This window comes from Cyclopterus lumpus, chromosome 6 (genome assembly GCF_009769545.1).
Source record: "Cyclopterus lumpus isolate fCycLum1 chromosome 6, fCycLum1.pri, whole genome shotgun sequence".
Taxonomy (NCBI): Eukaryota; Metazoa; Chordata; class Actinopteri; order Perciformes; family Cyclopteridae; genus Cyclopterus; species Cyclopterus lumpus.
The window spans coordinates 5245056-5314670 of NC_046971.1; the positions used below are offsets into that span (position 1 = coordinate 5245056).

General features: G+C 42.6%; 7 protein-coding genes and 1 non-coding gene across 23 annotated transcripts in view; 2 read left to right on the forward strand and 6 right to left on the reverse strand.

Moving 5' to 3' along the window:
* The window catches only part of LOC117731805 (unconventional myosin-IXAa-like), a 112290-nt gene extending 105279 nt beyond the window's left edge, over positions 1-7011 (reverse strand). For 7 of the 11 annotated variants that reach the window (XM_034534245.1, XM_034534244.1, XM_034534240.1 and 4 more), the window contains exon 1: positions 6364-7010. The gene's annotated coding sequence lies outside the window, so the exon portion shown is untranslated. Of the gene's footprint in view, positions 1-6363 lie in introns of all 11 variants that reach the window. The other 4 variants (XM_034534242.1, XM_034534246.1, XM_034534249.1 and 1 more) reach the window with 4 other exon arrangements.
* psma4 (proteasome 20S subunit alpha 4) lies at positions 6197-17179 on the forward strand. Of its 2 annotated transcripts, none has more exons than XM_034534349.1 (9): positions 6197-6398; positions 13612-13642; positions 14379-14421; positions 14590-14752; positions 14864-14941; positions 15036-15124; positions 15630-15760; positions 16350-16473; positions 16931-17101. In XM_034534349.1, exons 2-9 carry the CDS (start codon positions 13640-13642, stop codon positions 17083-17085), a joined length of 786 nt encoding a protein of 261 aa, XP_034390240.1. In that variant the 5' UTR covers positions 6197-6398; positions 13612-13639; the 3' UTR covers positions 17086-17101. The 2 variants fall into 2 exon arrangements, with proteins under 2 accessions (XP_034390240.1, XP_034390239.1); XM_034534348.1 differs by lacking the exon at positions 6197-6398 and adding an exon at positions 13266-13334 and having other exon boundaries at positions 16931-17179.
* Positions 17180-20667: 3488 nt separating this feature from the next.
* oaz2a (ornithine decarboxylase antizyme 2a) lies at positions 20668-28408 on the reverse strand. Its single transcript, XM_034534357.1, is given in 6 exon segments — positions 20668-21006; positions 21653-21738; positions 22266-22438; positions 23597-23677; positions 23679-23745; positions 28165-28408. Coding segments are annotated over 6 exon segments (648 nt in total). The 5' UTR covers positions 28275-28408; the 3' UTR covers positions 20668-20875.
* A 12671-nt stretch (positions 28409-41079) lies between these two features.
* Positions 41080-45026, reverse strand: ppib (peptidylprolyl isomerase B (cyclophilin B)). Its single transcript, XM_034534683.1, has 5 exons — positions 44733-45026; positions 43589-43702; positions 43336-43429; positions 42257-42441; positions 41080-41470 (listed from the first exon to the last, which is right to left on the reverse strand). The coding sequence occupies exons 1-5, from the start codon at positions 44865-44867 to the stop codon at positions 41348-41350; spliced, it is 651 nt and encodes a 216-aa protein (XP_034390574.1). The 5' UTR covers positions 44868-45026; the 3' UTR covers positions 41080-41347.
* Positions 45027-46099: 1073 nt separating this feature from the next.
* Positions 46100-46171, forward strand: trnac-gca. The gene has a single exon. It is a non-coding gene; the product is annotated as a tRNA-Cys (tRNA).
* A 1389-nt stretch (positions 46172-47560) lies between these two features.
* adpgk (ADP-dependent glucokinase) lies at positions 47561-53347 on the reverse strand. 5 transcript variants are annotated; one of them, XM_034534678.1, is made up of 8 exons: positions 53152-53347; positions 52329-52584; positions 51115-51340; positions 50959-51021; positions 50617-50737; positions 50296-50492; positions 49723-49821; positions 47561-49595 (listed from the first exon to the last, which is right to left on the reverse strand). In XM_034534678.1, the coding sequence occupies exons 2-8, from the start codon at positions 52544-52546 to the stop codon at positions 49032-49034; spliced, it is 1488 nt and encodes a 495-aa protein (XP_034390569.1). In that variant the 5' UTR covers positions 52547-52584; positions 53152-53347; the 3' UTR covers positions 47561-49031. The 5 variants fall into 5 exon arrangements, with proteins under 5 accessions (XP_034390569.1, XP_034390572.1, XP_034390571.1 ...); XM_034534681.1 differs by having other exon boundaries at positions 47561-49592; positions 53152-53345; XM_034534680.1 differs by having other exon boundaries at positions 52329-52603; positions 53152-53323.
* Positions 53348-54061: 714 nt separating this feature from the next.
* snx22 (sorting nexin 22) lies at positions 54062-60468 on the reverse strand. Its single transcript, XM_034535822.1, has 7 exons — positions 59975-60468; positions 58203-58286; positions 57278-57382; positions 56582-56670; positions 55248-55280; positions 54788-54855; positions 54062-54699 (listed from the first exon to the last, which is right to left on the reverse strand). Exons 1-7 carry the CDS (start codon positions 60059-60061, stop codon positions 54581-54583), a joined length of 585 nt encoding a protein of 194 aa, XP_034391713.1. The 5' UTR covers positions 60062-60468; the 3' UTR covers positions 54062-54580.
* A 2553-nt stretch (positions 60469-63021) lies between these two features.
* LOC117731962 (WD repeat-containing protein 78-like) overlaps positions 63022-69615 on the reverse strand; it is a 7641-nt gene continuing 1047 nt past the window's right edge. The window contains exons 4-18 of the mRNA XM_034534543.1: positions 69438-69532; positions 69001-69157; positions 68694-68833; positions 68342-68500; positions 68006-68191; positions 67693-67838; positions 67208-67294; positions 66771-66922; positions 66507-66667; positions 66088-66188; positions 65763-65861; positions 65086-65312; positions 64487-64643; positions 63985-64031; positions 63022-63217 (exon numbers count right to left, since the gene is read on the reverse strand). Of these exons, the coding sequence (XP_034390434.1) occupies positions 63022-63217; positions 63985-64031; positions 64487-64643; positions 65086-65312; positions 65763-65861; positions 66088-66188; positions 66507-66667; positions 66771-66922; positions 67208-67294; positions 67693-67838; positions 68006-68191; positions 68342-68500; positions 68694-68833; positions 69001-69157; positions 69438-69532 (2110 nt within the window). The remainder of the gene's footprint in view (positions 63218-63984; positions 64032-64486; positions 64644-65085; positions 65313-65762; positions 65862-66087; positions 66189-66506; positions 66668-66770; positions 66923-67207; positions 67295-67692; positions 67839-68005; positions 68192-68341; positions 68501-68693; positions 68834-69000; positions 69158-69437; positions 69533-69615) is intronic.

Sequence of the window (69615 nt, forward strand, 5' to 3'; positions counted from 1 at the left end):
GTGAAATTTAGACCGCGACTGCGTTCGAGTCATCCGCAGAGCAACCACCTGGTCTATGAAACGTCAAAGGGTGTAAAGTGCGTCTATTAAAGCCCGAGGTGACGTCTTTTTCAGATCCGAAAAAAAAAGTCATTCAGTTTAATATCAAATAGAAATGTAGCAGCGGGCAAAAGCAGCCGATCCTCGCGGCTGGGAAGCTGGAACTGGATGTTTTTTTTGCTCTCAAAATCGTGAAATACCCGATGAAAGAATATGTCAACAAGACCTCTCAAAGCACTTCGAAGGGCTCTGACGTTTTTTTGACGCTCGATGAGACACATTGCAATCAGAACTCGAGGTAAGTGTCGAGGTTTGCTGAAATTAATATTAACAAAAAAGGTAGAAAAAGCACTAGAATTGAGAGATCAGCCTTCACTTGGTGCCTCATCAAACCGAGTGCCACATCCAAGTCTCTCTCTCTCTCTCTCTCTCGCTCTAGTGTATTCAAATTCCTGCCAGCGCTCCACATGCAGGCCGTCCACTTGGCTTTTTAAGACTCGCAGCCAAGCCCACGGTGACGGAAACCAGACGCCGCGCAGACGGCACAAAATATGAGACAAGCGCTTATTAAAAAAAGTCAAACATGCTTCTAGGGTTGGAAAAGCGACACGAGCGCCGGACAACGCCGCCTCCCGAGTCACGAAATATTTAGGACCTCGAGTCGCATACACAGAGGGAGATGTGACGTTGTCGGCTGCCTCCCGACCCCAAAATGACACGGTGCTAATTGCAGAGGGGCAAGAGGTTTTTTCTTTTCTTTTTTCCTGTCCTTTTTTTCCACAGGCAGAAAAATAGAAACTCTGGCTGGCTTCATGGGGGAAAGTGGCTTGCTGAGCTAGATCTGTCAATCTGGGCTGCGGCTCCATCAATCTGCTGGCAACACAATGCAGCATCAGCAGCAACACGCACCACTACAAGTGGACGCTCAAGGCACAAGCAAGCTTTTCGGGCTCGCCCCCACAACCGGCTGGGAGTATGAATCGGAAATAAATAGCAATTATTTTGAATTTTTTCCAGTACGCTTTGTGCGTCCCATCGTCCGAGCCTCCGAGTTTCTTCGGATTCCTCAAAACTGACATTAAGCTGCTCGACTCGAAGAAAGAAGAAGAAAAAAAACACCTTCCCGAGATGGTAAAACAAAAATAATTAATAATATTTTATTGATTGCGGCAGGAAAAAAAATCCCCTTTTCTTGCCTTTCGCCCTCAGAGTGCAGGGTAAGCTGTCACACAGTGACCTCGAGGCTTTTAGGGCGATTCAGGGAACTGATCAAAGACACTTGAGCTTAATGCTCGGGGTCGTGTGGATCATGTGGACGGGAATCTCTGAGCACCGAACCACCCAGAAGCAGACGAGAAGAGGGAGATGAAAAAGAAAGACTTGAAGGGGAAGTTACGGTTTCATGTAGCTCGGGTCTTAATCCTCCACAGGGACTCCAGAAAAAACAAACTACTGAAAGAGACAACCATCATAGCAAAATGTTCACTTGTTTCTTCTCAAAACATGAATAGTTATGTAAATAACGCCGCCTGAAGAAGAAAATACCGATACAGTTAATTTGCATATAGTGTAAAACCAAAATGACCGACATCTTATCCACCTATTATCTATGTAATCTATTAAAACTGTATTGGGTGGTTTTGACAGGATCCCAATACTCTGGGGTTTCAAAGCATTATTCAAAAGCACCAATTTAAAACCGAAATATTTTTTTTGTGGGTTGCCATTTTGAAGCCTCGAGTTCGGCTTTTTGGCCGTCGCCATCTTGGCTTTTTGCAACCAGGAGCGACACGAGAGGGGGCGGAGCTAAGACGCTGGACAAGACATTTAAAAGCCACCAAAAGAGTTACAATTAACCTCCGTGAACTTAACACATGGTGTTAAAGGGCTAAAGTCGGATGACGAAAACACAGACAACTCCCTGACTGGACAATGCTGTGGTTGCGACCTGTCAATCACAAGGTCGCACCCCACTTTAAAGACCCGTAGGTTGCCGCCTGTAGCGGATGAGAGGCCACTTCAACATTTCCAAAGAAAAGAAATCTCTTGCACAATTCTTGCTAGCGTGTCAACGGTTAAGCTACCCGGTGCAGGTCGCCTCCCCCATTATATACCTAAGCTAGTAGAGAGATCTACAGATCTATATCCTGCAGAGAGTTGTTGGCTCTCTTAATGCACACACTCCTTCTCCTAATCATCGCTGTAAAACTCTCTCCTCTTGTCTCTCCATCTGTGGTCAGCCAACCAGAGCAGAGCAGAGCGTGGCGATGCTGCCGGACCCCAGGAAATGCCAGGCGGGGCGGGGGTGGTGGGGGGGGGGGGGATCAGCGCCCTCGCCAGCTGCCGCCTGTTGCACTAAAAAACACAATTTCAGACTTGCTCCCTTCCGACTCTCCACGTCACAACAACTTCGGCGGACACAAACACCGAAAAGGCGTTCGCACGATGAGAAAATGTCTTTGTGCCGCGTCGACGCCTAAAAGCGGCGACAGCCATAGAACGAGGTTAAATGAATAATACAAAGAGATGCGAGGAGCGATAATGGATGCGAGAAATTCGCAGAGGGCTTTTGAACAGCCGGAGGAATAACAAACAGCAGTGCCCCGCTAGGAATCGAGCCATGTTGGAATCAAAAGGACTTCTGCTATCATGCTAACAATCTGCGCCAGTGACACTTATTATACCGCGGAAACTCCTTTGAAGGAGACGGCGGAAGAAGAAAAAAAAAGTGAAAGTGATCCTAATGTTGTTGGACAGCCGCACAAGAGAGGTAGGGTTTCTAGCCGGCTTGTCTTTTTATTTGAGCGTTACTCTCTAAAGAATACGTGAAACCTAACAAGGAGAACGTGTTTGTGAATTAACCCCGTCTGTTGGATGAAGGCTTAAGAAGAAATGAATGAAGAAATAAAAAAAAGAGGAGAGAACGTGGCTGTGGGAGGTCGTTCGATTCCGACCGTGGTCAACGTGATGAGACTTCACTTTGAAGCTCTAGCGACATGACTTTGCAGTCTTCCTGTCACACGAGTGTCACAGAGGGGTCACAGAGGTCACAGAGGTCACAGCGGGGCCGGCCGCGGCCAGCAGAAGCGTGTCCAGCGGCGACGGGTTCCACTGAACGATCCAACTGGTTTGAGAAGTATGCAGGAATACTTTTCAGATGCTAAAATTACAGAGGGTTTTTTTTCTTTCTTTTTCTTCTTCTTACGCAGCTGCGTGCATGTGCATGGGGGATGTTTATGCTAGGAGCAAAAAAGGATAGTTAAGAGTGGAAAGAAATGTGACCAGATGTGGCCTAAGTACATGAGCAGCATCCAAGAAACGTCAAGAAGTGTCTGATGTTATTTTTTGCATTTTTGGGGGAATGTTGTTTGTTTTTTTCGTTATTCAGAAGAGTGAACTTATTAAATTATGATAACATGAAATAAGGATGGCATTAGCAAACGCTCAACTTACAACCCATGACAAACATGCAGTGGAAGATGCATACAAAGAACATGTAAGACACGTCGACTACTCAATTGTCCAGAATGCATTGCAGCCTCACGATTGTTTTTGTTTTAATGTGGGCTGTGGGACTTCTTCCTTCTCACTCTACAATCACACACACACACACACACACACACAAACTACACATCAAACATGCAGCGCAATGCAACCGGATCTCTGCTCAGGTTCTCTGGGAAGTGTTGAAAAGCATTCTGGGAAATCAGAATGCAGTGCCAAGTGGACGAATGAGGAAAACTGGTACACCTGGAGAGTAAATGATAACACTCATTTACTCTCCGGTCACTTTGTGCACACGACCGTGTACAAGGTGACAAAAAGGCTTTCCTTTAAATGGATAAAGAATAAAAACCGTCTCACTGCAGCTCCAACGAAAGGTTTGAAGGAGTCGATTCACGTTAAAAAAAAACATCACTTGGATGCTCTCAAACAATAATGCCAACGCCAGTGATGACAATGGAAACCCGACTACTTCCATGTAGTATCTTCTCAAGTCCTCTCGCCTGTGACAGGACAAAAGGCAGATACTATTTAAGATGCCCAACACACACACACACACACACACACACACACACACCTCTGTGGAAGGCTCTATGAATACACCTGGTTACAGATGCATATAGCCACGCTGACATGGTATGCGAGGCATTGACCTCATCCCGGTATTGTCTTACACGGAGCCTTGAGCGCTGTTGCGGCAGCAGGTTTCGAGCGCGATCGGATCGAGCAAGGACGCCGGGATCCAGTGGCAACAGCAGCGGAGACATTTTTCTCAAACCCCTAAAGAAAATGCCAACTCTAGAAGTATATATCGGTCCTCAAACAGCTCCAGAAAGAGGCTTTCATTCTTATATGAATTATTAAAATGGAGTGACATGTCAATTCATAACACCTCTGGTCCCTTTTGTGCGATTGCTGTTGTTCTGGACCGGCTAGGATCCCGCGGGTGCTCTTCTTCTTCTTCCGCCGTGACGTCTTCATCCAGCACCCGTTAAAAAAAAAATTAAAGCATTTTTTTTTAGAGGTTTTTAGAGTTTTAGAGCAGCTGCAAATTTTTTTTCAGCTGCTCGGCCCGGGCAGCTGGAGCTGTCAGAGCGATGTTTTCAGGTCCTGCTCTCGAGAGCTTTGCCAATTACATAACAACCCGGATGAAATGTTAATGTCAGCAAAGTTGACGTTGCATTAAGGGAATTCCCCCTCAGACTGCACATCATCTACAGGAAGGTCAGGACCCCGTTCTCTCTCTTTTTCTGGGGGGGCTTTTTTGGACAGAGACCTCGGGGTGGGGGTGGGGTGGGGGGGGGGGGGGTCACTGCTGATCCAGGGTCTGTTTTAACACGTCAACTTTGCGGAGTCTCTCGACTCTGAATTAGGTAAATCCATATAATCCATTTTACGATATCAAAACACTTAATTACGTGAAGCAATTTGGGAACGCAGTGGTTTCCTGCTTTAAAGCTGAGGTGTAAAGGCTTCGTGTGTTCAGACACTTAAATTAGCCACCTCTTCATCCAAGAGCTGCAACAACTATCGTCACTGTGGGTTCATCGGTTGATTACCTTCTAGAATAATACATTCATCGGTTGGTTTTAATAGGAATGCCAACGTTGACATCTTCAAATTGCCTTTTATTTTTTTTCCTTGTACGACCAACAGTCCAAAAACACATTCAGTTTAATATCATATATGACGAAGAAAACCAGCAAATATTCTCACTGGAGGAGCTGAAACCAGTTCGATGTCTGTCACTTGAGGTCGGGGGCGAATTTTCTGTCCATCGATCGACGAATCGAACACTCGACTAATCAATTCATCTCTAACCTTGACTATGTAAAGTTGGACAGGACGTGTGAGACCACAACAACAACAACAACAACAACAACGACAACATAACTCTCCATCTAGCAACACAGGGTTGTAGTACAAGTGTACAGCAGATATTAAATAAATAAATAAATAAATATATATATATATATATATATATATATATATATATATATATATATATATATATATATATATATATATATAGAGAGAGAGAGAGAGAGAAAGCCTCAGACAGGAAGTAGCGGTGTAAACGGCAGTAAACGCCTCACATGACGAAGAATGCCACAACCGTCACAGCTCTCAACACCGCGTAATAATGTGACACACACGCACACACACACGCACACGCACACACACACACACAAAGCTTTGCAGCCTTTTTCTCCCCCCCTCCCTCTAAACCTTCCTCTGCGACAGCACGACCGGAGCATCTCCGGATGAATCGAGCCCTGAACGGTGTCATCGTCCATTCGTGCCAGTGCGTCACAGTCCGTGGTGTGTGCCGCACGCGCAGTGTCACACGTGCACGCGGGCGCAAGACAAAAAAAAAAAAAAAAAACTGCAGCCCAGATGTGGCGTCCAAGGGGGGGGGGGGGGGGGGGGGGGGGGAGGGTGTCACATATGTAACGGCACAGTTTAACGCATTGTGTGAGAAAAGTGTGACATTTCACCGAGGATGGCGCCCCGGGTGCGTGCACGCGGGCTGCTGCTGGAGGGTATCTGGACCACGTTCACAAGCACGCACGCTACGTGGACCGATGGCACATTGTAATGGAGGGGGGGGGAGGGGGGGGGGGGAGGGGGGGGTTAGATTGACGGACAGCGAGCGGAGGGTTTGACATTCCGCCCCACGAGCTCCGCTGGTTCCGTTTGACTGACAGCGACACGCAAACACCGCGAGGACTTGAAAGGGAGGAAGAGGAGGAGAAGAAGAAGAAGAAGAAGAAGGAGAAGAAGAAGAAGAAAAAGGAGAAGAAGAAGAAGGGGGCTCACCTCCTCCTCGCGCGGTGCCGTCAGTCCTCTGCTCCGTGAGTCTCCGCCGCTACCGAACCCCTCTTTTTCTGACGAGGAAGAGCCGCGAGCCGCGCGCGCGCCTCCGGTCCGAAAAAGCGGATTCTCTTCTCTTTTTTTTTTACCGCAGGGAAAAACGCCGCCGTGCGTAACAGTCCGCACCACGAGCCTCCAGACCTGCTGTGGATATGAGCCAGTTGTTTCTTCTCCTTCGCGTATCTGTGTGTGTGTGCGTGTGTGTGTGTATGTATGTGTGTGTGTGTGTGTGTGTGTGTGTGTGTGCGCGTGTGTGTGGGTCGTACTCCTGAGAGCTTCTGTTTTGGGTGCTCCCGTCACGTCGTCCTCCTCTCTCTCTCTCTTTTTCCCTCTCTCCTTTTTTTCTCTCTTCTCTTCCACAATCGCCTGCCTGTCGTACCGCGCGCGTGCACTCGCACTGCGCGTCCACGTCAGGGCCGTAGGGGTGGGAGCTATATCACAGTTTGTTTGTGGGCGGGTGGGATTTTGTCGAGGACCCTCCTCTGTGAGAAATAACAGTAATTGTTTTCAAGGGAATTGACAATTAAATTAATTAAATTAAATGTTTTATTGTCTTCTTCTTCTTCTTTTCGTCTTCTTCTTCTTCTTTCATTTAGGTTCAAACAGAGAGATCATGTAGGATTTGAGTCACTCAGCACATGACTGACATGACATGTGGGGTGTGGCTAAGACTGAGGACACCCCCCCCCCCTCCCCAACGCGCGCACACACACACACACACACACACACACACACACCAGACTGTAAAATCCCTCTTAATGTTCCTTTTATTTGAAATGACTCACTGTTTTCTATACCAGTGGAAACATCTCAGAAATGTGCCATTCTGCTCCGCGTTCCCTCTAGAATTGATTACATAAATAGAAATACTACACGCACGATTACTACTTGTTTTTAGGAGGAAATGAACAGTAATCCAATCAGAAAAATTGGGGCTTAAAAGGTTTTTTTTTTAAAACATAAACATGTTTCCTATTAATCTATTTATTTATTCATATTTTCTACAGTATACTACTCTCTCTGGGAACAAATGCAATATTTCAGTTATCTGATTTTCTCTGAGCCGGATATTTGGAAAACGCCTCGGCGGTGACGACGCGAGTCCTTCATCAGCCTAAACATGCATGTCTTTGTCTTTCGTCTGCTATTCGGTGCGCAATTCATAGCGTCTGCACTATAAATTAAAAGATGTGTGTTTTTGTTTACATGTGACTGGGAGACGTTCTATGGGAGGAGTAACATGTGCATGTAAAAACTAGACTGTGAATGCTTTAATGCTAATAAAAAAAGGCTCTGCTACCAAGAGACGTAGCTCTGTGCAAACGTAATCTTAATCTTACATTTTAATCCCGAAGATGTTGTTTTAACCACACAAAAAAAGCAGCGTGGCTCTAATGGACATTACATTTTTTTGTATTCATGCTCCCCAGAGGATGAGGCCTTTTTTTCCTTTTTGTGATCCCCTGACTTTTTCTTTTTAGCGTCCCTCGTGAAGTTCAAATTTTTTGATGATTTTTGCGGCAGTATTCATGGTCAAAGTTCCTTTAGTTGTCCATTTAAAATAGCTTCACGACTGCTTCGTGGATTGGCACACAGCATTGGTTCAGACGTTCACGGTTCCCGCACGATGGATATTAATGACCTATATTTAAATGTTTTGTCTCCGCGACTATTGGATGGATTTCCACGGCAGTCGGTGCACACATTCCAACTCCCACTCATGATGAATTGTAATATTTGTGAGTAGTCCCTTTAACACTATCAGGTTAAAAAACATCCAACCGGTGCGATACTGGAGAAGGGAGTGCTCGAGGCCGTTGTCGACGCAATAAAGTGAATGAGTAACCGGTTCTTTCCTCCTTGTCGCACTGGATCTGTCAGTTGAAAGGTCAGTGTGGTTTCATTTTTGTTATCGCCGTGGGGAGGGTCTCCTTTGGAGATGCGTTGAAGTAACACACGGAGCGTGTTTGGTGAATCTAATCAGAGGAGATTTAGCAGCAGGTCTTCGGATGAACCGCCACGTGGGGATACAGACAATACCTCCGCCGGCCGGGGATTGACACTCTTTACCCTCAAGTGTGTGCGAGGGGAGTGACGCACACTCCCGGTGGCGGGTTTTTACAGCCCGATGACACATTTTGAGGCCCTTTTCGGGGGCCCTCGGCGTGCACGTTCAGGCCGGCGTGAAAAAATTGCCAGATTTGTGTGTAAATTAAGTCTCATGTTGATTAATTAAAGATACTGCGGAAACAAAGCAAAAGTTTGACTTTTGGGAAATATGCTTGTTTGCTTTCTAGTTGGAAAAGAAGATTCAGTAAATACGAGCCTTGCTTCAATTCAAGGGTTACACAATCTGCCTCCCAGTCCCTCTAAACTAAAGCTAATACTAATATATATATATATATATATATATATATATATATATATATATAAACTATTACAATATATCTCATTAAACGTGTAAAAAACACAATGTGTCACTTTCAACATGTTTCCAGTGATCATGCTAAGCTAAGCTAAGCTAACCTGCTGCTGGCATGAAGGTGGAATCGTTTCATCTATTAAAAAACAAAAAAAACATTACTTTTGTTATTTTAAAAACCTTTATAATCTACACGTCGAGCGATTTCAAATAAGATTCCTTCTCGGGCCGGCAACACAAATGAATAAAAAGATTCAGTATTTGGCATTTAAACATTTAATTAATTTGGACAATAACTCTGCTTGCAGGGGATTGACACTCTTTATTTAACAATGAGTAATCATTTCCAAGGAATAACAATGTAAGCCGGCACTAATTATAGTGGAAATAGAGACATATTTGAGTCAGAGTTTAGTCGAGCGTGTAGGCGGCTATTCAAAAATGTAATTCTGCGGACAATATAACCGATTAGCTAACTTAATAACATCCAAATAATACAAATCTTTTAGTGACCTTTCTTTTGGTGTTGACCCCACAGCTGCTGTCACGCTGCTTTTGTCCCCAATGAAAAACGACATAAACAACAATATTATTATCATCGGAAAAATTCCCAGATTCTTACGCCGCACCTGAGATGACGCACGGTTGTTGTGACACCTGTCTCGGTTCACACGATTACACCATTTCCAAAATTCGCAATCAGTTTTGTTTTGCGTCGCGGTTTTCCCAAATACGCCCCCTCGTGATGAGACATTGTGACGCATTGAAAGACAAAGAATAACCACACAAAAAAACAGATCCTCCGGACACATTAATGTGGGGAAATAAAACGCACGTAGAGGACGGATGATTTCTCAGATTCAACCCCACCGAGTGGAAGACCGTACGACCTGCTGATAGACGGAAGAGAATCTTTGGTGCCTCAAATAAAAGAAAAATGAATAAAATACAAATAGAAGAAGCTGGTGAATTATAGAATTTTTTTTTTTTTAAAAAGAGTGAAATCAATTAAGATTGAATTGGTTTTATCAACAATGATCTGTTACAATAATAACAGTTTTAAGGAGAAACATTTAGAGCTGCGTATAGCTTTTGACAATAATGTAACAACTCCTACATTTACGTTATATTTTTTTAGTCGACTGACAGCTTCTTACTACATTTTGTCTCTAAAAGGTTATCGATAACTTCGGGCGACGAATGCAATGCGGCGATGAACGACATTATCAGCGACACCTGCGTTTGAACATTTTAAATGGTCTGCAATGTAAAAGAAAGGAATTAAAGCACATCTTTTTCAGGGGGGGGGGGGGGTTCAAGTTTTATTCCCGTGAAACGTTCCAGTGTTTGACAGTATGACTGAGTGTACGTGTGTACACCCCACCCCCCCGGCCTCCTGTATTTCACCTGGCTGCGGAGCACCTTTTGCCACCACCACGAGGGTGGCCAATAAGAATCCCACTTGAAGCTGGCCTCCAAACCCCCTGGCAGATAAATGGTGATTAATAGTGATACCGAAAGAACGAGAGACGGGATAGTTCATCACTCGGCCTCGTGTGTCAAAACAATGTGAGAGATTAAGTCACTGAAATGTGGAAATCACAGTCTGTGGTGAGAACAATGTGGGAGCTGCGTCGGGGGGGGGGGGCCTTTAAAAGATAAATATGGGGGGGAAAGAAAGGAGTTATAAACACTGCATCTTCAGGCGGATCCAGGAGGACCAGTGAGCCAGCTCGCTCCACAGCGAGGCCGACAGAACAAATCGAAGAAACCCCCAAAAAACTCCTCCTCCTCCTCCTCCTCCTCATCACTGAGTAAACAGAGCGGCGTTACGGGGCTGTTTGTTGAGGCGCTGCAGCTGCAAACCTCCACTTCACTGCGCCTGATCCTCGGAAGAGAAAACCATGTGAGGAGGGGATTATTTTTTGGCGGCAACACTCGGATGTATAACTGAGGGGGAAAGGGCTCCAACGAGAAACAATGGTTCTGTAAGACGTATCCGTCATTGGCTGATTCTTATCAAATATAAAGTATTTAATGGAAAAGTATGGACTGTCGATCTATTTTGTATTTGCACTGGATGCCTCACATGACCTTGGAGGTGGAGTTTACCATGTGTCGGGAAATGAAAGAGGTTAAAATGTCTATTTTGAGGAAATGAGTATTCAGAATGGAGGAAAAAAAAGGTTTATGACTGTTTATGTGTCACTTGTTAGAGTCATGATGCCTGTGGAAGGAAAATTAGCTGAATAAGCTGCCATGAATAGAAACTAATTGAAAAGGGACCACACGTGCACACACACACCACCACCTGACCAGAGAGGTCAGAGGTCAAGGGTCGGCTACAGCGCCGCACGCCTACAGACGAACTCCTGATTCCGCGGCTTTGAGGGCTTTTAAACTGAAGATGAGTCTTCACTGGTCACTTTTATAAAGTAATTTCCAGAAAGAGCGCATTAAATCCTGGTCGGTTTACTTTGAAAGGAGACGGGACCCTAATGTCTTTACCACACATTCAAGCCGAGGGGGACCTCTAGTGGTGAGATTATGAATTACACAAATACGCAGCCCGCTCTCCCACTCAACCAAAGGGACTCAGTTCTTTCTTTACCTAAATATATAACAGTAGAAATAAATCACTGGTTCCAAGTTCTTTTTTAATTCAATTGAAATGAAGTTAAAAATGTTTTACCAGCTTTGGCCTTTATATTTACGTTACATCTCACCTGGATCACAGAATCTCCGGCCTTTTCACTAACATAGAGTTTTGTTTTGTTTTGTTTTTCATATATACAGCGAGGTGGCATTGCATGAAAGGCACGAACAAAATTAAACCTAATTTATGATTGTTGTTATTTTTGTGAGGTTAATTAAAGGGAGTTTGTGATAGGCCTCACATGTGTAATTAATGCCATTTGATGTTCCTATAAGACAGACTTGAGAAATTGTGAACCTGTCTTAAAACAATACTCACGTGTCCATTTGAACATTAAACTCGCTATAACCAGTCCTCCTTTCAGTTCCTAACACATTTCCAATGAATGTGTCCTTTTCTTTGGTAATCATTTAAATTTGAATTCATTTTAACATATGAACATTATAGATAGATGCAAAAAAAAAACGAATTCACAGACAATAATGAAAACAATACACTTACCCAGATTCAGATTGGGTGTTTTTATAAGTACAACTTCCTTTTTTTTGTTTTGTTGAGCCACGAAGAGGAAGTGAACGGGAAGTAGCATGAAGAGGGAATTACTACTATAAGTACTCAAAAGACTGAAACGTTGTCTAATTCAGACTGTTATTATTCACCATATAAATTCAAGTAATCATTGTAATGATTTTTTGTAGAAAGTGAGGACTGTAGATTTCGTCCCCAGTCATATACATTGACCATTACAAAGGAACCTGACCAGTGTGAACAGGAGGAATGACAAGAGCAAGCAAAAAGCTGTTTTAATATGCATATGGATATTAATTGTGTAAAGACAGACTAGTTTGCTGGGATTCCTAAAAAAAAGTGTTGGATTTGAACTTCCATCTGAGAGGCCACAGAAAAGGAGAAATCTTATTTTTTTTTGCTATTTTGTAATATGAAAACTGAAGGAAGTCATCAAAATGAGAACTTACATTTATTGGAACCACAATGACTTGAGTTATGACTTATGCTGACATCCCATTTAGTTTAGCAAGAATGTATTGACTTAAATATGAAAATAGTAAACGTCCAAAAAATAACTATTCTACTATACATCATTTGTAGTAAAAAAAAATAAATAAGTGGGAGTTTGTATAATAAAAATATAGAATGACATATTTCACAAACAACATAAAATCTCGCCAGTATTTTTGTTGTAAAATCAAAATAGTAAAAGAGATAAGTACATGACTGAAAGAAAGAGTGAAATGAAAACATTAGTGAGATTAATGTTCGGATTTTAAAATGTATTTCTAAACCTTACTGGGGATACAGAATGTATAAGGTTTTCATTTAAAACGTGCAAATACTTCATGATTGACAGGGAACATAAAGGTTTGAGTTATTTTTTTTAACAGGATAATTCATCGCTACATATTTTCATTGTATGCTGTCGGCATTGCTTGTTGGCGAATGAGAACATTTGGATGGAGAGAAGTCACAAAATGATAGAAAAACTTTGAAACATAGCACCTCTATTTTCCTCCACTGTTAATAGACACCAAATAATAATAATAATAATAATTAAAATTAAAATAACATTGTTTTTAACACATATTTTAAACTGTAAAGGCATGTGTTGCCTGGAAAGTAATTTAAAATTGTGCCACAACTATTTATTTTTCTCTATGTACATATAAATAAACGTGTGTCTCACCTCCTGCAGTTGGCCCCCTGGCAAGTTATTCAATAAATAAATAAATAAATAAATAAATGTGGCGCGCCCATATGACGTCGACACAACGTCTTCCGGTGATGTCATCAAAACGCGCCCCACAGAAAGCTCTTTAAGCGGTAAGCGGTTATATTTTTATTTTTTATTTTTTAACAAATTGAATATCGTAACACCGCCTGAAATTACACCGACGTCTTCCATCGCGGTCGGTGTGAAAAACATTTCATCGAAAGCCTCGCGCGCATTAACCGGAAGTCGAACGTTAGAGACGTTTTGGTCTCCTTTTCACTTTCGCAACCAGATGACCAAGCAAAAAAAAAAATATGAATCTGTAAACATGCCGTAAGCTAGCTGGTTAACAGGCTTCAGTAACGTTGCCTTTTTGTTTGTCCACAGTGGAAGAGGTCAACAGGAATCTGCAAACATGGTGAGTTCACGGTAGTTCTGTGTGATGTTTGTGTGTTAGCGAGGAGCAGCTTAGCTTCCTTCTCTAGCTAGTGGCAGGAGTCCTTATGATGATGATGAGGAGTTGTTGATGCTGTTAACAGAAGATGTGTCGGCTCCTCGAATGACCTTTACGTACAGAAGGAAACAAACAAACAAAATAAAGTGCCAGTAAGGATTTAGGCCACCATGAGCCCCCCATGAGCCCCCCAGAACAACAACAACAACAACAATACACCTTGTCACAAATTCTCTGAATCTGAATTGTTTCGTTGAAACAAAGCAAATCAACTGATGGTGGTATGTTTTGGGATGGAGGTCACAGAGTTGCCCGATGTCCATTCTGATTCTTCCCGCTACTGAAAGACATTCAAGGCTTCTGTTATTTATTATTATTATTATTATTATTATTATTATAGCTCCAAGAGAAAGAACAAAAAACCATCTCCAGATGCATAAAGAAAGACATTCAACGCTTCTGTTTCCAAGGAGCCGCAGATTTAGTGATATTCTGCCCCACTTGCATAATCTATAGCAACAAAAAACATCTCCAGATGCATAAAGAGTCACCGTGAGCGAACCCAACAGAATTGTCCGCATGTAAGATTTAGAAGAGAACGTTTTGCTATTCATTCCAACCAAATAATCTTAACGACTTGTATGTGGAAAGTAAACTTAAAGAGTTCCAAATGGCATTCATGCGTTTTTCCTCTTTTCAGTCCCGTCGATACGATTCAAGAACCACCATCTTCTCACCGGAGGGTAAGAACTCCTCGACCACACACACACACACACACACACACACACACACACACACACACACACACACACACACACACACATACGAGAGAATGGAAAGCGCCTCGTTTTTTTTATTTTGACTTGGCGCCTCTCAGTGCTCTCCGCTCTTGCGTCCTCGTCCGTCCGCAGGGCGCCTGTATCAGGTCGAGTACGCCATGGAAGCCATCGGCCACGCCGGCAGCTGCCTGGGCATCCTGGCCAGTGACGGCGTGCTGCTGGCCGCCGAGCGGAGGAACATTCACAAGCTGCTGGACGAGGTGTTTTTCTCTGAGAAAATCTACAAGCTGAACGAGTGAGTTTACGTCACGCTTTCGGTCCTCCCGTGTTGTTTTTAAAATAGTATAATAATAGTAATAAAATCAATGTCTTTGCAATGCTCCTACGTCTTCCCGTGTCCTTGCAGAGACATGGCGTGCAGTGTGGCGGGTATCACGTCAGACGCCAACGTACTGACCAATGAGCTGAGGCTCATCGCACAGAGGTGAGCTCCCGGCCCTCTTTTAAGTTCCGCCGCTTCTCGTGGCCCCGAAAATAATAAATGCGGATGTCGATGACGTGGCGTTTTGCCGTCGCAGGTACCTGCTGCAGTACCAGGAGCCGATCCCGTGCGAGCAGCTGGTCACGGCGCTGTGCGACATCAAACAGGCCTACACGCAGTTTGGAGGTACGAGAAGAAGAAGAAAAAAAACACCGCCGCACTAAGTTGTGTCTCATCGCAGGAGACGGGTGTTTTCTTTATCAATTCTATACCTTTTTTATTTTTATTTTTTTCAGTTTGAATATTTGGCCGTAGAAGTGATGACAGTAAAATGTACTTTGTCCAGATTGTTAGAATAAGAGCCAGGTTGAGAAAAGCATCTTCCACTTTTTGAATGCTTAGCCGCCGCCTTTTCCCCAAAGTGTTGAATAGTTGTTACTATGTCTAGTTATTGTGATTTAGATTATTTGAGGAAATGTTTCTCTTCCTATTTTACTCTTTGCATCCAAACGACTATTCAAACTCAAGGGATTCTACAACTAGAAATAACTGAAATGTAAACTGGTCCTCTGACTTATTTTGTTATGAAAGTATTGTTGTTAAAATACAAAGTTGGGAAACTAATGAACATCACGTCTCAAAAGATTTTTTTTTTTAAAGTGTGTGTGTGTGTGTGTGTGTGTGTTCACAGGAAAGCGTCCCTTCGGAGTCTCGCTGCTCTACATGGGCTGGGACAAGCACTACGGCTTCCAGCTCTACCAGAGTGACCCCAGTGGAAACTACGGCGGCTGGAAGGCCACGTGCATCGGAAACAACAGTGCTGTAAGTGACCAAGACTCACTTGAAGTAGAGTGTAGTCGTAAGGGGAAAAAATGTGTGTGTGTGTGTGTGTGTGTGGAATCTGAACATTTGTGTTTAAATGCCATGTAGGATGTGTACAGACGGAAACCGAGGGAATATATATAACTGTCATTCCACCCAGTGACACTGGAGGGCGCTGTTGCGTCAACAATAAACACGCTATTAGGGCTAATTGTGCAATTCATGATAGCTTTGCTGATCTCAGCGGCTTTTCACAGGGCGCCCCACAAAGCATTGTGGGTAACGTTGCCGCCTCGGAGCAGAACACTTCTGTCCAAAGGCGCCTTTTTTCGGTACCCTGAGTGCACGCCTGTTTAGTTTGTTCGTCGGTTTCTTAAACCGAGGAGCAAATGGTGGAAAGACAAAAGAGGGAGAAGGAAATATTCCCCCCCAACGGCGAGTGAGTTTTTGAGAGAGAGATATTAAATGCTATCTTCACAACTGAAAACAGACGACGACAACAATGTGCAGCATAAACGACGAGTACGGTGTGTTTTTTTGTTAAGACTGATTTTATTTATTTTTGACCCCCCCCCCCCCCCCCCCACAGGCGGCCGTCTCCATGCTGAAGCAGGACTTCAAGGAGGGGGAGATGAAACTTTCCACCGCCCTGGCTCTCGCCGTGAAAGTCCTCAATAAAACCATGGACGTCAGCAAGCTGTCTGCAGAGAAAGGTGAAGATCTGAGTCGTTGGAAAGATGTACAAATAACATGGATGTGTTCAGGGGAAATATGTCCTTTTTCAAGAGGGATGCACAAACAGTTTATAACAATCAACATTCATATGTTTACACTTTGATTGTGATGTTTAAGAAGCGCCTCATAGATATTTTACAGACTCAGGTGGACAGAAACACTTCTCAGAGGGACCTTTGTCTCTTTCTGCCCTTTGGCTGTGCACAAAACACGACTTTATTATCAAACCCTTCATACAAAACATCCATTTTGTGAAGAAGAGCTTCTAAGAAGCTAAAAGCACGAATAGAGAGTAATCCTCTCCGCCACCGGGCTGTAAGGAATAAAGCTTTGCCGTGTGACTGTTCTCCTTGTTCCCGGAAACCAGAATGATGTGTGTGTGTGTGTGTGTGTGTGTGTGTACATACCAACACATCGCGTCGTTTGTTGTTTCAGTGGAGATCGCCACTCTGACACGCGAGAACGGCAAAACCTGCATCAAAGTGCTGAAGCAGAAGGAAGTCGAGGAGCTGATCAAGAAGCACGAAGCCGAGGAGGCCAAAGCCGAGAAGGAGAAGAAGGAGAAGGACCAGAAGGAGAAGGACAAGTAGTCGCGCTGCCACCCCCCCCCCCCCCCCCCTCCCCCCCTCCCCCCTTGTTTGCATTTGTGTTGTTTCTTAAAATAAATCCAGATGATGAATTATGGATTTTTTTGTTTTTTTTCTTATTTAATTACTATCGGTTTCAAATTAACTCAAAATGGTATAGTAAAGGTTCTAGGTCATTAAAAAGTCATATTTTATGAAGAAAAAAAAATACAAAATAAAGTTAGTAAAAAAGTTACAGTACTTCAAAATAAGTCGGGAAACGTCAGCGTAGTATATCGAAAGAAAAAAAGCCATGTTGGGAAAAAAAAATATTTAAAAGTCTTATATTTCAGTCAAAAACAAGTATCACCTTTTTTCAATCACGCAGTGATGTCACTGAACTGGACGATAACGTTGGTTTTAAAACATCAACTACTTAGTTTCTGTTTCCATCAGTGTGAACAAACTCCTGAATACATGCAGATCCATAATAAAAACCCTGAGGAAGGCTATAAATATAATACATAAATACATTTATACAGCGGATGGCGCGTTTCAACCCGCGAGACGCCGATTGTAATATCCTAACGTATGTTCTATCATTTAGTTCACAGCTTTAAAAAAAATTCCTCATGAGACGTTGTGGATCTCTACAGGATTAGAGCTAAATGTTTGAGGACAGGTGAGGTCTTCATGTGTTCTGGGTGAATTGTGTAATGCATACTTTAAAAAAAATTTTTTTAATCCGTTGTGAAATGCAGGCCGCGATTACGCAACGATAAATGTGTTCTTCTTTGTTTAAGGTTTTTCCAGTGAAGACGGGGAAGTTTCTTTTAACTTTTAATCGTCTCTTTTTTTTTCTTCTTTTTTCTGGGTTTGGCCGAGTGGTTTAATAAGAGAGACTTTGGTTTTAATGTCGGTGCACGTTTTGAAGAGCAGCCTTACGCAAAATACATTTTTCTTCATCATTCTTCGCTCAACGACCAATATTTATTATTTAGAATAATTCTTTTGATAATTTAGTTCAAAAGAAACTGAAATACGATGTCTTGCAAAAGTTCTCACCCGCTTGGTGTTTTTTTTCTCCTATTTTGTTGCATTAAAACTGGATTTTATGTAATGTATCTACACAAAATAGTGGTGTGTGTGCATATTATTTTTATTTTTTTATTTCTGTGTCATTCCAAAGATTTGACACCGCTATGTTATTTTATGGTCTTGTGGAAAAGAAACTAACTTTAATATCAACAGTTTAATCTTGGTAGGGAGCTTTTTTTTTTTCCGTCTCTTAAAATCTCCAAATAAATGGCCAATTTGTAGGAATTCACATGCAATCAGCCAACTGAGTCTTTGTTCATAATCCATATTTACAAAATCAATCAAAATGGAACTATTTCCTAATCGGACAACACATCACACAGTTTCATCTTTTAGCTTTACATACCATTCAGCCCCTCCCCCTTAGTTAGGAAGGCCCTAAACAACCTCTGGTGCTGCCAATGACCTTGAGACGTCACACAAATTCACCTGTGTGACCTCTAAGTGTCCCATGATCCAAATGAGCGCCATCAGATCCGTTGTTAGAAAAATGAAAAGGACACGTGGGCCACAACAAGCCTGCAAGGAGAGGACCGATACGCACGGCCCAACACGAGGAGGACGTTAGTCGCCCTCGGGGTCATTGTCCTTGTTGATTGTTAACCGGCAGGTTTCCGAGGCTCTTCAGAGCGGATTAGATGGTTTTAACTCTGCTGGAAACTGAGACGCAAGGACGTACGAGGGTGCTTTCTGAGAAGCGCCCGTGTGCTGATCGGCCTCCATTTGAGGGCGGTGGATGTGAAAGTCATGGTGAGATTAAGGCCAGCGGGGGACTATCTGCCTCTCAGGGATTAGTGACACAGCTTGAATGGTTCAATGCACCGGTGTGACGGTGAGAGAAGGCCCCAAACAGCCGGGCGTCACCAGGTCTCATTTGTGGACTGACAACCACGAGTGACACGAGAGGTTGGAGTTGAGTTCAATGTTACAATTTAACTTTCATGAAGGGAAAACACACTGTGAACGGGTTAAAAGCTGGAAGACGGAAACACGGGCGAAACCCAAAAAGTGTTTTATTTCAAACACATTTTGTTTTTGTTTTTTTTATGATGTAACAATGAAAGGATTTGCAAATGTTATATTTCGACACACATTCTGTTCCACAAATTTCTATTTGGGCCACAAAAAAAAAACCAGAAACGGTGAACGTGAACACAGATTTGGACGTTCTCCTTCAGGCAGCGACAACAAAGGTTTGAAGAAGCAGGTTGCTGCTGCATTAGAGACACCGATATAGAACAGCCGAGTTCATCCTGAAAATAGATCTCTAGATCAAACCGACTGGGGGGGGGGGGGGGGGATTAGCACCTGAGTCAGCAGGATCAGAGCTTCCCACAACTACTGTTCCATGAAAACAACAACAACAACAACCACTGCCGCTGCTCTACTTCAATGTGTTCTGATCTCACATCAGTCCTAATGTGTCTTGTCTTCTTGTTTCAGGAGGCAAAAACAGAAAGAAAAAGAACCAGCCGTTAGAGATAACACGTTTTATTGCCCCACCCTTCTCTCCGAGACAAAAGAGAGAGAGAAAAAAAGTAGTATACATCGTCATTGAATGGTTGCTATAACTACGTCACCGACAACAAAATAAAATCTCTAAACTATCACAGTAAACATTTGAGAAATATACATAGATAAAAATATACCTCTGAGAATTTGTTTTTTATATATATTGACATTTCCAAACAGCTCATAGTCCAGAGGGCTCAATCAGTAGCAATGAAGACTTGCACGATCTGAACACATGCAGAAGGACCCCCCCGACCCCCCCAACCCAACATGGGACAGAGTGCAACGTTCCTCTGAGGAGAGCACGGCCGGCGCGGGTAATGTTGGTTATAATATTGCTTTACAGAGGCTAGATGAATTCTTTTTTTTTTTTAAAAAGCATGACTTCAAAACCCGACTGCATGTTAGACTGAATGGATTCTTTGGCGTTTTTTTTTTGTTTACTAAAATAAACCTGCACTGGATTCCTTTAAAAAAAAAAATGAAATCATAAATGTAAATCACCTGAAGCTCCACCTCCCCTCACATGGTCTGAATCTGCATGTGATTACATTTATGTGAAAAATAGACATATTCCTCAATATAAGACTCAAGAGTAAAAAAAAATAATAACCTCTGGTTACCTCTGCGAGCCGACAGCTCAACATTCAGGCCGCGTTTTTGCCTCGACAGACTAAACGGGATATTTACAGTGTTTTGGGCAGATGAGAGCTAAAAATGATAATAAAAAATCAGCTGGAATGATGCCTCAGGAACAAGTGAAAAGCAACGCTTTACGTGTGATTTAATGTTAAATATGACAGAGCGGGCACCCGTCACATCAAAACACCATTTTATTGAAGCCCAAATCCCAAGATGCATCGTGATGGCTTAGTTCAAGCTACGCCACTCCCCGTTTATCCAATCTGCAGAGACTGCATCCTCGGGAGGGGGGGGGGGGGGGGGAGAACGTGTGTGAGTGTGTGTGAGAGTGTGTGTGTGTGTGTGTGTGGGGGGGGGGGGGGGAGAGAGAGAATCCCATCAGTCTTAAATCACAAGTCTATAAAAAAGAAAGAAAAAAAGCCGACACCTCCCAGTCGATGACGAAGAGTTCTTTAAAGCGTTCAGAGCGAGAGCCGAGGAGGCTTCCATTGCTGGGGGGGAGAAAACAGTCAGAAGGCGTGTTTCCATGGGGTGGGGGCGGTGGGGGGGGAGGAGGTGTTAGTCACTCCTCGTCTGAGCTGCTGTTGTCCAGAGAATAAACCATGAAGGCCAGATCGGGCCGGGCCGGTACCATGGGGTGGCCCGGCTTCACCATCTCAAGGCCCATGTAGTGGAACGTCTTGATGATGGACACTGGAGGAGGGGGGGGGGGGGGGGGGAGACAGAAAGATATGAGAGGCTCAACTAGAGGCACCTTAACACTGATGTTAATTCATTTGGGAATTTGCACTAAAAAAAAAGGACTAACATGTCCTGCATTAGTCTTTGCCTTGTTAGCCTAGCTTAGCATAAAGAGTGGAAGCAGCTAGCCTGGCTTTCTCCAAAGCACCTCTGAAGCTCATTTATTAAAAACACACATCTATTTGTTCCATCTTGTTTGGTTGTGACGATAATGGTTGTGATGTACGTGTATGTGTGTGTGTGTGTGTGTATATCTTTGTTCCGTTTCATGCATTTTATTATAATTCATGTTCAAGTCGGTCTGTGATGCAAACCACGTTGCCCTTTGGAGACAATTAAGTTACAGTTGGAGTTGAATCTGATGCTTTGTTGGTTGTTTTCGGGGGCGATTAACTTGACGAACGAGCAGCCGGGAGCTCCGAGGTGCACGAGGCATCTCGCCGTCACAGTAAAGACGGAACCGGCTGTACCGAAAAACCTGTGCCGACCTGCGGATGCCCCATAACTGGTTCATCCGGTCATCATCATTGACGGGCATACCCAGTTTTAAAAAGGTATTTCTAAAGCATCATAAACAAACAAATAAAAGAGCTCTTACATCGATCCTCTCTGTTTTTATGGAACCACAGGAACACAAAGTTAACTTTGATCTTCTCTTCCGCAAACCCCAGCAGAGCAGTTAGCCTGAGGATGGACAGGGGGGGAGAGAGAGCGAGGGAGAGAGACAGTGGGTGAGATAAGGGAGTGGCCACGATGCACACAAGAGCCTCGACTTTACATAACGATGCAGCTGCTCAGCCGACTGGCAGCAGGCAAGGTTACTCTGCTCTGGCATCGATTACGGCCGAACACGAGGCCAGGCAATTAAAAACAGAAACTCATTCGCATGTTTTTTTATTTGAGAGACGCACACACACACACAGATAAAAACAGCCTCTTGTGTATAATTTAGACCCACGTGGTGTGCAGACTTCCACTAACTTGACCCGTTGGACTTGACAGTGTTATTTCTATTTAAAGAACACATTTATCTTGCACTCAATTATATAATTGTGTCCCATTAAGAAATAACATTCCATTAAAAGACACATTTAAAACCTAAAAACGGTCCCCTTGAGAGACTTTATTGTAAATAAAATGTCATTTTTACATTATTTTATAACCTTTCGTGTCAGGAAGTCTAAATTTCGGGGGTCTGAACACGTTCCTACCCTTCTTTGCTCCCCTCCGCCAGCGGCCCGGCGGGGATCTCCAGGAAGAGGCTGTCTCCCGACAGGGCCGTGTCCCAGAAGGCCGAGCGGCGCTCATTCAGCTGGTAGCTGAAGCGAAGAAAAGAGGGGTTCCCACTCGCCGGAGAGGCCTGTGTCACCGTTAACTTATCATCCTGAAGGGAAAGAAACACGTGGTTCATCAATTCAATGCCATCTTTCCTCATTAATTCAGAAAAAACAATAAGAATTATGTATGAAGACAGCATTCCGCTTCTGAAACAGAACCATCAAAGAGGAAGTGGTCACGGCGTCTTGCGTCGTGTCTGCCGTCACCGACATGCGGTGAAACCACTTCCGTCTTCAACCAATTCCCGGAGCTGCTCGTTGCTCTGCACACTTTTTGGTCAGACTTTGCGATGATGTTGCCGTGACGATGTGCACGATATACAAGTAGATAGTTAGCGTTTTTGACAATTAGATTCGCTAATATATTGCAAATATTTGGAGCCGACGTCTTCGTCGTGAACTCTTGAGCGTGTGTAAATACTGGAGGAGACCCGTCAGTCAACTCACACCAAGTTGCATAAGTACACAAGAGTACATGAACGTGAGAGTCTGTGACCATATTTGATAAAAGCAGTAAAGTCTGAATGTTTTTTTTTGTTGCTCGCCGAGGACGGATGAGGATGTCAGCATGACAGTTGTGAAGGATCCGTCTGATCCTAAATCTCTAATCCCCCAGGGACAGTCTGACTGACACACACACACACACACACACACACACACACACACACACACACACACACACACACACACACACACACACACACACACACACACACACACACACACACACACACACACACACACACACACACACACACACACACACACACACACACACACACACACACACACACACACACACACACACACACACACACACACACACTAGAGGTTTACGCCGTACATTCCTCTAATGTTTTACTTTGGGATGTAAAACTAGAGCCCACAAATGATCAAATTCATGCATTAAACCCACTGCATGTGCATATGATGAGCAGGAGATTTTTTTAAAAGCTTAAATAAATTTTAAAAAATGGAGGATACAACTGATTAGCAAGTTGTTGAGTCAGAGTGGTGCCTGAGGGAAGGAGCACTTAACGTCATTATTTCTGTAAGTGCTTACAGCAACAACTAAAAAAAATAAATATCTGGGACGATGATATCATATCTCTTTAAAGAATGAGTTCAGCAGTTATTGTGACAATTATGCAGTTTGGGTTCCAGCTGCTGTCGTGTTTATGGGCGTCGGCGTCGAGCACCGTCACCTTGTGTAGTAGCACGCCGAGAGAGTGATCCCTGACCGTCCCTCGCCCACTCGGGATCTTCAGTTGTGGGTGAGGGGCATCAGGAACACCACAGAGGCCCTGGGGACTGAGGGATGGAGCTGGGCAGCCGGGATCCCGATAACCAGGAACTGAGAAAAAAAATAGGAGGAAGACGAATCGGGTTAGAATTGCAGCTCCTCTCCTGGACGTGGAACTGATGACTAAAAACCTGCTGGCAACCTCTCCGCTTGTCGTGTCACTCACACACCCCCTGATTTTAAAACGTTAAAGTCTCGGTTATTATTGGCGAGCGACGGAACTGTGGGGGAAAAAAAGAGCCAACTGGAGAATATTAACTCTATGTTTTGTACGTGCATCAATTATAACAACTGGGGAGAATCTGCAATTCTGCAAAAATCAATATTCCCAAAATAAATTGTAATGCACTGAACCATTTTTTTTGTTGTAAAGCCTGTCCATTTCTTCAGCACGTCGTACACTCCCTAAATTGTTCTGACGTGTGCCCTCAGGATGCCAGGAAGGAGTCTTGGCTTGTAGGATTTGTCCTTCCAAGAAAAAGAAAAAAAAAGTCTTGACTTTTAGTAGCCTATTAAACATGACACTCAGTCGTCATGTTTGTCGGGACTCGTCGGAGATATATATATGTCTCCAATCCTGTGACCCCAAATTAATAACAAGATTAGAGTCATAATGCATAAACAAAGGACAAAGCCGGCAAACAAGTTTCAGTCCAGCGAGGTTGATTGTTTTTAAGACGAGCCCAAGACAGGCCGAATTAAAGCCGGGTGATTTATCACCGCGTCGGGGGCGGGGTTGTGCGTGCGGTGGATGGCATGCGTCGTAAACAAGCGCATGATCTGTAAACACCTCTTCAAATAGCATAGAGAGGCTTTTGGGGGGGGGGAAGAGACACACATCTCTGGTCGTTTTGAGTTACAAGTCTCGCATCTCAAAAACCAGACGTGAGGGGAACTCTCATTTCGGCCATTCTTGGCCTCTTTATGACGAGAAAAGAGAGATTTTGTTACAATCCATCTGCATCAGATAGACAGACTATTGATGTGATGGAGTCACTCCACAGTCAAACAGCAGATGCGTGCATCTCGGTTTTTTTTTCACGAGAAAGGGAGGAACCGTGCAGCCAGTTTTCCCTGCAGACCAGACAGGTAACCCGAACAACCTGCTCTGCACAGCACGAGGAGAGAGAGAGAGAGAGAGAGAGAGAGAGAGAGAGAGACAGAGACAGAGACAGAGAGATGGCAAACAAAGCTTGTTATGTTATCCTTTTGCAGCAGAAACTGCACAAACACTCCCCCCCCCCCCCAAGTCTCATCACTTCTTATCCATGCAGAGAAAACATATGCAATATGACACTTTGATATTATAAATGCATGAACTTCTAAGCAGGTTTTGCAGCAGTGGCCCCAGCAAGTAACTTAAAAGTCTCCTCTTAATACAGCGTAGACGGCCGCGGGTTTCTCCTCATTTATTTACAATAAGTGAGGAAGGCGACAGGTAGGACGCAGAGGGAGGAAGAGATTAGCGCGTCTCTTTTTCCATCCGCCCATCCAGGCAGAAGAGCCTGTCCTTGATGGGAATGCCAGCTTGTTTTGAAAGCCAACACTTTCGTCTTCTGACATTTCAGCCCCCCCCCCTCCCCTCCCCTTCACCCCTCCTGCCAGCCCTAAATGAAGCGACTCCAGTTGCAGAGCTGCACCGCCCTAAACCTCCCTAATAGGTCACGAGGTCGCCCTGTAAAACTGAATTTAGGTTGGGTTTTTTTTTTTTTTTCCCGAAGACGGTCTGGGCCGAGCACGCTCACAGGCCTGGGCTGCATTAATATGCTTTGTGAGGATTTAATCATCTGTGTGCTACGGTGAGACTCAAAGCTTGAGGGGATGAACGGCCCGAGTTGGCAGACGGCTAAAGGCAGAATTTAACCGAAAGCCAAGAAACACACAATTCAATCAAAACAGGAAGTGCCCTGGCAGGTTCTCCAAGAAGACTAAAACACACCAAACAATCTTCACTAGAAGAATGACCAGCTTAGTTATGGAAAAAGGACTATTCAACCCTCATTTTGCAGCATAAACAAACTTGTTAGCCCACAAAATAAAAAGGGTTTAGGTCGGAGACATAAACGGGAGGTTTATGTCCTCCGACCCCGGAGCGGCGTTAAAGATGTCGAGGCGGAGACAGGAAAGGCCCTCGCGCCTCGAGTAATGACGGATGTATCCCCCGGCCAAACAACGTCGCACTGACCCCCCCCCCCCTGGACACAAAACTGTCAGAATACTTTATTATTAACAAACAATGAGAGAAATCCACCAAACAGGTCGCAGTACTCTGGTGCACATGATCACATGATTCCCCGGCTCGTCGCCCGATGCCTGCGGCTGCAAAGAGGGCGTTCTGCGGTGGCATGTTTGCATTGGGTGGTGCACTGAATTAAATGTCTGGCATTCTTATATTTCTCACGGGTGAAACCGGGAGCTGAACAACAACAACAACAACAACAACAACAACACCTGGAGAGGAACAGAAAACCACAGAGTTGTTTTTCCATTGTCTGAGTTCATTGCAGAATAAGCAAAAGAACAAACAGTACCTTCACACAGAGAAATAAATCAAAATAACAACGCTGACAGACACTTTCCCTTCACAATTGTCCCACTTTGTCAATTTATGACTATGTAATAAATTGATTAGAGCTGAAACCATCAGTAAATCAGTCAAATTATTGTTTCAAGTCAACCAAAGTCTCCCCGAGTTCACGCTGAACCCCCCCCCCCCAAATAATAATTTGCAATCATTCATTGTTTTTAGCTCCAATTGTTTTTTTTAATGTTGGCAGGACAAAACAAGTTGGGCTTTTGGGAAACTGCACTTTTTACTATCTGACATTTCATGCACCAAACAAATGAAGATAAACTATGCGAGGTAAATAAATAAAAACGTGGAGAGCCTCCTCGAGTTCAAGTGCACATTTAAAGCCCGTCTGAGAGTCATTACTCATCTGCACCGAGTTCTCAACACGTCACAATAAAGGTTGACGTCCCAGAACAAACTGGTTGGCACAGTTCATGTTTTCGTTTAGTTACGGAAAAGTCAACAAGCGCTCCGAACCGCTGACAAGATAAAGTCTGCCAGTCCATTAAAAAGGAGCACTTAGTCATCTAACACACTCCCCATAGGTCAGGTTAGATAATCCAGCTGTTTCTGACTGAATGCACCCCCCCCACACACACACACACACGCCCCTCTCACACTCACACACTCTTGATAAGTGAACCAGTAGAGGGGAGGGAGGTTATGCAACCGGGCTGATGTAGGCCAGTTGATGCCTTCAGCTGACATGGCGATAACAGTCTGAGAGCTAATATAGTCGCTGCTCTGGCTCACAGCATCAATGGACCGCGTCAGATGATAAAAAAAAAAACCCCACAGAGGACAAAAACAAGGCCTCTGCCGAGTCCCTATAGGACCTTTATGACGACGCAGCAACCGGAACATCCAGTCCACAACGAGACAGGACAAGGTCACTCCGCTACAGGATGCACAATGTACAAAACAACATTTAAAAAAAAGGTTCTAAATCATTTCAGCTCTACTTATAAAAGTGTATTTTCTCCAAATAAAATCTCTTTAGTGTTGAAACTATTAGTTGATGCATCATTAGTTATTTATCATTTGCCAGTTACTGGAATGGAAGCATCTGCAACCGTCTCCGTTTAGCATATTTGTAAATGGCTTTAATCTGCATTTTTACAGATAAAACGATGAATCACATCATTCTTCTACAGCGATCAAAAGATTGACCAATAGTGGGAAATTAAGTATTGGTCGCAACCCTATATGAACAAATAAGAAAACAGGTTCCCCGGAAGAAATAATGATACTTAAAAAGTTTCATACTTGGGATTTGAATAGGGATTTAAAAATATTTTTAAAAACGTGTGTGTTGTGTAGTTTGGAGACCATAGACCCAAATCCACCTCCTAAATGAGTAATAATGTACTTGACTTTAATGGCACGTCTTGTTTACAGTGCCCCTGTATGCACATCGTGCTTAACGTTAAATACTAATTAAAGATACTTGTACTCTACATGTTATGCTACTTATTACATGTTATGCTACTTATTATGTATACAAAATACAGGTCAACTAATAGTTGTAAATTAGTATACTGGTATACAAGTCAAGCCACCCAGCAGTAAAATGACAAATGTCAATAATAGTATATTATTCAGAAATGTGCCATTCTGCATAATGAGTACTTTAAAAAAAAAAAAACTTTTAAGAAGACTCTGCTGATAATACTTATTTAAATAAGAGTATTTTGTAGACCTTTATTACAGTAAAATGAACACTTCCTCCTCCACTGCTTCTCCGTCAGTGTTTTTCCTGCCGTCTTTGACAGTAAACCTAAAAATGAAAGCGGAACTATGTTCAACAACCTCCCCAGCTGCACTAATTAGAACAACTGACACCGACACACGCGTCTGTTGTCGCGTCTCTCTCCAGAAGAACATCAGCAGCGTCCTACCTTTCCTCGGTGTTCAGCATGATAGCTTCGAGGAAGCACGGGTCTTTGGCTCCTTTTTGACAACTAAAACAATTGCTGTTCGATAAAAACTCGACAGACAAGTTCACCATCCGTAAATTAAAGAGGAAAAAAAAAACCTCGTTGCGGGTTTATATATAAAAAATATGTTTTTTAAAGTATCTGGCTGTGTTTTGTTTTATTTTTTGCGCTGCAGAGGCGAGTCTCAGACACTCCTCTGCGGTCCGCAGCAGCCGGAAGAGAGCTTTTATAGCTCTCGCAGCAAAGCATCATGGGTAATCCGGATCCGTTTTTTTTTTTTTTACGAGCCTCCAGGAGAATGGTAAACAAGCTGGCGTCACGAGGTTAAAACCGTAAACCTAAAACACGTAATAAAAAAAAATATTCACGTGTGTGATGATTATTTTTCGCGTTAGGTGTAGTGTGACTTTATCACACGTAATGGTAGTTTTAATTGCATTACTGTAGTATTATACAGTATATATATATATATATATATATATATATATATATATATATATATATATATATATATATATATTATAAGTGTTGTAGCCTAGTTAAGTTTAAAATACTTACTTTTTTTAAGTTTAAGTTAAGTTTGAGATTTTTTGCTTCTTTGTACTTCTGGTGTAAGTGAAGATTTCTGCTTTCACTCCCCATCAAAACTGGGATTGATTTTTGTATACAAAGCTCTCATTGACCTTGCACCTCAATATATATAAAAAAAACATGCACTTGTTGTATCATCATATGTTATTTCTATGTAAAGCACATTGTGTTTTATTTGATTATGTACGATTATGTACAACCAAGTTGTCTTGACTTTAATATGTACAGACGTGTTGTCTTGAATGCAAAGATTCTTTAATATTAGTGTGGAAATATTTAGGATGCAGTGATATATCCTTGACTAATGGATGATAATAGAGTATTTATATCATTTTCTTTGCCATGTTTGAACAGTTATTGCCTCTAAATCTGAGCTCTGCAGGATTACCTTAGTTGTGTCCAGTCTGAGGTGTTCTGCATACAAACATGTCTTTTGTAAGCATTTCATTGATTTGCCATGCACCCTGCAGTGTAATACAAGTACAGCCGGGCCATTCTCCGAACACATGTCACATGTAGCACACTGTAGCCTGGCCTTCAGTCCCTAAAATAAAGAATATTTCATCTTACTTTTGAGTCTTTTAGCAAGCAAATCCCTCCTTCTCTCTTATTTCAATTATATTCTCTCAGCAAATCCATTACTGCTCAATGCCTCATTGGATAATGTCTTAAAATGTTAATTGTATTCTTTAGGTAAGAATTGTGCTATAAATGTAATGAAACATCTCAAATAGAGGCCTATGGGAAACAGATACACGTTTTTAAGCTCTCAGTAGCTAATTTCATGTGGTTATAGGTTATCAAACTCTCAAGCAATGTAACTGTTGTTGGTGTTTTTGTATTGTGATGACTTAACATGTCTTGTGAAAATTGGGAGAAAAAGTGGAGGCCGAATTAGACCGAGGAAGAGAAACTAGCGTTGCACCATAAATACGGATATAATATGAAAGTATTGTTGAGTCAACAGATTGTCCCCTATTTCCTTTTATGTGCGGGGTAAAAAAAAAGAAGAAAATATGTGTAATCACGGTCTCAGCAGATTTAAGGGTCTGGATTTTTGAATCCGCGCATTTTGGGGCCCTGCACAACGATTGACCTCCGAACCCATCTGAAGAAAAAAAACCTGCGTAGGCAACAACGTGAACTAAGGAGAGGGATAAGACAAGCTTAAGTTGCTTCCTTGAGGAGACGACAGTGTCCCTTTTCTTCCCCTACAACTGTCTGTCTGCCCTTCGCGGTGGTTATCTTCTCTCTCAGCTTGAGTCTGGACCCAGTTATGTAAGGAGGAACGGAAAAGAACCCCTGTGCCAAACAGATTAGCAGATTAGTAACAAGATAGCAGCCGAGCTACTCGATCCTGGCACATCACAGCACTGATGTTGGAGGTCCATCTTGCCCGGGGTAAGCAGGGGACTCTGAGGGGGGGGGGGGGTCACTGCCACCTGCCAGCCACCATGGAAACAGCACCCTAATCATGATGTAACAGTGACTGTAAATGACAGCAGTAGGACCCATTCTAGGCTAGTCTAGGGCAAATCGACATCGAGGTTTGAAAGTCACTTTACAGAACCCACATCTCGAGCCTGGAGTTCCAGCCTTGACTCAGACTTGAATTTTAAATCCCATATAGAAAAAGGGACCAAAGCAGGTTTCAACAAGATGCCGAAAAACGTGTTCATGTCTTTTATTTCAAGCAAGAAATGTGCTGAGACGGTTGTTTCCTGCTCAAACTCTGACGGCTTGAAAAACAACAGGAACTTGGTAAATACAGTTACGTGGAAAAGAGAGATTTTACAGGTCATCTTATTTAGACTGTAACCTAACATTTGTGTTTACGGGTAAAAAAAAACATACATTTCCAACGACAAAAGAATGAAAAACTAGCGTCATAAACCGACGCCCAGAGCGACGCTTCGTGACACCGACCGAGCCGATGGTGTGAGATCGTGTTCACGGTCACCATCTTGAAAAAACTTCTTTTTGTGGACGTAAATGTTTAATGTAATTAAATGTGGACTTCAGTTGGACTAACTGAAATGAACAGCTGAGGCTGCTGAGGAACGTCATTGTGTTTTTGCAGGAATTGATTCAGAAATCAAAGTATCGGACGAATTCCGACTTTGAGATGACGACATTTCGTCACAATTCATCCTGAGGTGTGATAACTGTTTACTAAATTTCCTGGAAATCCATCCAATAGTGTGTCGGGACTTTTTACTCGTGAAAAACCCTTTCAAACGTTTGTTAACCTCATGGTGGCGCTAGAGGTGAAGTCGGAGGATCACCAAACTGACAGGCTAGACGACCTCGAACTCTTCGTATAGTGCTCGCCATGGATGAGCTGATTTAGGGAGAAAGAGAAGCGGTGAGAGTAGGTTCGGTCCCTCGAGGGCAGATTGCGAAATACGTGACAATTCAGCCAACATGAGAGGACAACTGATGAAGCAGCCATTTGTTGTTGTTGTTGTTTTTTTTTTTTTACTGTTTGCAGCAGATGCACAGCAGCCAGCAGAGGATAAAAAAGCAATCCGAGCTGGAGCTCAGGTGAAAACTGAGCGCATTAGTTTCCAGGACAAACGTCCCCCCCCCCCTTCCCCCGGTGACCCCTCCCCCCCCTCCCCGAGTGACCTCCAGCGCAGCGTCACAGGGCCGCACATGAGACGCCGGCTGGAAAGCAGAAACAGATCTCTTGTTTCCAAACCCCGCCGCCTCGGTGCTGTTAGAGACAGACAGGGCTGACCTAGTGTGTCCCCCCCCACCCCCCCCCCCCCCACCCCCACGCCGGAGACGGGAGGCAGATCGTGTGAACGGCAGGAGACACTCCATCTCGGCCTCGAGGATGAAATATTCAGCAGGAGCTCGATGGGGGGGGGGAACGGGACTTAGAAGTGGGCCCAGATTATAACATTGTCTCAGTAAATATTAGAGTGTAGAGAAATGCACTCAACAAAACCTTTATTTTTGTTGCTTGATTGCCGTTGTTAGTTCCCCGTTGATTGTTTTTATTCGGAGTCTCTTTGAATGAGGCTGGGACGACATTCATGCTCTCATGAAGCGCTCCAGTTCGCTGCCAGGAAAAGTACCAAAGAAGGACTGGCGATGAAAAAAATTAAAAACTTGGAGCACCGGCCACAAAAAGATAAACAGATCATATTTCAGTCTATACATCGTGTGTAAAATCAAGTAAACACACGTGTCGCATACTGTAGGAGGGGAACTTACGAATACACGTCTTCAGGTTTCACGCTTGTATAAACTATCTCCGTTACAAAGCACAAGAAACAAAAAGAGTTGGCTTCTGTGTGTGTGCGTGTGTGTGTGTGTGTGTGTGTGTGTGTGTGTGTGTGTGTGTGTCCTATGACAATCTCTGAACAAAGACTTGATCTAATTAAAGTTCCCATTGTTCCTCTCAGGCAGCTTCCCATATTCAGTTTGGGGAAAGGTTATTTAATCTCAACAAACACAAGGACACACTAAGCGGTTGTCTTTTCTTTGCAATGTGCGGATAAAGAGTTTGGATAAAGAGTTTGGATAAAGAGTTTGGATAAAGAGTTTGGATAAAGAGTTTGGATAAAGAGCGGCCCTCCACATCCTCAGTGGAAGCTATGATGGAGCCGAGCGTGTATAGGCGTCCAAAGGATGGACAAGTTGTCCTCTTTTTGTTCTTCAGATGATGGGTTTTCACGAGTCGTTAAGTGGGGGCTGACCTGCAGATTGTGGACGGACGCTTTCAACTCCAGCGTATTTGTTTCCGTATTTATTTATTTTTACGCAGAATCTTCAAGGTTATTGAGAAGTTTTGAAAATTTAAAGCACCATCTTGAAGTTGATATAAAAGGTGGACTCGTTACTTTGAAGAAAGAAGAAGAAAAAAACGTTTCTCTGTAAGCGTTTTTCTTCTTTTATAGCACGTTATGTTTGAGCAGAAGACTTTTTATGTATTGTCATTTCTATTATTATTTTTTTTGGGGGGGGGGGGATTAAATGGGTTTAAACAAGGAGTTTTGTCCTCCTACGAAACAGGAGGGGAAACTTGGGTGAGTCGCCGTGTTTTTCCTCAGGAAGTTGAGCCCTCACGTGACCCAAAACTCTCAACACGTGCATTGGAGTTTGCGTCCGATAGCCACAGCTCCCACTGGCATGCAGCCCTGCAGGAGCGCCTGCCTCACTGCTTCCGGGTGCCCTGCAGCTGACTTTGATCTCCAGACGCGTCACATCTCGGATACCTGCAGCGGATGATTAGTCAAGAGACGCAGGAACGCGATGGGGCACGATATCTCACCAAGTTTCTTTCCTAATCATATTGTCAATCATATTCCTTGCAGTGTGGACAAATGTGTTTAAATTTGTTTTTTAAACGTATACAATTGGCAGAAAATATAATTTAGTAAAAAAAAAAAGAAAAAAGTAAACCTGCAGAAGTCCAGCTGTCTCTCAGACTACTTAATATATGCTAAAAGTTTATTATGACATAATAATAAACTGCCAAACCAACTAGGGTGGACTTATATCTCAAATCTAAACTAATGAAACCTGAACAATGGAAGTTATTTTTTAAAGTAGCATACAATAACTGTTTGTCTTGGTTAAAGAGAAAGGTGCATATACAGTAACCCACGATTGCGTTTTTTTTTTAATATCATAAGCAACGCCCCGGAAATACTTGTATTGGAACTGTGCAAAGTGGGTAATCTCTCAGAAGGCCGCCATGGAGATGCCGACGCCCTCGAGTGGCAACAGAACGGCTCCTCCTAAAAGAAGCCCACGGTGTGTTGCCCCTCGGCAAAGTCCCGCTGTCCCATTTCCACCCACCGTTCTGCATGTGCTCCACAGAGGAGCTTTATAGTGTGAAAAAAAAAATCACACAAGTTACAGCTCCTTGCAGTGTATGTCCCCACGAGCCTTTTCTTGTCCTCTTACATGCATATTTCTAGCACAAAAACATTTCAACAGAACTTGAAAAATCCGCCGCCCGTTTCCAAAAGCCCGAGGACCTACAGTAAAGAATTAATATTTCATGCTCTTACACAACCCGGTGAAGTCAGCATAGCCTAGTGCAGCTGCCGTTACCCGGCTACACGAGACCGGCAGGAATGCAGCGGCGCTTTTATTGTCTCGATAGCCGGAGCACTTAGCAGTGGGCCCATGCCGGAGCTTTTATCGCATCCCCAGAAAATATGCGTTCGGGGGCCCCCCCGACTTCAATTAGCCAAGTACACCCTGGACTGAGTTTGCGGAGCATTAAGAGGCCAGCTGGTCTTTGCAGAGCGGGCGTAAAGCCATTATCCCCCCCCTGAGGTTTGACTTATTAACTACGCTTTTGTTTTAATCCCGAGGCTGAGATGGAGATGATGGAGACACGAGATGGAGATGATGGAGACACGAGATGGAGATGATGGAGACACGAGATGGAGATGATGGAGACACGAGATGGAGATGATGGAGACACGAGATGGAGATGATGGAGACACGAGATGGAGATGATGGAGATGATGGAGACACGATTGAGGTTCGCAGGGATTTTTAGAGACTCAAGACAATTTATTAAAATTGAAACGTTGAACAAAAAAAGCGCAGTATGATTTAAAGTTTCGGTGGCTCGACGATAATATGGGACAATGAGCTGTAAGGAAGCACAAAGAGCTGTTTATGTACGACAGTATTTTTCTTAATTTATGCCGTTCCACAAAGAAACAATAAATGTGCTCAATAGTCTGCAGGATAAAAGTAGTCCGAATATCAAATTAGTAATGATTCTGTTATGACTAAATATTTCAAACAACGACTTTGAAGCGAATGTCTTTTCAGAGTTCATTTGAAGGTTGTTTGGAGGGCCGAAGAGGTAAAACTATATTTCAGAAAACAAGACGAGGGGTCTACAGATACGGAAGTTTGAGCTAAATGTTAACAAATGCTAAATGCTGAGGTTCAGCAGGTGTAATGCATAAATGTTAAAATTACACATTTTGAAAGGGTTAAAGTTGTAAGATGAAAACACGGACAAAACCCCAGATCGCCCTAAAGCATACTCTTCTTTATTGTCTATTTAACTCTAAATGGGACCCTAATTTAAGAAATGAACATCACCCCATATTGAAGAAGACTTGACTCTAGTGATTTGAGACCATAAACTCTTGTTTTCAATGTTTATTACTGAGGGCATACATCAAGTTATAAGAAGTCTTATTTTACTCATAAGACTTCTTATACAATCTGACTTCTTCTTTTGCAACCAGTGGAGTCGCCCCCTGGTGGTCACTGGAGAGCACACACGTTTGAGACACTTATCAGACCCAGAGGAGAAACAAAAGTCACGGGAATATACAACAAACTAAAATGCCATGAGGCGCTATAAGAAAGATCAGGCGATGAGTTGGTAGGTTTCACCCTCCGGGGACCATGAAGATCTGAATATTTCACGACCTTGTTCTCGACCCCCTCGTTGGTAACCAACGTGGGATGGAACTAGAGAGGAAGCACCGTACCAGCTCATTCAGCGACATTCATATCTCGTAACTTTAAAGCATGCTCACTCCAAACTAGTTATAGCGTCAGAGGAGGCACACGGTCTAAATTCCCATTTGAGACAATAGAAAACCCACCGAAGCCGAGCCTAAGTTAGCACATGCCCCTCGGTGGCCCCCGTTGCACCGTCTTCCTGCTCGGAGCGGTGAGCGAGCAGCCACTCTGGAGGAAGGGCAGGAGATCGTGGGAACCCGGCGGTGTCGCCGCGGCCTCGGCCACGTCCAGCAAGAAAGCTCCTTCCAGAGAACAGCATGAGCAGCAGTAGAAGGTGGGGAGGGGAGTGGAGGGAGGGGGGGGGGGCAGACCTGAGAGGAAACTGGAGAACAATGAAGAAATGGATGTGACACCACTCACTCGCCTATTGGTCTGGGTGGGAACCCAAAAAAACTTTGTTGTACTGGAGTCTCAAATTCATTGACAAATACACGAGGCCCAGTTCCCACGGCGACCTTTCCCACGCTGCTGCTCATATTGTATATTTATGCTTCTCTTGTCAAACGGTTTCCCCTCTGATTTGTACACTGCGTGTTTATGTTTCCTTATCTCGGTGGACGTGCTCCGACCCGTTGTTATGTTGAACTTGATCCCGGCTTCTTTCTTTTCGGTTTTTTTTTTTTCTTCTCCCGGGGTCCTTTCAACCGCGGAGGCTTCTGTTCTGTCGTTGGTTGTTGAGTGTTGTTTTCAGGTCCCTGCAGTCAAAAGTCGCTTTCAAGTTCTTTTCAAACTAAACCGGTTTGACCTGCTTAATGGTATTTTAATTTGCATATTCGTGGCTGGGCTTTCAAAATATTTCAAGCATTACAAGTTCTGGAAGTCACATGTTTTAATTGAATTGATCCAATTATTGCCTAACCGCGACAGCCACGCAACTCTCAACACACTTTGAGATAGATTTGATTTCAGGCAACGATGACATAATAATAATAAGCCCCCAGGAGCCCAGTGAGCTCCATCAGGAACATGAACCCACCAAGACTCAGAAGCACAGAAGCTGAACAAGAAAAGCGACGACTTCAGACTTCCTCCTCCGAGGTGGGAAGCTGCCAGAAGGACATCAATCTCTGCAGCACTCTACCACTCTTTGCTTTAAAGAGAGAGAAAGAGAGAGAGAGAGAGGCTGAAAGGAACCAGAGCTCATCGGGGAGGAAGATTCAAATTTCAGGGCAACAATGATGCAAAACACAAAGAGAGACAACACTGGAGTCCCTCTGTGTCCCGGAGAACCCCGAGCTAATGTTCTTCAACCCTGGGACCGAAAAAAAGACAACGTGCAACACAATAGATCCTCCAAATTCAGAAATGGGAGGAAATGTCCGAATCTGCAAGCCCGTAGATTCGGACATTTCCTTGACCGTGACTTTTATATATCTGCAAATATTTCAAAAAACTCAACCAACTGAAAGTGAAAAACAACACTTTTGACATATTCTGCCCTAATAGTAACAACTATTTGGAGCAGATATGGAGCAACATAAGCATTAATGTGCTCTGCTTTGGTCTCCACCCGACTTGCAGCATGCAACTGCACACGTCAAAGGTCGTACACGTGTTCCGTGGCTGCAGCTGTGTTTTAATACCCAAAAAAAAACATCTTGGTTTGTGCAGCTTGAAGTCAACAGAAGAAGTGGTCCGACTACTTTTCTGGAGGCCTCCCGTGCAGCCGATGCATCACCTGCTCTGCGTCACACAACACAACGGGCATGTTTCAGGACGTTTCAGGGGGGGGGTGGGGGGGGGGGGGACGCTGCGTGTTGTGATTCTCTCCACTGTTCTTTTAATCTCGTGCACAAAGCCTCTTGCAGGAAGCTATGCCAGATATGTCCGGCTTCTCCAGCAAAGCCAGTAAGTGAAGAATAACAGTGTTTCACCGGACAATCCCCGATCGCCACAAACAAGGCCGAACCGAACAACGGAGGGTTTAACCGAGACCACGGTTGTGCCTACTGCGGGGAATTCTTGCCATATTTTCCCTTCTGGTGAGTCACTCCACGCCGGAGTGAATCTGAGCAAAACAAGGGCTGCACAGGCTTTCTGTATCTGGTCAAAATGTCGTTTTTTTTTCTCACTTTGGCATATTTCAATCACTTCTAATCTTTAAAGCATGCATTACGAGTAATAATACAGATGAATTTTAAGTTTTTAAAACCCTCGAGGCATCAAAAAGCTCATCACTCATCAGGGTGGATTATATAATTGTATAATCTTTCCAAATGATACTCAGTAACATTTACACGCTCCTCTGTAATTACGTCAGGGTGTGTGTGTACCTGTAGTATCGCAGCGCCGTGGCGTCTCAAAGGATATCTCTTAATGTGGGTTTTGTAAAGGGACAGTCGGTAAACATTGATATTGACTCTGGCTCTCCAGCTGCATGCTTTTAGATGCACTCGCAACATGATATGATTATAGCTTGTGCTAATATAGATGTAGGCATACACCGCTGGGTACAAACATATGCTATTTTTCATGAACCTCAATAGTAAACGGCGCTTCCCATCCAGAAACAGGCCTAATAGTTCGAATAGCAACATTTATGACGTGTAATGTAATGTAATTTAGTCCTATATGTTTCATTCTTGGATGAGAGGAGGCCTTCGCTTGTCTTCCAGACACTTAGTCCACCCCCCACCATCATAGTGGTCTGGGTCAGTCTAATGCAAACCAGAATTATCATTTGAAAATGTACAAATACATTATTTCTGGACTTTTCCTCCAGTTATTACCGAAACATATGCTGCGGATCCTTTAGATTTCCAACGAACCTGCCTCGCCTCTTATCTCGAGTAGAAACAGAGTCAAAATCCCTTCAAATGACGAGGATTCAAATCAAATTCCTCTATTTCCATCTCCAGAAAAAGGCCGGACACAAACAAACAAACAGACAGATCGGTGATTAAGTCTGAGACGTGAACCCCCCCCCCCCCCCCGCCCTGTTCCCATGACCTCTGCGTGTTTCCAGACACTGCCTCTAAACATGGCAACGAATGACATTATTTTTACAATTACACAAGGGGGGGGGGGGGGGGGGCACTTTAGAGGGTGACTTTAACGTATTGTAAATATTGTGGTTGTCATGGTGTGAGAGCCCCGAAATGTCTAAAGGCTAACTTTTGTTTTGATAATTTATTCCCACGAATAGTCGAGCATAAAGGCATTTTTTTTATGCGACGCGTAGACACAATAATAAAACTCGGTGTTCATGCACGTCGCTATATGAACACAACCCGGGCGAATAGTCGCTTTAATCCTTAATCTGCAGCCGAATCCGACTAAAAGAAAAACGACGTGCACCGAGCAGGACGTGCTGGACGCTCCAGATGGGAGCGGCTTCGGCCTCGTGAGCATCAGGAAGACCAGACAATCACAGGAAGGTGCGTCTAATGTCTCCTTTTCTTTTACTGTAATTGACAACACACGGACCGCATATGTGCTGGGCAGTAAAAACACAGCCTGCGTCGCAGGAGGCAAAGAGGCAAAGAGGCAAACGCTGAAGATTCTTCTGCAAAACGACTTATTTTCCGTACAACCCGAGTGGGGAGCAAGAGGAGCAGTTTAACTGCGGCTCACGTGACGCACGATGACGCACCTCTATTGCGCCTCTATTCATTCAATTATTATTATTCACGGAGATAGACCCTCATTCAAGCAATGTTTTGGTCAAAAACAACATTATTTTGGACATTATATGAAATAATATTTTAATAACATATGAAGTTACACTACTGTACTGTTTTTAATTGAAAGTCAGCTCAAATGCAATGATTATATTCATAATTTCACAATATTATAACTGTTGTAAAAGCAGATCCTTAAAAGGTTATATTCTATTTCGACTGGTTTGTTGTTCATGGGGTCCCCTGCTATGTTCACCTCTATTCTATTGAGATTTCACTGTACAGTTTTTGTAAAAAATTAAAGGCAAAGTGTATATGTCTTCAACCATCACGACGGCATTGAAACATGGAGCTCCTCTGTTGTGCTGGGTCAGCTGGTACCTGGTGTGAGGGAGCCCTCTGCAGTCCAGACTGTAATGGAGTCAGTGAGCGTCCTCTGCCAAGTAAAGATGAAATACATCAAATACAAGTAGAAAGCTGAGAAGATACTTTTTTTAGGCGGTGGTGGAAGAGGTTCCAGATCTTTTACTTAAAGCAAAAGCAGCAACCGTTGTGGAAAGTATACGTATACTTTACTCAAGTACTGTACAGTTTTGAGGTTCTTGTACTTTAGCGGAGTACATTTTACTGAGTTATTAATCACCACATTTAACAAACAAAACCTTCATATATATATGTATATATATATATACATATATATATATACATATATATGTATATACACAAAACCTTCATATATATATATATATATACATATATATGTATATACACACATCTATGTATATATACATAGATTTATATATATACATATATATACATGTATATATACACATATATATGTGTATATACACACATATATATATACATGTATATTATATACACACATATATACATGTATATTATATGCAGACAGTAGTTTCAAAGAGAGGTATATTTGAGTACTTCTTCTACCACTGAGTAGTATTACTAGAGTAGAAAGAAATACTCTGTTACAGGTAAAAGTCCTGCTTGACTAAAAGAACAAAAATATTAGCGTCAAAATATATTTAAAGTACTGAAGATAAAACTACTCATGATGCAGAACGTCCCATTTCTCAATCAGTATGTTATTTAACTACAATAATGGTGTTAATGTGTGTATCACTTGGATGTTGCAAAGGTGGAGGATCATTTAATCATTATGTACTCTTATGTATTTAGTAATATAATCTAAATCTGCAAAGTAAAATAAGATTTTAGATACTTGTATAATATGTGGCACTGACTGAGTACATTTACTGTATTTGGTAACTTTGGAGTTACTTCCCAGATCTGGTCATTGTGGCCAAAAAGTGTCTTGTATCTCTAAATGGGTTCCTACTTTTTGAAGAAATCTGTACAAAATAAAGATTAAAGTTGTATTAACTAGGTACATACCTGAGCAAACAGCACCTCTAGTGGCCACAACAAGAACTATTATAAAGCGTGTGTATGGTTGAAGGAGAGATGAAGAGTAGTTTGAGGGTTCTCGGTGCATAATCACTTTTTAAACACTAAACACCCACATAACCAGAATAAATAAATCACTATATCTGGACCACTGGATTGACAAATAGATATTTTTCTCGACTTACTAAACGATGACGCTCACCTTCTCTGATCTAAATCTTTCCAAACATGTACAAATAATATGAAAAGGGTAATAAATGCCGTTCCTAATGGAATCCGAGAGCTCATGATGTCACTAAGAGGCAAGTTACAGTTTTATATATATAAAAAACAATCAATTTCAGCAAAACAAAAATGATTCAAGGGGAGATTTGTTTTTCTAATACTTAATTGGGCTTGCTTTATATAAATTGATTATACCCCAACAAAGATATAAATTCAAGAAAGTTAAAAATTGTGAGTAGTACCTATCCCACCAACAAATTAATCAAGATTTGTAGTCTTCCCGTATGTGTGTGTGTGTATATATATATATTATCATTACCCATCGTCTTATGATGCTGTTTACTTCTACAATAAAGTGTAAAGAATAAAAAAACAACAAACCTCTAAAACAGACACATTTTCTTCCCGTCAAAACACACGTGAATATTTAAATTATTCTCACAGCAACGAGCAAAGCTGTGAGAAATTAGTTTTAATGAACTTCACGCCGGAATTTAACAAAAAATTGAAACCTTTATTTCAGATCTTTCATTATTTCTTTTTTTACAAAAAAACAACAACAAACAGTGAAGTGCACCCTTGGAATGCTCGTTGGTAAATGGACCCAGAGTGTCGTCATGATGGTGCTTTTCAAATGGCAGCCGCTGACCCACAAGCCCTTTCACCGGGACCACAGGGCTAAAACAAGGTGGCCTGTACCATCCCCCCCTCCCCCCCTCAGTCCTGTTCTCCTTGGTCTCCCCCCCCAAACAGCACTCCCACTACTCCTTCGGCACCGCGAATGGCTTCTCCACCTCGATTACACCGCAATCGTGGATCATGACGTCTTTAAGAGGCTTATCGCGTCCATCAGTCTTTGTGGCTTCGATCTTCTCCACCACATCCTGAGAAGATGAGATAATAAAAAATAAAAAAAAGGGGGAAGTCATCAGAATCGTTTGTCGCCTTTAAGATCTCATTTAAAAAAAAGAAAAGTGAATTGTAATGTCCGCTTTATCCAAAATAAAAAAAAAAAGATATAAAAAACTAGACTAAACCTCAGGCAACCACACAGTATTCTTGTCGAAGATGTTTTTTAAAAATATTATTCAAGCTTTTCATACAGATTAGAAAAAAAAGTGTACTTCAGAAAAAGTAGCAGAACAAATGTAAGAATACTCCATTAAAAGTACTCCATTTAAAATATTACAAAAGCAGACTGGTTAATTTCATCCATCCATCCATTTTCAATACCGCTTATCCTTATTAGGGTCGCGGGGGCGCTGGAGCCTATCCCAGCTGACATAGGGCGAAGGCAGGGGACACCCTGGACAGGCCGCCAGTCCATCGAGGGCACATACAACCATTCACTCTCACATTCACACCTACGGGCAATTTAGAGATCAATTAACCTGCAGCATGTCTTTGGACTGTGGGAGGAAGCCGGAGAGCCCGGAGAGAACCCACGCTGCCACTATTGGAGTTTAAACTTTAGGAATAAAAGTATAGTCTGAATATTAAAAAAAAAGTATCAAAATGGTAATTTAAGCCAACAAGTCTGCTTTATAGTCAGTGTGTTTTCATCTGAAATTCAACCTGCTATTTGAACATTTCAAAAACACACAAATTGGTAAAAAAAAAAAGAAAAAAAAAAAAAAGACACCAGCGGTTTGGATTGGCCAGACACTCACCATCCCCTCCAGAATTTTCCCAAAGACGACGTGTTTGCCGTCGAGCCACGGCGTCTTAATGGTGGTGATGAAGAACTGGGAGCCGTTGGTGTCTTTGCCGGCGTTCGCCATGCTGAGCCAGCCAGGAGCGTAGTGCTTCAGCTTGAAGTTCTCGTCGGGGAAACGGTCTCCGTAGATGCTCTTGCCTTGATTTAAAAAAATAAAATTATATATATATATATATATATATATATATATATATATATATATATATATATATATATATATATATATATATATATATATACACACACACATACATTTTAATTCACGTCAACTAGTTGATGATGGTTTCCAGAAACAATCCCTCCCTGTAGCGACCTTTGCATCGCACTTGGATGACTTTTGATTGCAGCCAAATGTTTTATCTTTCACTTTATCCGATGACCTTTTCTTATTGATGGGACACCAGTCATCCTGAATGGAGAAGCGTCTGCCAAATGTCACATGTGCTCAAGAGAGCAAAATGGCAGCGTGACAATTGTGAAATACCCGTTGGCACAAAGTTATAGGTAACCGTTTGTGCTCATTAAAAAAAACACAAGGTGTGTCGTGATGTTTCTAAATAGAATAAATCTTCAACTATTGAAATATGTGTAACAATAACCCAACACTACACTTATCATGTGCAATATGTGTCATATTATTACTTAAAACTGTATAATTTAAAACTGTATCCCAAACTGTACATATTACCACCTTTCTTGTAAATAGTACCACCTTTATGTATACACTGCCACCTTCTGTATAGTGTTTTTTTTAATATTTTTCTTAGTGTTATTTCTAAACTGTTGACTCTGAGAGCCCTTCACAAGATTTCCAATGTGTCTGGACTACAAATGGCAAATAAAACCATGAAACTTGAATGCATTAAAAGCATAAACACGCAGGAGATTGTAGCAGGTGAATTGCATAAAAACAAACAAAAGAACCCGGGTGTGAAACAACCCACTAAATGTTCAGGTGAGCATTGGTGAAAGTCACCAACGCGTCGGTTCTTGCACAGACAAATCTTTCCCATGACACAAAGGCCGTCTCACCTCCAGTGCCGTCTCCTTTGGTGAAGTCTCCACCCTGAATCATGAAGTCCTTGATGACTCGGTGGAATTTGCTGCCCTTGTAACCGAATCCTTTCTGTTTTGTCAGAACAAAACAAAACATGAAAAATTGAGAAAACAAAAAAAAAAAAGGTGGCGAGAACAGCTGCCAGTGTTTGAGGTGAATGATTCATTCAAAGTCTGTTTTTTTTAGGATGAATAAAAGAAAACTGAGCACAAATCGGGATGTTCTCACCTCTCCCGTCGCCAGAGCGATGAAGTTGTCGGCTGTTTTGGGAACGGTTTTCCCAAACACCCCGATGACGATTCTCCCAACCTCTTCATCTCCAACTTTCATGTCAAAGAAAACCTGAAAAAAAAGGATGATGGAAAAACCTTTATATTTATACCGTTAGTTATTCAAAAAACAAAAAAAAAAAGGGATGATGATCATAATGATAATACATCTTGTAGGCAGACATTGAGTGGCAGTGATACACACATGATATTACAATTAACAGTTGAAATGATAGATAGGTACAAGACTGTTTTACTAATGACTCATATCTTAGTCTTAATGTTGAGGTCAATCACTCCATCACTATCTACTCAATCACTCTATACGGTTTCATTACATATTCCTTTGTTAGATTTTTCACAATACACTATTGTGGCGCAAGGATGTTTTTATTATTATTATTATTTTTAAATAGACGTGCATATATAAAATAGATATTTGAATGAATAATTGAGAGTGTTGCGTTGAGGAACAAAGAACCCGTATGTCATCCGTTGACCAGTCCACAGCTTCCGGGTAACTGTAGACGTGGACGAACCCCCCTCCCTCCCCCCGAAACACAACGGGGCCAGACACAATAACACCCCACTGAGCCGGCAGCCCGAACGGACGGAACCTTCGGCAGCTCAAGTCTGAAGCTGTAGGCGAAGCTTAAATTGATGTAGGGCACTGAAAACGTTAAATTACCGACGGTTTACGACGAACTGACGTAAAGTAGCTCGGACTAACGTAAACTGGCTGTAACTAACGTCAGCGAGCTCTGACTACCGTAAACGTGCTTGAAGTAACGTAAACTAGCTTGACTCAGATTAGCCAGGAGCAAAAGGTTTGCCTAAATCAATTCAAACCGGGATTTATGCACTAATTATGCCTACAAATGTCTTCAATTAATGCACTAACGTAAACTATAACCCCTCCACCCCCCCCCGCGCCGGTTGACGAGCCTATTAATCCCGGTTTTACAGGGAGATGTTGGTGTGGACGTGGCCTCTCAGTGCGTTAGCATAAACTTCATGGGAGGGAGACGGTTTTGATTTTTTTTTTTTTCCTGCACGATCAACTAGCAGGCAAAGCTAGCAGGTCGAGTTAACGCACAACCTACCTTCGCAGTCACTTTGGGGCCTTTCTTCTTCTCGTCAGCGGCGGAGCCATTTGGGAAAGCGAGAAAAATCAGGGATCCCACAATGAGAGTAACGGCCACAAGGAACTTCATCCTTCTCTCGCAGAGTCTCACCATCAACAAGAACAATGAACAACCGGTGACGGCCCGTCGGTCCTGCTAGCTTTATATACGAGCCGGGGGAAGGAGCGTGGTATCCGGGGTGTGGACTTGCCGCGGCGGCCGCTCCAGGCTGCTGGGGCCTCCACGACGCGCGCGCACAGACGCACGGGGCTCTGATTGGTTCACGTAAGGGAACGTGCTTGGCCAATCGGGTGCGGCCGCGTGAACATCCAGCATTCCTCAGCGCAATGTAAAGGACACACACAAACACACGAATAAATATTTGTACTTCACACTCGAGTGTTTCCTTTTCCAGACACTACTAAATATTTGCAAATAAGACATATGAAGAGTTTGACTTGTTTTGTGTGTGTGTGTATATTAACTTTGTACTCTAAAGGTTTCCTTACTTAGGTAACAATTCCAATAAATAACCATTTCTTGTGACAGTGTGGTATTTGTGCTTTTTCTTTATCTATATATTTCCCTCACCACAAATTCATAATATGAAAAAAGTAAGGGTTGTTCGGGAGCAGTTATTTTATTCGTTGAAACGAGTATATATCTATTCCTTTCATTTACAAATAAGAGTTGCTTATTAAAGAATGAATGAGAAAGCAAACGTTATCACTGTATGTGTGTAAACTGAAGACAACACCTGCAGGAGTGAGGCCGTGCTGTCGATCTGCACAGGCTGGAGTGGAGGGACAAGTGTGGATTGTGGGTGCTCCTGCGCTGTACAGGGTGGGTGGGGTGAGGGCTGGGGGACACAGCGCTGTAGGCCGGAGGCACTGGAGCCATCTGCCTCTGGAGGAGCTGCAGGATCACATTGATGTCTGCCGTCATACGAGTCTCCAGCCATGGCAGGATAAAGAAAGACGTCAGCGATTCCTTTTCACAATCAGAAAACACGCAACTTTAAATGTCTGTTGATGTTTTAATGGTGGCTGGAACGCGCCGTCATCTTTTTTATCAGTCCTCTCATCTGTTTTTTTTTTTCAAAAACGTCCAGTAGGTTCTACATCTCTACAGCGTCTCGCTCTCACTCAAATATGGCAAATATGAGGACAGGCCGGTTTACAGGAAGCACAGACATGGCTGACTTTACAGAGAATATTTAGTCTCACCGTTGACCCTTTTCTTATCTTTATTTGTCTTTCCCCTCCCCCACATTAACACCATGCTGGAAAGGGAGATGCCTCCAGAAACACAAATGTGACGTAAAAGTAAATGATGGATATTGCCAGGGGGGTATAGCTCAGTGGTAGAGCATTTGACTGCAGATCAAGAGGTCCCCGGTTCAAATCCGGATGCCCCCTCTTTATTTTCAGTCTCAAATCCATAAACATGACACCACCTCACCTGTTTAACTGGGACAGCAGCAGCTCCAGTCTGGACTCCAGCTCACTGGGCCGATGCATTCATTACTCCACGATCTCTTACATTACAAAGAGTCATTTGCTCTTAATTATATATACATATATATATATATAAAATATCTATTTTTATTTTCTCCTTTAACATTAAATAACATACTATAGTTGCAGCCACTTAAAAAACATCTTTGACAAAAATGCATGTATTATCTTTCCATGCAAAACAATATTCACTTTTCTAAAAACCTTTTTTTTCAAATGTTACCAATCTCATCAAAGGGCATTTACTTTTGTCATCACTTTATTAAAAAAGAGAAACCCAGATTTTCAACAATATATTTGGCAATATGTTACAGAAAAAGAAAGACGTGTCGGAAATTTATGGCCGAGTAAACCTTATTACCACGGCATGCATTCACAAGGTTTGTGTTGTTGTTGTTGTTGTTGTTGTTCCACAGCAACACACAAGGACGTTTGTGTGTCTGCCATCCCGCAGTAACGCACCGTGTGTGCGGCGGGTGCTCTGTGTGTAACCCTCGCTGTCATGTCTGCTCAGGTCCAGCTGGTGGGTCTGGAAGAGGAGAGCTCGGAGTTCTTGTGCAGGAACACTTCGACCACCCTTACCCCACGACCAAGATCATGTGGATCCCGGACACCAAGGGGGTGTACCCGGACCTGCTGGCCACCAGCGGGGACTACCTGCGCATTTGGAGGGTAGGGTGGATCTATTGTTTACGTAAGCTAATCAAGTTCCATGGAAAAAGTCCAAATGAACAAAAACTCCATACTTGTATATATTTATTTAAGTATAAGCCCATATAACATCGAACATGCATCAGTGAACCACTTTCATAACTGTCTGGCCATGTGGACTATAATAGTTTATGAGTGCACTTCCAAAAGACCTCTGTATCTGTCAATTGTGAATCCTCCTCAGCTGTTTATGCGGTGGGGGTGTTTGTGAATGGCTCACATCGACGTGGACAAAGCGGTTGTTTTGAGAAGTGTCCTCTTTAGGATTTGTCGCGCAGGTCGGCGAAACAGCAACGCGCCTCGAATGTTTGCTGAACAACAACAACAACTCTTGACTTCTGTGCTCCCCTCACGTCCTTTGACTGGAACGAAGTCGATGCCAATCTGCTGGGTAAGGAATCCACGCTACGATAAATAGTTGGCGGGATATCGATTTGGTCTTTGTGGCTCTTTCATTAGGAAAAGTGAAGATGTCGGTCCGTCCTGCAGGTACTTCGAGCTTTGACACCACCTGCACCATCTGGGGGTTGGAGACCGGCCGGGTGTTGGATATAATAATAATAATAATAAGGCCTCTACTCTCCGTACATATTTTAATGACAAACTTACAAGTGAATGAAATATAGGTCGACAGTTAAAAATGAAGACACAAACTATCAAATGAGTGAAGTTGAATAGATTGTACTTGCAAAATAGAAAGAAGGGTTCGGAGTTAAGGTTACATTCACCTTTGCAGGCACACCTGTTACTTTGTGCTAGTGCAAAGAATTCATTCCGCTCAACAAAACGCCAAACGCCGCTTTGTTGCGTGTTCGCATTAAGACTCCATTATTGCATGCCTTCAGTGGCCATGTGAGGTATACAAAACACATTGTTCTGACAACTACGTACTTTATATCTAAACATGACTCCGGGCGTTCCCAAGTAAGCTCCGAAAAAATAAAATAAAAACAATGAACAAACCCACGACGACGCAAAAAGTACATAAAAAAAAAGGAAGCTTTTTCCAGCAAGTGCGTTACTTTGGCCAGCTTTTAAGAGTTTCCAGCCAATCGCTTTACATAGTCACATTTTATAAGTGAGCGAAAGCGACAACTGAAAAGGAAGTACAATTGAACAGTAAACAAAGAAACATGTACAGTCACCCAGATATCATATGACATTTTTTACCTCAAAAACTTGTACGTTAATTACCCCGAGTGTAAACTCTGCTTTACTGCATAAAGAAGGATCCCCTTCAAAACCAGGTTTGCATTTATCTAGAATTTCATTATTTGACCCAAAAAAAAAAAAAAAAACTATTATACGGACACTGCGTCAGGGATTTAGAAGCAACAGAGATTACAAGTTTAAACATCTTTATATAGTGAGAGTGCTTAGGCCAAAAGTACTTTTATCCTCTCGGGACAAATAACAAAAATGTCAAGTATAAGTATATCTAGTGAACAGTTTTTACTCGTAAAGATCTTGAGCCTTCAAGTGATCTCTCTAGTGACTATTTGACGTGAATGCACCAAAAAAAAAAAGAAGTGGAAGAGACACAGAACATCAAAAACACCACTTAGATTCTACAATATAGAAAGACGCTCATCGGTTTGCAGTCAAACAGAATCGTTTGTGTGTGTGTGTGTGAATCTATGTGTCTCTCTGTATGACGTAGCGCTCAGATTTGAAGTTTGGTTGGCTCTGAAATATGAATGAAATATTATAACATTTTTAATTCCTTCCGTTTTCTCAAGGCACAGCATACTTAAGATATGCAGGTCTAAGTAAATTAGGTTGAGCCAAACGAAACTCTTTGGAGTTTGTGAAGATGGCTTTGAGCTGCGGCCGTTGCATAGAGTCGGGCCGCCTCGCGGCTCGCTCGCGCCCACTCCCGTCAAACATCTGCCTCGGCTTCGGTGTCTGCTGGAGGACTCGAGGAGGGAGAACAGAGGAGGTGCCCGAGCCGGCTGGATGAGTCCTCAGGCAGGATCTAAAAACTATAGCCGTCGCTTCACGTTCTTAAACTCAGTCGGAGCTTCGGGGGAAGGAAGACACAGAAACTGGTTCACTCGATCTGCTGGGCCTTTAACTCCGAGTAAACCAGTCCCTCCGCTGAGATGGCATCCCCGAGTCCGACTGTCCGGAGAGGCTCTTTGCAAACCAGCACGACTGTCAGGTGGAAGGTGACGTTTCCTCGGCGCCACACGGTGACGGGCTGCGCGGGGTTCAGCGACAGCTTCTCTCGGGGCTCGCCGTGCGAACTGTGAAACTCCAGCGGGGCCTTGAGCTCCACTTTTCCGGCGTCGACGAACTGGAGGCCGCACGCCTGACTGCTGGCCACCCGCGCTCCGGCCATCACCGCCGCCGCCTGGTTCCCCCAGTATCCGTCCACCGTGGCCAGGATGTGGTAGGCCAGCGTGTGGAAGTGGATGCGGGTCAGGTCCGCTTCGGACGACGGCTCGCTGCGGCCGTGCTGCTCCAGGACCCAGAGGAGGATGTCGCTGACTCGGCCCACGTCCGGGATGCCTTTCCAGGCATCCAGGTCGGCGTGAGGCCCGTCGCCAGCCTGAGAGAGGAAGAGCAGCTCCTGCTCGTTCAGCCCAATGGAGCTGACGATGGGTATAACCTGCTAACAGGGAAACAGAGCAAACACTTTATGTACATAGACGGAACCCGTTTTTTGGGGGGGGGGGGGGGATTTGAGGTTCACCGCATGGAGGACTCTTTTAGGCGCGACATGTTTTTCGCACATGTACCTCCTGCATGATGCTGCTCATGTACTCTTTGTCCGTCATGCTCGCCAGCTCCAAGTGGATGGGAATGTCTTGACGAATGTCAGATATGGCTAACACGGCCTGCGAAGAGAAAGCAAGTAAAAGATGTTAGATAAGCTACACCAGAATATTATATTACTTGAGTTATTGACATGTGACCATGCACATTCCTCACTCATGGGCGACACACTACATGCAACATGAACCTCTAGCTTTGTGCCGCGAATAAGCCACGTCATGCAACATTACGTGTACACTATGCTTCAAGGATATTGAATTGTTCTGGATCAAAGAATCACCTCAAATAAAAAACAAGAATCACATTTTTTTTTACTGTGAAACAATAGTTTTAGTCGTGTTTTATTATCATAGTTTAAATGAATAAATGTTTTCGGTAATTTCAGTCAGTCGACATCAATAAATCCCAAAAAAATTTTAACTGCAAAGCTGGAAACAAATAACACATCAAGTACAATATGATGTGCCATTAATGGGGCCAAACCATGCAAAACCCCGGCTTTGTCGATCCTAACAAACAGACTTCCAGCCACTGACCTCTTTGAGGCGCTCCTCCCACAGCTCTTTGCCCTGACCCTCCATCATGTGGAGGCCCGACAGGACGACCAGGTCGGGCTCGAACTCGTCTAGGCTCGCCACGAACGTCTCCAGGGAGCTCATCTCCCCGTTGGTCACGTCGTGGGAGAAGATGAAGCGGTTGGCCTGAGGGGCCCGAGTTGAACCCCACTGTTCGCCTAGAAAACGGTGGAAGAACCAAATGCAACTGCTGCATTGAAAAAAGAAAAAAAAACACATCTTAACGGAGCGAAGGAAAGTGCAACAGATCCCGTAGGAGCTGCAGCTTGCTCGTGTCGTTACCGGCTTTATACTCCAGGATGAGGTGAAATTCGTCCGTCTCCTGCAGAGATTCTGGGGGAACGACGATCTGCTCATCCAGCATCTCGTGAAGTTTAGGACCAACTGGCCCACATAACAACACCTGGGGTATAAAACAGTCATTTAAAAAAGGACCGGATCTCTGAATTACAGTGTTAAAACATGTTTTCTCATTTATTTGTATTCCTTTAGTCCAACTTTCCAAGTGAAGCACCTAAAGCACGATTTAATTACATGAAATAGATTTTTACTGACCTGCTTTATTTAAATTGGGGTTCTTTGAGTATAAGAGTGTACAACAAAACCATAAGCATGCTGCTGTACCATTATATCAGGGTAGGTGGCGAGCTTCTGTCCAATGAGAGCGGCGTTCCCCCCTACATACAGCTGGAAGAAGACACAAGTGAAGTTTACCGGGAGGAAGATTTATTATTATTATTATTTTTGAACAAGGGCGTTTGGGGAGTTAGGTGGCCTTGCCTTCGCACCGGGGTATTCTGCTGCTGAGCGCGCGATCCTCTGAAAGGCCTCGGGGTCGCTGAAGAAGCGCTCGGCTGCGGCCCCGCGCTCCATGTAATGGATGAAGGCCTCCTTCAAGTCCTCTTTGGAGTGCAGCACTTCGTGGTCCAGGCCGGTGCCGGGATCCACCGCCATGGCCTGCAGCAGTCCCACTCCTGAGACCACCACGTCCACGCAGGCGTTCACCCTTAAAATGAGTGCAGAGAAAGACCTGATCAGACTGAGTTGGCAACATTTAAGAAATGAGCAGCTGTTAGAGAGGCCGAGAATAAAGCTGGTCTGGTGTCAGCGGGTTTTGGTACAGATACAGACGAATCATTTAAAATGTAAACAGGTCAACTTGTTTTAAGGACACGGTGAAATAAATAAAAAACACATATATTATACAAGTTATTATCTTGCGATAAGCATCAATTATCTCTTGGAATCTGTCAAATATTATCTTTAAAATATAATGATGAGTGTTTTAAATAAAATATCTTCCTCTACTTCTTCTTTCTGGCTCTTTTATCTTATAAAACCACTTAAAGATAAAGAGGTTTTTATTGTCATTGTTGTTATACAACAAAAATGTCGATCTTGGGCGTCGTAACAGCTGACAGAGGAGTCTAAAAGGATCAAAGGTGTCTAAAAGGACCTAAAAGGATAAAGGGTGTGTGTGTTTGCATGTCAGGTCGCAAAAATAACATTATTAACGTTTCCCTCATCCTCCCTCGTTCTGTATTGTTGGACTTCCCTTCATCAATATTTGTAGAGGACCACTCTATTGGAACAACCCAATTGCATCACTACGATCAAGCTGCATTCACAAAGCCACGCCCACTTTTGGAGGCAATCAAATCCCTCTTTTAATGAACGTTTTGTTTTAACTTCTTGGAGAATAAACTTCAGGTGATCCCCCACCCTCTCTCTACTTCTCTATTGGTTGAGACAATCTGTCCATCCCTCCAGTAGACAGTCCATCAGGTCCAGCCAATCATCCCCTTCCCCTTTGATCCAGTGGGTTGGCTATTCGAAAGCATCCTAAAAGGCTTTAGGACCGAGCCACCTGCACTGGGACTGACTCCCGACAACATATTCCTTCACACAGAGACAACTACCGCCTCTCGACATGCCGCCGCGTGCAGGAGATCGACTTCAGGCACCAGAAAGATAGGCAGCTATATTCAGCTCACCCTACTGCCACTTTGCTCCACCGGTGGGTCGGCAGAGTGATCAGAGTCTCCCAGGCAGCGGCGATCACCTGCTCCAGGCTGTGCTGACTCTGAGGTGACGACTGAAAGTCTGGCAGGCCGATGTACTGCAGAATCTGCTCCGGCAGGTCCGGGTTGCCATGGTAGAAGTAGCCGACGGCCAACGCCAGCAGGGCCGCTGCTGAAGCCTGCCTCCACATGATGCTCCCCACACACACACACACACACACACACACTCCTGCAGCGAGGAGGGAAATCTGTTTATAATCTATGTTAGTCTTTAAATGACAGCGTGCTTACGACAATTAACTTTGACAATAGAAATGTATAGAATGATAACTCGATGACATGTTTTCCATGTGACTGAGCTAGAAATCAATAAAACTGGAAAAAGATTGCCCTCAAAGATGGGTAAATTTTTTTCACCTGTATTTTTTTTTTTTTTTACTTTTGTCGTATCAAATATCGTTAGTTTTCAAGATGTGGCATCGAAGTTAGAAAAGTCTAGTATTGTTAACACACACACACACACACACACACACACACACTTCCGGTGCAACTACGCCAGCGTGTACTTTATGGCACAGAATGCAGGTTACTGCTAACGTGCACACGCGCGCGCGCGCGCACACAAACACAATGCTCGAGCTAATATGCTAGCAGCGGCACACGGCGTGAATCTTTAAGCTTCAGTTCATTACAGCTAATCTGACAGTTTAGCAGGCGATCTGATGTCAGAGTCGAGCCTGTAACGTCAGCTTGTTGACATTTCAAGCAGCTCCTCGGCTGTTATAGCACCACGTACCGATAATACTGTGCGGGCTCCGAGTTCAGTTAGTCAGGAAGAGAGTCCTGCTTCCTGGTGAGGTGCTCCAACAGCACTCAGTGTGCCGAGTGCCGCCGCTGGAGTGAGAAATAGCTGGAGAAGTCGCAGTCGGTACATTGGAGGCGCGGAATGATTAGGAGTGACCGCTACTTCCGGTTACCGCTCTTGCGCATGCGCCGCCACTAGAGGGCTACGTTCCATATTGGCTAGTGTGAAGAACACGACCAGGGGGGGAGAGAGGTGTGTTCAGGGAAAAACCGGCATAACGAGATGGTGCAGAACCAGAATCAGTCGTTTATTTATTAAGTACGTTGCACATTTGACTAGGTGAAAGGTGCATAACAATAATACACATCGAGACATAATTTAAAAGATAAATATGGGACACAAACAATAACAGTACTTTAAACATACATATATTATAATATATACTTTGTATATTATTATGGCAAGTGTTTTTTTAACAAAGGCAATATGAGCAAGTGTGTTGATAATTATTATTGACCAACACATTTGTCTCAAGATGTGTGGTTATTGATATTACACTGTTGTGTTTGTTTGGTGACATCTTTGCACTATTGTTTTGTCAGTTAATTTAATATTATTCAATTGTTCTATATATTGTGCATTTTAATATGTAATATTGCTTTGCTTGTATATATATATATATATATATATATATATATATATATATATATATATATATATATATATATATATATATATATATATATATATATATAAATGCTGCTGTAGCGAAAAAATAATAATATAAAAGTATAATAAAGTATCTATCTATCTATATATATATATATATATATATATATATATATATATATATATATATATATATATAAAAATAAAAGCATCACCTCCAGCTCAGAATGCATCTTGTTGGATTATTTATTATAATTTCAATATAAACAACATGATACAAAAGTACATTTAACCCCAAAATTTTAATATAACACGGCCAAAAAAAAGCAACAAAAAAAAGCTGACTGTTTGACGAACACTTATGTACAAATTAGTTCCAGCCTCAAACTCAAATGACTACAAATATATGAATGAAAGAAACTTCTATACTCAAGTCCGAATCAACTGTGAATAAAATTGACCAGAAATATTTTTAAAAGTAACTTTCTGCTGCCTGGATTTCACGTAATTTTCTACACTGCTCCTTTATTTTAAACCTAAAGTAAGCACAAGTAGTAAAATATGAATGAAAAGACAAGTTTTACCGTGGACACGTAACATTGCCTCGCTTTCATTCAATATTTACTAAAGTTTCAAGACTCATTTTGGTATTTCAGGCACTTTACGTATCTTCCTTGCTGGCTTTGTGTATTTGGCCATGTTGCATATATTCTATATTTCAGAACAATAAATCCCATGTCCAACTGGGATTTCAGGCCTCTATGGAAGCGGCGGCGTCGGGCTCGGTGAGGACGGGAGCGGTGAAGCTGACCCGGACGTCCCGGGTGTAAAAACCCTGAAGAACCCCGTCCACAACGACATCTGGGAGCTCTGCAGGAGAAGACGAGAGCTCGGGGGTTATTAGTTTTAATCCTCGGAAGCTACGGAGTCGAGAGCCGTTAGTGTGCGTCACTCCTACCTGAGGTGCAGTCGGAGACATAGGGATCGTGAAAGAATCCCAACACTCGCTGATTTGGTAACGGATAACTGAGGAAACAGAAGCAATATTAACACATCGTGTGTATACCAACTGTCATCCTTATTGTTACACACACACACACACACACACACACGTGTGTCATGTTCACATTCTGGTTACGTTAATCGATATAAAAAGGTGTTAAAGTTTTTTTTTTTTCCTTATCCGATGTGAGGTCCTGGGACAGAGGATGTCGTATGTGTACAGATTGTACAAGATAAACTGAATTTAATTGAATTAAAAACATCTTATGACACAATACGAGCTGTGATTCTGCGACCGCTTTCCAGCCGAGCAGCATGTCGGTCACCGGGGCTAAATAAGGTCCTCCCTCACAGGATTCCTCCCACGCCCCCTCTCGTCGACACAGTACACACACAAACACCAGTAGAGAGCTCACCTGTAATCCTGACTGTCCAACTCATCAAGGGATCTAAAATAAATAAATAAAACTGAATTATTACAGATTTCCTGACTGCTCCACGACTCTGGGAGAAATGTGCCAAAAGTTGTTTTATTTTTCCGGGTTGGCCCACAAATCCAAAAACAGAGGACCTAAATGAAGGAGCACGTCCAGTGTCTTTGGGTCAGGACTGAAGGACTTACTCCTGTCTCTGGGTCAGAGGAGTCTGGGCTGAAGGACTTACTCCTCTCTGGGTCAGAGGAGTCTGGACTGAAGGACTTACTCCTCTCTGGGTCAGAGGAGTCTGGACTGAAGGACTTACTCTTGTCTCTGAGTTAGAGGAGTCTGGACTGAAGGACTTACTCTTGTCTCTGGGTCAGAGGAGTCTGGACTGAAGGACTTACTCCCTTCTCTGGGTCAGAGGAGTCTGGGCTGAAGGACTTACTCCTCTCTGGGTCAGAGGAGTCTGGACTGAAGGACTTACTCTTGTCTCTGGGTCAGAGGAGTCTGGACTGAAGGACTTACTCTTGTCTCTGGGTCAGAGGAGTCTGGACTGAAGGACTTACTCCCTTCTCTGGGTCAGAGGAGTCTGGGCTGAAGGACTTACTCCTCTCTGGGTCAGAGGAGTCTGGACTGAAGGACTTACTCCCTTCTCTGGGTCAGAGGAGTCTGGACTGAAGGACTTACTCTTGTCTCTGGGTCAGAGGAGTCTGGACTGAAGGACTTACTCCCTTCTCTGGGTCAGAGGAGTCTGGGCTGAAGGACTTACTCCTCTCTGGGTCAGAGGAGTCTGGACTGAAGGACTTACTCTTGTCTCTGAGTTAGAGGAGTCTGGACTGAAGGACTTACTCCCTTCTCTGGGTCAGAGGAGTCTGGGCTGAAGGACTTACTCCTCTCTGGGTCAGAGGAGTCTGGACTGAAGGACTTACTCTTGTCTCTGAGTTAGAGGAGTCTGGACTGAAGGACTTACTCCCTTCTCTGGGTCAGAGGAGTCTGGACTGAAGGACTTACTCTTGTCTCTGGGTCAGAGGAGTCTGGACTGAAGGACTTACTCCTGTCTCTGGGTCAGAGGAGTCTGGACTGAAGGACTTACTCCTGTCTCTGAGTTAGAGGAGTCTGGACTGAAGGACTTACTCCTGTCTCTGGGTAAGAGGAGTCTGGACTGAAGGACTTACTAACGTCGCTGAGTTAGGAGTCTGGACTGAAGGACTTACTCCCGTCTCTGGGTCAGGGGTCTGGACTGAAGGACTTACTCCCGTCTCTGGGTCAGGGGTCTGGACTGAAAGACTTACTCCTGTCTAGGTCAGAGGAGTCTGGACTGAAGGACTTACTCCATGCTGCTGATCTTGGTGTGAAAGTGCTTCACGTGGAGGAAGTCCAGCAGCACCTGGGGCACGTCTTCATTCTGGTAGATGATGTCCTGCAGAGACGGAACAATCCGGACTTGTGAGTAAAGACGACTCCTCGACTCCTGAACTCAGATCAAATCTTCTTAAAGCATTTTAAGCATCTTTCACTTTTTTTCTTGATTTTACCTTCTGGTATTTATTTGTTTCTTGTTTTATATTTTTATCTCCTTCTTTTACTTTTCTTATTCTTGTAAAGCACTTTTTAAACTAAAAATATTAATAGTTTTTTAAACGTCTGGCTTTCATGTAGTGTTTTATAAGTTTATTATTGCTTATGAAGTTTGATTTTATACAGTTTTAGTATTTATACATATTTAAATTTGTCTAATTTTACAATGATCCATTTATTCAGAGTTGTATTTTATTTTTGTTATTTTCCTCGACTTAATTCGATGTGCATTAGTCTCTTCATCTTCTGCATTTAATTTGTTTGAAAGACGCTATATAAATAAAAACGTATAGTTTTGACCTACCGTGTTGAAAAGTGCTATATAAATGAGGTTTAGTCTATCGCGTAGTGAGGTCAAAACCCCCCTGTTAGAGACTCCTGCCTTGCCAAATGGCACTGCGGCATCACAGGGCGGAAAGCCAGAAGGCCTCACGGTGGCTCCACGTTACCTGGACGTAGTCCTCCAGCTCCTGGCTCCTCTGCTCCTGAGGTTTGGTCCTCAGGTGGGGGTTCCTTTTGCTCGGGAAATCTGGAGTGTGGATGATCTTCCTGAGCTGCGGGGCGGCGACAAGATGGCGACAGAGTCAACGCGATGACACGCGACAACTAAACCGTCGTTTCTGACCACGAGATTCACGTCTCACGGCCGCTTTCACACTATTCCAATGAATGGGAGTCGATAATGTGCCGAAAAAAAATTAATGACAAAAAAAAGGCAAAGAAAGAAGAACATGGCCAACAAACATGGATGCAAACTGTGCACAATTTTAAATATTACAAAAAGGATCTTTTATTCTGTTTTTGTGCTATAACTCACATATTTTTACTGTACATCTTCTTTAATACAATTGTACCTTTACATACTTTGCAGTATTTTATCGTGTAATGATATATATATTTTAAATATACATGTCATTCTCTGCGTGTGCAGTCCTTTACCGTATGATGACAATAACGCTTATGAGTTATCAGGAATGGGAATTCACTGAAGAATCTGGGTAGAGACATTTGGACTGCATTAATAAAAACACAATTGTTGTTTTAAACCCATAAATTATTTATCCATCTGCAACTATATTAATATAGTAATGATGATTATCTAAATATTATGTAAAAGTATCAATTTCACGACCGATAAAGTAAAAAAGGTGAAACTTTCCTTAAAAAAGGAGAATACAATTCAATTCAAAAGCACCTCAATGCATATTATAAAAAAAGCATCAAAGTGAAGCTTCCTTGTGATTAAAAAAAAAACAAGTTATACGTCAATTTATGTGAAGTTACAAATGAGTGAAACGGCTCATAATGTGCAGCGCTTCCATTCAGGAAACTATTCAATAACACCGGATTTATTGAGGCCTTGAAGCGACTTACCTTTCTGTGGAGAGTCTGGAATTCACTGTTTCTCCGGAGCACATAATGTTTCCTCCCGTGAAACAAGACTTCCACTCTGAAGAGCTGCAAACAAGAGACGGAAGGATTTAAATCATTTAATCTGAATTTAATTTGATGTCACGTTGGACATTTAAAGTGCCTATAAAACAATAGTAATTTAACATCTTTGTCATCCGCAACATTTAAAACGTCAACGCCATAATTCTTTGAATGCTCGATATTTTTTTTTATCTTTCTATAATTTGTTCTTTGTTCTCATTTTTAAATGTTTGAATAGAGATTTTAATCTCAGGGACAATCTCTCCTGGTTAATTACAAATAAAATAAATGCAACTTCAACTAATGTGCGTATACTTGAAATAAAAACCTACACATTTGTAGTAAAAACTCAAGAAAAAAAAAGTCTATTTAATTAAAAAAATAAATAAATTGGAGGACTTGATGTCTTAAGATTCTTACAATAGTTTTAAACTATTTTAGCATATTATTCCCGGAGGAATTTGCATCAAAATGCAACGACATCGTTTCTCCACCAGGAGGTGCAGAGCTTCATTTCTATTCAATCTCAGACTGAGACGATAAAACCAAATAGAGGTCAGAGGTCATTCCCACGGTCAGTGTCGATTTTTATATGTTATTAGTTTAAAGTTGTGAATGAAACTTACTGCGATTCATAACTATGTGACAGTTCTCTGGAAGTCACACTGCAGTATTTAACATTTTAATTGTTTAATTAAACAAAGTAGCGTCACGGGGAACTTCAGTAAAACCAACAGAGCCATGAAACTGAGAAACGGAGGCCTTAATGGGTCTTTACACAGGATACACCACACTGTGTGTGTGTGTGTATACACACACAGGGATGTACACCAATGTTTTACAGCTTTCTGCACTAGTCACTGCAGGTGAATAAACTGTATGAAATTAAATATATATTTTAGTCCTTAAACTATCGAGTACAAATACTTTTGTATCTTTTAATGTACATTTTGTTGATAATACTTTTTTATGTTAAGTTATGTAACACTTTACATTATGCAGGAGTTTTTACTTGTGATTAATTAACTGCTGTATTGTTACTTTTACTTAAAGAATACTTCTTCCACCCTCCATGGAGCACACGCTTGGGTCATGCGTGTAAAACACAAATTACAATACTTTTCAGCGGTAGAAAGTATTGTTCTTAACAGTTTGGTAGTTCTTGTACTTCACTATATTTTTATACTTTTTGACAGCTAAAGTTCTTAGTTTAAGATTTTACACACGAAACAAATGACGTAATAAAATATTAATGAAATGGTGAAGATTTGTTTCGATAATCCGAATCGGCAAAGTAACTTAAATTAAAAAAAATAGTAGAATATAACAGTACATTTACCTCTGAATTGTGGTGAAGTATCAGAAAAGTACCTACAAACTATACTTAAGTACTCGACTGTGTATCCTTCTAACTTCCATGGCTTAATTTTTTTAAATTATATTTACTTATTTCAAAGCAAAAATTATAATGCAAAGACTCCATTGACATTCCCATAGTTTTAATGAGAAAAAAAATCCTGATCTCCCCGTTCGCTCCTCCTCCACCTGCGGGTTACCTGGCTCACCTTTTACACCACGCGGCGGGGGAGAACAACAAGAAAAACAACAAGAAAACAGCAAAAAAACAACCAGAAAACAACCAGTAAACAACCAGAGGGCACGCAGGAGCAAACACGCCGAGTGAGTGAACCTGATCCCCGCGGCGTCCTCACCTTCCTGGACTTCCCCGACTCGTCCACCTCGCGCTCCATCGAGGGGATCGATACTTCGATCATCGGGTAATCTTCCTGCCAAACCATCGGATCGGACTTGATCAGCTTTTCACGCAGCTGAACGGGGACTTCACGCGCACCTTTTTTCTTCTTCTTCTCCTCTCTCTCTCCGCGTTCAGGAACTGAAAAACAAACAAACAACCCAGCCAGGATCCGCGTGCGCGTCCGTGCGCGTCCGTGCGCGTCGGTTGTCGGTCTCTTCCGGTGCGCTACCTACACACTAATTGGACGAACACGACCACAGGGCGCGTTCAGGGACCGTTAAAGGTGCAGTCCCAACATTTAGGAAACACACGCCCAGACCGCTGCTGCTGAGGGAAACGTAAAGTCAGCAGTTTGGTGCACCTGTCCGACACAACAACAACAACAACAACAACAACAACAACAACAACGGACTGGCGTTTGTGGTCTGGAGCTTTCTAGTGCGAGGTTCAGTGGGTTCTAGCAATGTGCCTATATGGATAATTTTAATTTCATTCATTTTAATTTTCTTTGTTCTTCTACTAACTATTGTCCTTTAATTCAGATTAATAATACAACAGCTTATAACCAAATTAATGGTGGTTATAAGAGGTTAAGAGGACTTAATTGGATGTTGAGGAACGAGCATACAAAGTAGTTTAATCAACATGTGTAGTTTTACTTTTGGCACTAAAGGTATATTTTTCTATTGATATTTTGACACGTAAAAATCAGAATTTGCAAAGTAACTCGTGTCAGTTCCACAATATGTGGACAAGAATGAACCAACAACAGAAAATGACATTTAATTCATTACTATCTTTACTTTTACATCATTATTCCTTCATTCTGCCGCTGCAACGAGAAGCAGCCAGCAGTAGAAAAAATAATGAAAAGACGAATTGTATTTTTAAACTCTGATCTTTTGACAGTCGGAGCGCATTTATGGAGGAAGCACCTGATCTCAGGTCAGGAAACAATCCTTATCTTTAAAGACGGTTCCTGCAGTAAAAGAACAGCTCCACAATCCACAAAAAAAAAAAGGAATTCACATGACCTCCGAGTGTCCCTCTCTCTAATACAGAAATGAATAACAAGGTGAGTAAAGTAATAAACAGACAATAGAGTATCTAACTATGAATCCTAAAGTTCAGCTTTCATCCAAATATAACTTAAATCATTTTATACTGCCGTGAATGTGTATCACAGCCCATCAGAGGAGGGTCAATGTGTGTTTTCTCAGTAAAAAAGGTGAATAAACTAAAAGGCCAACGGCGACAAATGTCACTTTCAAATCCAGGTTCACTTCCCACAGAGCTTTAAAAACACAAAGTCAAACCAAAACCAATCCATTGTTTATAAAAAAAAAAAAAGAAAAAAAGGGATGTTAGCCCGGACCACGTAACACAAAACTACTCGCATCCTCTACATACAGCGGCCAGAACGTCTTTATTTTAAAGCATGAAGAAAATGCGTCTCTTTTTCCCCTCCTTGTGCACCATTTAAATAGCACACACACACACACACACATGATTTTCCACGTGCTCTGTCTGTGACCCGTCTGCTGCTCCTTCCAATTTAGAAACGCTTACTGAAGCAGTTCTGCGGGAGGATATGTGACCTTCACAGCGTGGTTTACTACTCATTGTTTCCGAAGACGCACTGTCAGCAGATACGCATTAACACAAAAGAAGTTAGTCTCGGTCTTGTCGATGCAACATAAGACTTCTAGAATGAAATCCTTTTCGTAATGTTTGTTTTGTGCGTTGGATTTAAATGTAAATCTATGAAATAGTTTTGCGCTTCTTTGGAGTTGAGCCTTCTCTGTCTCTCTCCTACAGTAGAGTTCAGGGTTTTATATGATAACAAGAGTCACGTGCACACACCGTAAAAGATCCAAGTCACGCGTCACTTCAGCAGAAGTGTACAGTAATTCAGTTAAGTTAGAAACGATGTTCTTCTTCATTTAAAAAGGACTAGTTAAGACTATTTTGGGAAAATGCACTCATTCCGCCGTCTCGCCGAGAATTAGATGAGAAGATTGATGCCGCCCTTGTAACCGTCCCGTTGGAGACGGTTAGCTTAGCTTAGCATAAAGACTGGAAACAACCCCTGATTAACTGGCATGTTAAACAGGGGCTGTTTTTAGTAGTTTGTAGACGTTATGCTAAGCTAACTTTAAAGCGTGTTATTGATGTTTTCTCAATCAAAGCGTCAAATTATGACTTGATCTCGTCCCGTCAGCCTCCTCCCCGACCCGCTGGAGGCCTCACAGTTTCCCTCCTCGTACACCTGACTCACACACCTGCTTCTAATTCCCTAATGAGCTCCTAAACAGCTTTTTAATTCAAAAGTCAAAAGGCCTTATTTTCTCCCACGGAGGACAGTTTGACATGTCACCTGTAGGACAATTTAAATCAAATTATTGATGGCTGGATTCCATTTAGCTGCTTTGAATCCAGGTATTACACACTGAAACTCTTTTTTGGGACACTTGAGTATAGAACTGAGCTATCTTTAGTTTTAACACCTGTTTTCTCACTCTGACAAAGTCAAATTACTTTTTGTTTGATTGCGACATTAATTTAAATTGTAATTGGAGGCGTCATTGTGTAAATCCGATCATTTGAGAGCAGAATTCAGGAAGTTGTTTTACACCAGAAGGACCAGAGTTTCGCTATTGTGCAGGTATTTGGGCATTTTAATTCCCTCTTTTGAAACTCTATAAGTCTCCGCAACTTCCGCCCTGTTGGGAGTTTTTTTTTTTTGGCATACCAGCCAGTTGGGGAGCGTGATGCAATGAATGAAAGAAAGCACTGTCATCCAGAATAACTGCGTTAGCCGACGCATTCTTGACTCTGATGGTCACTCAGCAGGTCGTCCACACAGCGTCCGCTATCGGGCCGCAACAACAACAACAACAACAACTGCTACGGGGAAAATGATGCATTGCTTTTTAAAACTCACGTATAAGTGCTCGTGTTTCTGAGCACCAGACTCCCTTTTTTCGAAAAAAAACTCTCGTTTTACTGCAGCAGGGTCTGGACGGTCTGCCCCGCTCGGTCCTGGTCCTGGTTCTCCTGTGCCTCCTTCCCCTCCAACAGGGCCCAGCAATACGTCCTGGGGTCTCCAGCGGCGTGGCATCGGCTCTCAGAGGGGACCGGAATCTGAACTGAGGGACTTTTTTTTGGTAAACCTGCGTGATTTTTGCCAGAATCCGACCTGAATACCAAAGCGTTAAGAATAACTGTATAAACATAGACACTCTTCCCACTGATGGGTCATGTTTACTTGTTTAGGTCATATAGAGGCATCAGTATTACCTTAAGTTAAAAGTTCCGCAGAACATCCTTAATGTGATCTGCCAGTAGAGGTCTCCCTAAGTCTTGAAAATAAAGTCTTTAGATCTCGACTTTATGTATTTTTAGTGTGCAAAACAAGAAATATCTTTCTTTTTGTTGTTGTTCAAACCAAATGTACCTTTTTATTAACGCCGTGAAGAGCGCCGCATCTCTTTGAACCTCCTGGACTTACTTTTTTATAAACATGACACAATTACATTACGTAAGGTTTAAATTTAACTTCCTAAAATATTGGTTTTGAAGTTAAAAAGAGCATCAAGATAAATCTATTCAAAAGGTGTCCAGACCAATTGTAGTGCATTTTTTGTAAAAAGTAAAAATAAAATGTTCTAATTGTCTTTCCCTCTTTTTTTATTGTGGTTTAATTTTGTAGTAAACTTTATTGTACAATCCCTTTTATCTGTTGTGTTGTTTGCCTAATAAATATACAAACTACATTGAAAGATGGATTTATTTCATATATATATAACAATAACTGTCAATAAAATGTGACTAACTTAAGATAACACAAACGTAAAGTGGCTCTAAAACAAAAAAGGCTGGCCTTGGTAGCGTTCACGAGCATCGTGTTTGATATTGTTAGAATGGCAAATGGATTAAAGCCTTTTTAAAATGTCCACGTTGCACTTTTCAAAGCTACCTGCAGAGTTGATGATGTCTTCCAAACTGTCCGCCTGAAAGAAAGAAAGAAAGAAAGAAAGAAAGAAAGAAAGAAAGAAAGAAGGAAGGAAAGAGACAGTTTGACCCGTTTGACCTACGACACCTTTTAGGACCAGACTATTCCTCCTCTCAAAAATTGCCATCTTGAATCTCCTCTTTGTGTCTCTGGATTCGGTTGCCCAGGGTTTCTGAAGCATCAGAGCTGATCTATAAAGGCTGCTTTGATATTTTTGATATTTAGCGCTCTTCCAAGTCACCTAAAAATAAAACCCACTATAATATTCAAGACTTTTTCTCAGTAATTGTCCGACATCCTGCCTGGAACTACTTGTTGGGGAAAGGAGCTTGTATGCTCTGCAAACCCTCCTCGATAAGAAGAAACAAATAGATCAAACAAATGCAACCTAGATGTGCTTGCATGTTCTAAGTGTTCTGCAATAGGCGACGTGTAGAATATAACATAGGCCACCTCCTTCTTGTCTTCTCCCACACTGAGGTTCTTGATCTGGTAGACAGTCACTTGCCCGTCGCTGTCCCCAACCAGGACACAGTCGATCCCTGTGGTAAACAGCAGGGACTTCACCTTCACGCCAGCTGGGGCTTGGTGCACAATTAATGGGTATATGCTGAAAGGGAGGTTGTTTGTGTTTAGTGGACAATTGTCTCATGTTTCCAATCGGATAAAAGAAGTACACGCCCTCTCTCTCTCTCTAAAAGAAGTACACGCCCTCTCTCTCTCTCTAAAAGAAGTACACGCCCTCTCTCTCTTTCTAAAAGAAGTACACGCCCTCTCTCTCTCGAAAAGAAGTACACGCCCTCTCTCTCTCTCTAAAAGAAGTACACGCCCTCTCTCTCTCTCTAAAAGAAGTACACGCCCTCTCTCTCTTTCTAAAAGAAGTACACGCCCTCTCTCTCTCGAAAAGAAGTACACGCCCTCTCTCTCTCTCTCGAAAAGAAGTACACGCCCTCTCTCTCTCTCTAAAAGAAGTACACGCCCCCTGTCTCTCTCTCTCTCTCTCTCTCTAAAAGAAGTACATGCCCTCTCTCTCTCCCGTCGGTCCGACTCACATGCTCGCATTCATGTCCCAGATCTCCACCTGCTCTCCGTTGTGTGCCGCAAATACCGTGGACCAGTTTGGGGACCACTTGACGCCAAGCACGTCCCTCTGGGTGGATGTGAAGCTCAACACGGGGATGAAGAGGTCCTTCCTCCACAGCTGGATGGTCCAGTCAGAGGAGCAGCTCAGGAACACATAAGAATTAAATGGAGACCATTCAATGCCGTTCACAGGGCACTGAGAGAGAGAGAGCAAGGTGCGATATGGTAAAAACAAGGTATTGCATGTTTTTGGTATTGTTATTACACGTTATTCAGTGCTACTTGTCACATTTATGTAAGTATTTCAGCCAACGGGAACATGGACACTCCACATATGTGAGGAGGTGAATCTGTAACCCAAACTAGTTTTTGCTGGTCAAAGCATCAACCACGAGACCGAAGTTAACATCCTATTCTTCTACTCCTGCTTTGAAAAACAGGCCCTGTGTCTTTAGCTTTAAACACATAAAGCTGAAAAAGCTTTGGAATATATATATATATATATATATATAAATATATATATATATATATATATATATATATATATATATATATAAATATATATATATATATATATATATATATATATACCGTCAGTGACCGTGTGTGCATCATCGACTAAAAGATTAAATCCAGACGGACGTACCGAGTGTTGTTGATAAGTTTCTAGAAAATGCTTATTGTTGGAGACGCAGCCCTTGTGGATGGGCCCCTCCCATGTGCCAACCACATAGATACTGGAATCCTGCAGGATAAAGGAAGGCCAGGATAAATACATAGGTGATATATTTTGAAGTCGGAGAAACACACAAGCCAGAAAAAACTACAACGTTAATCTTAAATTGGGTGTCTAGAAGAAGGAAGTCGAGTGATTTTAAAGTAAAAGGTTCCACAGAAATAAGCCTTTAGTCTGAGGACCAGGCTCGGTTCAAACCAACCTCGGATCCATTCGATTGCTGTGACCAACTTACTGCTGGATGGAAGTCCACACAAAGACCAGGATTCAGCAGGACTGACAGAACATGGTCTGTCTTCTTGTTTTCTGCATTTTCCTTTTTTAGCTTCATCAGGACTGAGAACACGTGTTTTAAAAAAAAAGAAAAGAATAAATACAGATATTATGATTATGATGATTGTGTGAGAGCACCAAGATACCGCTATATATATATATAATAGATATAAAAGCATTCTCGGAGCAAATTGGCCATGAAAGTTCCACATTGGTAAAAAAAAGAACTTTGCTCACTTGATTTAGCCGAAGCTTATGACAAAAGGTAACAATATCACTACTTATCATTGCTTCAGAATCTACTATATTTTCTCTTCAATGGATTTGATCCAACATGTGATTTAACCAGTTGAAACCACACCCTGCTGAAGACTATTGTACCTAAGCAGTCAAGACCATCGCTGCAGAGGAACCACTTGGAGATCCTGCCATCTGCTGACACGGAGATGAGAGCTTCGGCCCTTTCCTGCCCTGATGACGCCATCCCTTCTTTGATCCAGTTGACCTGCCACACTGGATGCAGGTGCCTTTTGAAACATTTGCTGCAGGAACAGAAATATTAGGAAAGCTAGCAAAAAAAAGGGAAGGTATTTCTGTTAATCTTATTTCTATGCTCCAACGTCCACACAAACGCATTGTCCTCACCTGCTGTCGGCGATACATGTGCTGTCGCATCGACTGACATCGTAGATGGCCATCGTGCCATCGTCCATCCCTACGGCCAGCTGGCTGGGGTTGTTGGCGGAGAAATCCAGGGATATGACACAACTGTGACAGTGGATGATGCGCTCCGGCCACTGCACAGGGGGACACGTTTACAATCAGTCGTTTACTTAAGAACTAAACCGGTAAATGGAGTGCGTCCGTACACACACACACACACACACACACACACATGGCAGTGGACAACCCGCGTTTGCCCCCCCGGGCCACAGCCGCCACCATCAATTCAAAATGTACTTAGAAGAAGCAGACAAACACAGATATTTCCGATTACCACTCAATTGCAGTAATGCTAGATGAGATAGGGCGCTGGAAGATGTCAGCTAAAAGGACATTTTAAAAAAAGAATTGAAATATACCGTAGGGTTTTTTAGGCACCAGCAACAGATCAGACTTGGCTGCTGGTTCTTTGAGTCAAAGTCACCGTAACCCACTGCCAGGATATCCTTACAGGGAGTAAACAGAGTTTTAAGTGAAGTGTGAGATGTATTGCCTGCACAGAAAGCAATAAGACTAGTAATAGTAGAACAATAACAACATACAGTACATGTTTGCCCATCATTAGTTTGCCTTTAATCTTTCCATAAAATGCATCACGGTCCGGACACAGTTGTTAAAGTATGGTTAAGTGCAAACTGCATTTATATCAAGATTGTTAAAATGTGTATTAAATGTCGCCCATGAAGAGAGAAGGCAGTTAAAGGGGAATCCCATTTCAGCTGAAGACACTGAGAGTGAACACAACAAACACACAATGACAATGAGGCTGGTGGGAAGAATTTGTTCTAATCTCAAACAACAGAAGCTGGTTTGGCTGTTTAGATTTTTTTCAGGCCTCTGTTACCGGGTTCTTCTTGTTCCAGGCCATGCTGGTGATGTTGCATCCTCTGGTGAGCTCGCAGCTAAAATCCAAGAAGTATTCCAGCATTGGAGATGAAGAGCCCTCCTCACCCTGTTCCTTGGTCCCGGGCTTCACTGTGCTGTCAGGGTCTTACACAATCAACAGTATACCTCTGGATACCACACTTATTCAAATACACTTACATTTTAGAACCGACTAAATTCCTTATTGAAACAGAAATGGTCCCGAGTGTATACCGCAGGCTTGTGCACCTGGCACCAACAAATGTGAGAAAGTAGTGACAACCTGAGTTCACCTTCCAGTGTGGGCAGCTGTTTATAAGCAGCCAGCTTGGTTTGAAATGTGTTTGCCATGATGCTCCTCTCCATCACGAACAAGCTGTATTTAAATGACTCTGACAACATGATGAGCTGCAGGTCGGAATCAGCCGTTCCACTGTTTTCACACGTTTCCATTGCTAACTGTAAGCTACAAGTGCTGCCTGAGGAAATGAAATATGAGAAAATTATACATCTAAGTTATTGCAAAGCTAGTCTCTAGCAAGAATGTGTTGATCCTTAGAACCTCTCCATTCTCAAGCACTTGCTGGGTCAAAGAAGTTAAATATCAACATAGTCAATGTTCTTCTTACCCGTGCAAATTGTGCTGCAGCTGCTGCTGCGTCTTATGTTTTCTTGATCTTTGCTGGTGTTCACGGTAGCCTCTGGATACTCAGTCTCCTCACCACTTTCCAGGGTTTTAATTTGGTTTTCCAAAGAGTCATGGATGTCACAGACAGAAGCCATCGTCTCTGTGGACATGAGAGAATTTCAGTTACCTGTCTACTTTGAAAAACTGAAACCTAATAACCATAATAACCGGCAAACACAACAACATATGGGGTTATGTCTATAAACTTCAGCAAAAACCTTGTACTGTTATGGAAGTCCGCTGCATCGATCTGAAAACTCTTTGATTGATTTGAAAGGATAATTAAGCCTAACCTTCATCCACCGCAGAAATATTGTAAGTCTGGGTCGGCTTGCTTTTGGGTGTTCCGTTGAAAGTCTGTGTGGATCGTGCCACGTACTTATCGTTGCCCATTCTGTTCTTACAAAGCTCAGCATATTGAACGTTTCTCGCTCTGTAAGAACAAACAATATATGCAGTGTGTGTTTAACACAAACTGATATACACACTGCACAGTATGTGACAGGCAGTTCTCAAGTTAGAGACATAAAGTGCCACTTCCTGTGCCTGTTGTGCATTTCAGATTTTGCCTCATATTCAAAAAAGCCAAGAAGCACTCACTTAATAGCTTCTACATCATCAGCATCCTCTGACATTAAGGTGCTGGGTATGTCCAGCAGTGAAATGGTATCTGTTTCAGAGAGGCAGATGTTTACTTCCTCATCCAGCATCTCTTCTGTCACATCCTCTTTCACATTGTCTCTTTTCCTCGGCACCTCTGGCAAGGGAATAAGAGACAAGAAATAATAATTACTACATGTATAAAATACCACAAAAAGACTATCTGCTTAAAGATGCTGTCGATTTAATTGTATTCTGCTGCAATGTTATTATTCTATCGCACACAGTATAACCATGTAAAACTGTATTGTCAATACATTATCTTATCATACAATTGAAAGACCAATTCAAGGAAATCGAGGATATGATAAATCACCAGGAGGACTCATTGATAATAAACCTAATTATATACATATAAAAAGCTATATAATACTAACCACTTGTAGCTGGATGGTTTATTGGCATGTCCAGTTCAAGAACACTATCCTTGCTCTCTGTTGCGGTATATAGTTGGCTGTTGCCCACAAATGAGCTGGGAAAAAAAGAGCCGTTATTGAGGACATTTTGTAGTCAGAAATGTGTCTATAATATAGTATCCACTTTATCAATAAATAT

Coding starts and splice junctions, on each gene's coding strand:
- snx22 (XM_034535822.1), bottom strand. CDS start 60,061: ATGGTTTGGCAGGAAGATTACCCGATGATCGAAGTATCGATCCCCTCG. Junction 57,383..58,202: donor TCCAGACTCTCCACAGAAAG/GTAAGTCGCTTC, acceptor GCCGCCCCGCAG/CTCAGGAAGATCATCCACAC. Junction 54,700..54,787: donor TGTCTCCGACTGCACCTCAG/GTAGGAGTGACG, acceptor CTTCTCCTGCAG/AGCTCCCAGATGTCGTTGTG.
- adpgk (XM_034534678.1), bottom strand. CDS start 52,546: ATGTGGAGGCAGGCTTCAGCAGCGGCCCTGCTGGCGTTGGCCGTCGGC. Junction 50,738..50,958: donor CCACCTACCCTGATATAATG/GTACAGCAGCAT, acceptor TTTATACCCCAG/GTGTTGTTATGTGGGCCAGT. Junction 49,596..49,722: donor TGAGCAGCATCATGCAGGAG/GTACATGTGCGA, acceptor TTTCCCTGTTAG/CAGGTTATACCCATCGTCAG.
- psma4 (XM_034534349.1), top strand. Junction 14,422..14,589: donor CACCATCTTCTCACCGGAGG/GTAAGAACTCCT, acceptor GTCCGTCCGCAG/GGCGCCTGTATCAGGTCGAG. Junction 14,942..15,035: donor CTGAGGCTCATCGCACAGAG/GTGAGCTCCCGG, acceptor TTGCCGTCGCAG/GTACCTGCTGCAGTACCAGG.
- ppib (XM_034534683.1), bottom strand. CDS start 44,867: ATGGTGAGACTCTGCGAGAGAAGGATGAAGTTCCTTGTGGCCGTTACT. Junction 43,703..44,732: donor GCCCCAAAGTGACTGCGAAG/GTAGGTTGTGCG, acceptor CTTTTTTTTCAG/GTTTTCTTTGACATGAAAGT. Junction 42,442..43,335: donor CAAAGGAGACGGCACTGGAG/GTGAGACGGCCT, acceptor TTTTAAATCAAG/GCAAGAGCATCTACGGAGAC.